This window comes from Rutidosis leptorrhynchoides, chromosome 8 (genome assembly GCF_046630445.1).
Source record: "Rutidosis leptorrhynchoides isolate AG116_Rl617_1_P2 chromosome 8, CSIRO_AGI_Rlap_v1, whole genome shotgun sequence".
In the NCBI taxonomy this organism is placed as follows: Eukaryota; Viridiplantae; Streptophyta; class Magnoliopsida; order Asterales; family Asteraceae; genus Rutidosis; species Rutidosis leptorrhynchoides.
In genome coordinates, this window is record NC_092340.1 from 96,077,041 (window position 1) to 96,149,129 (window position 72,089).

The following is a 72,089-nucleotide window of genomic DNA, read 5'->3' on the forward strand; positions in this document are numbered from 1 at the left end:
CGAAAATGATAAAACAATATTCATATTAGTCATGAAAAACATTCTTATTAGCCATGACGACCTCGATCAAATTTCGGGACGAAATTTCTTTAACGGGTAGGTACTGTCACGACCCGTAAAATTTCGACTAATTTTAAATCAAACTCTCAATACGATTTAGTATTTTTGACACAATAAGCAAAGTCTGTTAGGTTGAGTCTCAAAAAGTTTGAACTGTTTATATATTCAATTACCCTCTAGTAATCCCAACGATTCACGAACATCTACTTATAAATAGATATGTATATATTTCATTATATATTTATAATAATTTGAAATATAATTTGAAATATTATATGACTAGTTGTTAGAACTAAGTATGTAAAATAAATATGATATAATAAAATTTAATATTAAAGCGTATATCTATATATCTATATATAGAAAGTAATTCGAAAATGTGTATTAGACGTAAATAACACTTGATAATTATTTCGAATATTATTAAATGAGTTTAATTCAAATTTATGTGATAAAGTAGATAAAAGTGTTGATTTGAACGCCTTTTAGAACTTGGGCAAGACAAATGCTTCAAAGATTATGTTTAGATGCTTAGACTGATTTACACTTAATATTGATTTTACATATTAAATTTCCTATGTAATATTTACGCTTAGATAATCTATTACATATTTAATTATTTACAAATTTTTTTAGGATTATAGCACGAGGGTTAATAACTAACTTTAAAACTTAATTCTTGTTAATTATAATTATTAATTATTAAGATAAATTGAATACAAATTATAAAGATAGTTGATGAGGCAAACAGGTCAATCAATTTACTTTTGTATTCACCCGTGATATTATGTCGACAATAAATCCATTAAGTGATACGTGAAATTCAAAAAGGAGATTCCATGACTTTTACTGCTTAACTTATTTAAACTACATATTGTATACATATATGGGCATGAAACATATATCACCAATATTCTAAATCTTTCTTCTTTCTTCTTTCTCTGCATAAACATCTCCACGCCATCATAAATCACCACCTTTCATAACCGGCCATCACCTTTGGCCGTGAACCAAGAAGCAAACATCAAACCCTCACCACCTTCCTCTCTCTCTCTCTCATTCGTGTTCGAACACCAATTCTACACTCTCTTTTCTGTTTATACGAGACCCAATCACATCAACCATCATCCATCACTTCAACTTTCATTATCAAATATAATATTTAACCCTTTACAAAAGTGGTTCGCGATTTGAATGAATATGGGTTTCATAGTATCTTCACAAACTCGTTGTATTGCTACTGCTATGTTCTGCCCAAAACAGCCTAAAGGCACCAGATTATGTCTGTTTACTGCTTCAATTCGAAGCATACTATAGCTGCAATATGTTTCTTTTTGTTAACAACCACCAACAAGTTTACTTGCTAATGCTCGACTGTTACACCCCATTTACGCTTCAAGTTTGAGCTGCTACAACTACTATGTAACTTATACTTGTCCCTGCAGCTGCTATATTCCTTTTTCTGTTCGAAGCCATGAACACCAAGAACCACTCCACCTTTGTCACCTTGAACCACCCTCATCGACTCTCTCTCACCCCTCTCTCTCTATCAATCTCTCTTCATTTTGTTTTTCTTTTGAACTCGTAAACCCCAACGAACCCAAGAATCATCACCATCTTTAACCCTCTACTACCCACCACAAACCATTATCACCACCTTAAATTGCTTCTGCTCAGTTTCTATTTTCTGTTTCATAACCACCATCGTGAGCTTTAACCACCAAACCCACCACCTTTTAAACGCCACCTGCAACCTGTTTACTTGCTGCCGCGTTTTCTTTTCTTCTTCTTCGTAATGAATCTCAAAACCATACAAAACGTCAACCCATTAAAATCTTACTACCCCGATTATATTTTTGGTTCAGTCGAGATTCAAACACACAATATGCTCGGTAAAGTAATTATGATAGATGATGGTTACGGACATAATAAACAACAATAATAATGTTTGATAAAGATGATTGTTATAGTGGGAGACAAATTATGATAAAGATAAAGATGATTGCCTATTATATTGTTTGTATGCTACTGCCGTTACACCAAACACATGAAACTTTTGATTTTGGATCGAACTATGTACTTGGACTCGTGACAAAATTTGGGCCGGGACAATGCTTTGTACAAATATTGGGTCGTGATCTTGCTATTGGGTGTTTAATGGACTTGCAAACTTGGGCTACCATGTTCGATTTCTTAATTTGGGCCGAGTTTTAAAATATATGATTTCTGATAGACTGTCAAAATAAAACAATTAAAGGTGAGTTTAATTTGCTCCCTTTTTATATATATATTTTTGGGACTGAGAATACATGCGCAACTTTTATAAATGTTTTACGAAATAGGCACAAGTACTAAAACTAATTCTATGTGGGTTTAAACCAGAAATATACTCTTAGCTTGGTAACATTAAACTACTTGTCTATGTACGGTAGGCGCGAATCCTAAAGATAGATCTATTGGGCCTGACAACCCCATCCTGACTATAGGATGCTTTAGTACTTCGAGGTTATTTTAAACACACCTGATCTGGTGTACTTCAGAGGGTAAAACATGAACGTTAAGGCTTGTTACCGGGTGCCTACAACTTATAGAATACTTTTATACACTTGCGAGTGTACATATATTTATAAACGGAAATCTTGTGGTCTATTGATATATTGAAATGATTGATATGATAAACCTATGAACTCACCAACCTTTTGGTTGACACTTTTAAGCATGTTTATTCTTAGGTACGAATTAAGTCTTCCGCTGTGCATTTGCTCATTTTAAGGGCATTACTTGGAGTCGATCATCGCAATGGGACCAGATGTTGATGATTTCGTCCATGTGGATAAGGACGGGTTATTACATGTGATATATATATATATATATATATATATATATATATATATATATATATATATATATATATATATTAATATCTTTACACAGTAGACCTGTTATGATACATAACTAAAACCTTTCCATTTATTGATAAGTGGCTTGAAGTTACACATCTAATGATTACATTTTATTGGGTTGTGAACTTCTATTATTATTGTCAAAGATGTGTATGTTGCATTCGTAATGGAAACTTGGCAAGACAAATACAAAGTATTGTGTTTGATTTATTATAGGTTTTTTGTTTAAGATGATTTCAATTTTTTTTTTAAATATTAATTTATTGTTGTAAAAGATAATTTCCACATAATCCGTAGTCAGTTTCTTAATTAATTAGAAAACATAACATTCCACTATTACAAATCTTTGACTAAATCCTTGAAATGCCATCAAATCTTCGTCACAAAAATGAGTACAATATTGGAATTACTTAGCTAGGTATATTCATAGTTTGAAATGTCTTCATAGTTCATAAAAATAAGAAGCTTATTTTTTGAGTGTTCCTAAGCTTGATATAGTAGTATAAATTTGGTGTATTTTAATCTTTATGGTACTTATAGAAGCTATAGTGTTGAGTTCGTTGTCGTCTTGTGTCCATAACACTTGCAGATCAATCTATAAACACATATCCCAGGTAGAATACAATCTTAACAATATATTTGAAGATTGATGAACTGGATGCAGGCTCAGATATTTTGAAGATTGATGATTTGGTTGAACATAAAAGTGATCATGTTGAAGTGGCTGCAATGGTTTATTTGAGTCAAGTTATAAGTCCAAAAGCCATATGTTTCGTTTTATTGTTATTTCAGGTTGTATCGTTATTTTTTGCACATGTGTCATAACCCGTCCTTAATCATAAGAACGTGTTAGATAACGTATGATTTCATTGCGAGGTATTGACCTCTATATGCGACATTTTTTTAAAGAAAAACTGCATATATTATACATTACAAACCATGATCCTTATTTTTGATACAAGCTTTGGACAAAATAAAGATGATTATCGTTTAGCGATAATCTTCGACTTACAAACTTTACAAATGATAATAACAACCCGATTTCTAGCATATTTTACAACACAAGTTCTTGGATATGCAGTCTTATTTTTGACACAAATATGCGTACGCAAGATCCTGCTTAGATTCAACATGATGCAGCGGAAGCTTCTAATTATCACCTGAGAATAGACATGTTTAAAACGTCAACATAAAGTTGGTGAGATATAGGTTTAATGCCGGCAGCGATATAAATATAGACCACAAGATTTCATATATAAACATTTTAATAAAAATATTCTAAGTGGTTGAGCACTTGGTAACCATACTTAACATTTAATCACGTCGCATATTCCCTTTATTATGAAATCTTACTACACCGTACCAAGTGTAGTCACGAAACGAAGTACTGTGCAACCGTTGAATATTGGTCGTCCAGTCCGGTTGGGGTTGTCAGGCCCGATAGATCTATCAACAGGATTCGCGTTTACAATACCGCTGTAAATAACAGTTACCAAGCTACAGGGAAGTATGCCAGTGGTACAACTCAACGTAGAATATATTTTTCAGTTACTTGTGTCCATATCGTAAAACATAAAATACATGTATTCTCATCCCGAAATATTTAGAGTTTAAAAGTGGGACTATATACTCACTGTTGTCTTGAAGATATATATAATTTGACTTGGTCTCCGGTTGATATCACGAACCTATCCATATATAATATATCAATACCTTTTCTTTTTAAACAAATTTCACATATATACACTTGTTATACTTTTAATACTTTGAATAATTCCTTAGTCCGTAGTTAGCACTTCGTTGTTAGTAATTCAATTTTAATGGTTCATTTTTAGATGTTTAATATACCCGCAATGAAATAAATAAAACCCCCTAACGAAATAAATAAAACCCCATCGTATATGTATTGGTCGAGATTAATCTTGACCCACGGTACCGGTGTTGTCAAATGACGTGTTGCGTACATAAAGTACCGGTGTTGTCAAATGACGTGTTGCGTACAAACATGGGATCTTATGATTAATCTTCTCGTGTTGTTTGCGGGTGATCCTGAACCATATAAAATTGAATTATAAGTACATATATATAAAATATCATGTTATCTTAGAAATATGTGATTTTATTTAATTTTTCCCAATTAATCCCGAAGTTAAACAAGTCTTAGATATCCGATCTCGTTTTGGTCATAGTTTCTTCGTTACAACTCCGTTTTCGTTGATTCAACTTGTCACTTCCTTGGATCGAGTCCCTCTTTAAGACTATGAACTGTAAATACCTTAGTTTGTATTCGAAATCACAGGTCATAGGTCAACTTTAGTGAAACTTATGAAGTTAATCATTTTCCATCATGTAAACAACCTTAAATGATTATTTTTCTAAAAATACTTATACTTTGAGTTAAATCATGAAATTTTTATGTGTTATCATATTCATAGTAAAAATCATTTTTCCAGAAAATAAACCTCCAATTCAAAGTTTAAGATGGTTTTTAATTATCCAACCCAAAACAGCCCCCGGTTGCACTCCGACGTCGTAAATTCAGTTTTTAAGGTGTTCTTTGAAAAACCAAGTTATACCTTGTTAAATTAGCATATATTTATGATATATTACAGGTCTTGAAGTATTTTAAAAGTTAAGTTAGAAGGATCTATTTAGTTTGCAAACAAGTTTGAAAACATTCAAACTATGTTCTTGTTGTTAAAATTTTATACCACAAAATAAGATAGCTATATATATATGAATCGAATAAGGTTATGAACATAGATTCTACCTCAAGTTCCTTGGACAAGGTTGCTGTAAAAGAGGAGTAAAAAGCTAGAACCAAAAGGGTGATGGAATTGGATGAAAGATTGGAAGTAAGTTTGTGTTCTTGGAAGGATTTCTTGAAGTGTTTTTGGATGGTTTTCTTATGGTGATTAAGTAAGGTTTTTGAAGCTAAATGATGTGGAAAATGCTTGGAGATGATCAAGTATGAAGTTAAGAGTATTTTGAGAGAGAAATGGAAGTGTAAGTATGAGAAAATGGGGTGAAGAAATGGTGTGCATGCATAAAAACGTTTTTAGGTTATAAAGGAAAAAAAAGATACCTAACTTTGTTTTCTTGCTAAATAATTCATGCTACTTGACAAATGGTTGGTTCCACATGTTTCTTAATCATTTAAGGCTGCTAAGGAGCAGATTTTTATTGGTATATACCAATAGTAAATACATCTAGAAGCTGCGTATGATACGGGTACATATACTCTAGGTATACGTATAGAAATCTTTGAGGAAACGGAACGAGGATTCAAATATAGCTATCTTTTGTAAATATACTTATATTGTTTTATGTATGTAAGTCCTTTAAAAGTGATAAAATACATATCTATACGATGCATGTATAAGTAATATAGGTTATAAGTATTTACGTCGAAAAACATTACGTATAGTTATCGTTTTGAAAACTTAAGTTAGTAGTTTTAAAATATACTTATAACTTATTGTTATTAATACAAAATGAGATATTAAAACATTCTTAGATCATGTTAAATATGTATATATACATACATATATATACACAAACGTATAATTATCATATGTTATATAGTTCGTGATATCATCGGTCAAACTAGACGGTCAAACGTTGTGTAAACTCTTTTCGGAAATATAAATCTCGACAATTTGGATTGCTTATCATGTTGGTAAGGTTTAATTTATGTAAATATTAATCTTATAAGTATAGAACGATCGAAAAAGTGCGGGTCGTTACAACATGTTTTGGTAATAGGTATAGAATTAGGCTATTTTTTTGCACATATTTTTTGTTTTATTGTTGATTTTAGTTTTGGTAATAGGTATAGAATGAGACTAATTTTTGCACACGTTTTATTTCTAATTTTTATGATTTTAATTTTTTTTTTATGATTAGAAATAGGCAATGATTGTCTACTTAACTATTTAATTTCCTTTAATATGTTTCAATGATGTCAGTTGTTTTGTTTTGATAGGTTCGACGCACATCATCATCTTAAGCAGGTTATAATGATAGTGTAATTATAGACTATGAAAAATGTGTTTTTTTGTTTTATACAAGAAAATTCAAGAGTATGTTATCATCCATACGAGTTTTGCTGAAAAGCGGTGTTGCAAAATTCTTCTTGATTAGGCTGCTTTCAATGTAATGATTTTGTGAGTTTTGTTTCAGCATTTAATTGTGTTTGCTCTAGAACATGGTGGGGATGGACACGGAGAGAAATATATACTTCTGAGCTTTGATGAAGCACATAGTTTGTTACATCAGGTTTGTTGAATCTGGTTGGGTCATGCTCTATCTTTAATGGGTGAAGTTGTAAATTATCCTCTTTTGTTTTTTAGTTGTAATTGTATTTAAAAAAACACACACAACCTGCCTATTGGGTATACCCTTTTACTGCCATAGTTTGTAACTCACGGGCTCTTAAATTGTGATTATAGTTTAGTATACAACCCCTTTGATCCAGTTAAGCTGTTTACCGACAACAACACTTGTGATACTCTCTTTATTATATTGTTGATTAATATAACATTTTATGATTGAAGTTTGTTTGTTAAATAGTCCCCGTGTAACAAATTCAAGCCTTTACATTTAATCGTTTGATAAAGAGAATATCATGTTTACAACAATTCATAATTTTATGTTGTACAATCAATATATGTATGAACTAAAATTTATCAAACTATTACTAATATGTGTTGTATACAAAAACATATTTTATAAATTCAACTAAAACAGTTGTTTTGACACTTTTCGTATAATATGTTATTATATATATATTATATTATTAAATTATAATGATTAAAAATGATTAATGATTTGTTGTTGCGTGGCTATTCATAAAGCTTTCCTTTCATTCGATTTCCTTGTTCCATCACCCCCTTCCTTCCAACTTCAAACCCTTGTCACACACACACAGTACAACCTCTACCATTTTTCATTTTAATTGTTTTTTATATAGAACATTTCAATATCTTATATCTATCTATATCTATATATCTGCTGCTATATACACGTTGATTTGTCAAATTAAAGTTCATATCATTCGATTAATGCTGTGCAATTGATTTTAAATCGATCCTATCGTCACAATTTCGCAACCACCATTCATAATCAGGAAGGACGATAATTTTACATGATTTGACTTCATTACTCTTACTATTGGTTAGTCTATTCTCTAATTTCCTATTAATTATTCCTTTTTTTGCATGAATTAATAATATCTGTATGTATGTATTTAAAATATAATACGATTCTCTAGCGCTGTTTGTAATTGTATTTTAGGTTTACCTAATTCTGAATTTCAGATCTGTGGCTGATATTTGAAGAATCTCGCTTTTTCAGTAATTGTTTCAATTACGTTTTGTATGAGATTCCTTTTGTTTAATTGTATATTTATTAATTTTCTATCATTCTCCTATTCCCAATTGTGTTGCTCTTATTATATCACCATTTATTATATTTATATTTATATTTATATTTATATTTATATTTATATTTATATTTATATAAATGTAATTAAGCTAATTCTGTTAGTTATTTATATTATTTCCTTTCTTAGTATGGTGCTAATGTGAGTTCTTAGTAATTATTATTGATAGCTGTGAAGATATGTTAGGTAATCTCGACCGAATTACGTGATCCTCGTGTGTTCTCGTCGTGGTTTGTTTTTTTATTCATGTTTCCAACTAGGGTTATTCTATGATAATTGCAACTTTCCCTTTTTGCCAAACTGTCAAGCTAAGTTACCTAGTTTTCCCAAATTCGTCATGTTGAAATATTTGTGACGTTGTAGTTGCTTCTTAATGCTAAAATAATTTGAAACTTGAGAATTCATTGAGAATACCTTTCCGTTAGTGGCAATGTATTTCCGTTTTATCTTAAAGATATTAACGTAAAAGTATAAATAGCTGCCTCTAAGAGACAGCTTATTTAGACAATTGTTACTAGTATTATCTCAGTAGTGGGTTACCTTTAGTACGTGAACCCATATGCGAAGGGGACAATTATTGTATAGCTTCATCTCAAGGTAAAATGTGAAATGAATACTGCTTTTGTATCTTCATTTTCACATTAATATTAGAGTCAAAAAGTTTGTGAAAATAGCTTATGAATGCTAGTCGTGGATAATAACAGTATGTATATATAAGTATATTAATTATGTTCAGTAAACCAATATCGGAGGATAAGCTATGGAGGGATCAGGGCGTGGTGGGACCAGTGTGGAAATGTTTTTACGCAACTATAAACTCGGGAAAACACTCGGTATTGGTTCATTTGGGAAAGTGAAAATTGCAGAGCATACGTTAACAGGACACAAAGTAGCTATAAAAATCCTCAACCGTCGCAAGATCAAAAACATGGAGATGGAAGAAAAAGGTAGAAACTTTATCAATGAGAGTAATAATAAATTTTAGTACTACGTATATAGTTATTATATTAAACTTATGTATTTTGGGCTTTTGCAGTTAGAAGAGAGATTAAGATATTGAGATTGTTTATGCATCCGCACATTATCCGCCTTTATGAGGTTGTAGAGACACCATCAGATATCTATGTTGTTATGGAGTACGTTAAGTCTGGTGAGCTTTTTGATTACATTGTAGAGAAGGGGCGTTTGCACGAGGATGAGGCTCGTAACTTTTTTCAGCAGGTTAAGATTAGTCCCACCCATTTTCTACACTTTTTGTATGTTAATATAAATTTAAACCCATGTTTTGAAGCAGATAATTTCTGGTGTGGAGTACTGCCACCGAAATATGGTGGTACACAGAGATCTCAAACCTGAAAATCTGCTGTTGGATGCCAAATGCAATGTTAAAATTGCAGATTTTGGTTTGAGTAATATCATGCGCGATGGCCATTTTTTGAAGACAAGTTGTGGGAGCCCGAATTATGCAGCTCCAGAGGTATTAATTTTGTTAATTATGAGTTTTCTGCATTTCATTATATTTTTGTTATTAATTTTACACGTTTTAAATAGGTTATATCCGGGAAACTGTATGCTGGGCCCGAGGTAGATGTATGGAGCTGTGGTGTTATCTTGTATGCTCTTCTGTGTGGGACCCTTCCTTTTGATGATGAAAACATACCTAACCTTTTCAAAAAAATTAAGGTGCGCCTGTTTAATGTGATTTGGAATTTATATTAGAGTGGTTCATTATGTGGACCCCATGTAATGCTTATATGTGAATCATGGTTATATGTTCTTAAGGGTGGAATATACACACTTCCAAGCCATTTATCAACCGGGGCTAGAGATTTGATCCCACGGTTGCTTGTTGTTGACCCAATGAAGCGCATGACTATTCCCGAGATTCGTATGCACCCCTGGTTTCAAGCCCATCTGCCACGTTATTTGGCAGTCCCTCCACCAGATTCTATGCAGCAAGTGAAAAAGGTAGGAACGCATATTATGTTTGCAGAACTTGGAACTTACTTGGCCAGTACTTGGTCAAACTTGGCTAAAACCCGTGAATACTCGGTCAAAACTCGGGATTATTCGGAAAATGGTCATAACTCGGTCAAATTTTGTCAGAGTCAAACTTGGTCAACATTTGAGTACCCCCGAGTTTCCGAGTACTCCCTAAAAAGTCCCGACTGAGTACTCTCCGAGTAGCGATTTTTGCAACCTTGAGTCTGCAATATGCTCTTTATTTTGTGAAAATCACTTCAAATGACTCGGCATATATATTTACTTTTTTGGGTTGCAGACTGATGAGGATATCCTTACAGAGGTGATAAAGATGGGGTTTGATAGGGACAGTCTTGTTGAGTCACTTCGCAACCGAGTGCAAAACGAGGTAAATTTATCTTCTTTATGCAAGTAGTTTAATCAATTTCGTGTTATACTGTCATTAATGTTTGTTTTATTTTCAGGGAACGGTAGCATATTACTTGCTACTGGACAATAGGTTTCGTAACTCAAACAGTTATCTTGGAGCTGAATTCCAAAAACCTGTGGTTAGATTGTCTTTTAATATTGTTATCTTGTTCGTTTTGGTTGTAATCAATGTTTGGTACCTGTTACATAAGGTTTAACAAATGCAGGAGGGTTACAACCGTATGAATTCAAATGAGGCTGCTGCTTCAGCTTTTGCACAACGCACAACTGGTTACATTGATTATCAAGGACCAAATATGAGAAACCAAGTGGATAGGAAATGGGCTCTCGGGCTTAAGGTTACTACTCACGATAAGTGATATTTTGTACTGTGTAGTGTGTAACTGTAACAATGTTTGATTATTAGATAGACAAAAATATCACAGATGGTCTCTGTGGTGTGTATCAGAAATCACCGGTGGTCCCTGTACTTTTTTTTTTGTCATGGATGGTCCCTATGGTTTGCATTTTGGATCACCGACGGTCCCTGTGGTGCAAATCCACAGGGACCGTTCTTGGCAAAAAAATGCAAATCATAGGGACCATCCTTGACGGAAAAAAGTACAGGGACCACCGGTGAGATCTGATACAACCCACAGGGACCATTTATGATATTTTGTCTATTAGATATTACATTAAGGAGAAGCTTGCGGTAGTTAGTGCACTTGCTCTGAAAACTCAAGTGTAACAATTGTTTTTTGGGCGTGTATTTTGTTCGTTAATAGTAAGTATTTATGGTCCATTTTTGACAGTCTCGAGCCCATCCTCGTGAGATAATGACAGAAGTTTTAAAAGCTCTGCAAGAACTAAATGTGTGCTGGAAAAAGATAGGGCACTACAACATGAAGTGTAGATGGGATCCTAGTCAGCATGAACGCACCATAAACAACGGTATGCAGAGTAGTCATTACCTTGAAAACGAGTTGACTATAGTAGATGCTGACATCACCTCAACCTCCCCCAATGTAGTCAAATTTGAAGTCCAGGTAACAAGAATTACTCATCTACCCTTCAAATATTTCTACGTGCATCAAGTTTCTTGCTGAATGTTTTATAACGTGTGTTCTCATATAGCTTTATAAAACTCGCGAGGAAAAGTATCTGCTTGACTTACAAAGGGTAAGTGGACCCCAGTTTCTGTTTTTGGAACTTTGTGCTGCGTTTCTTGCTCAGCTTCGTGTTCTTTAGAAGCTTCGAATGAGCATAGCCCGAGATGAAGACCAAGTCTGTATATATACCAAGTCTCGTTTCGGGCTCTATGTTATTATCTATATGTAGGCGAATCTTGTGAGCAGATCTTTTTGTGCAACTCATTAGACGCCTCGGTTTTTTAAGTTCTTATATTTGGTTCTTGTTGTATTCTGTAACCCATAACTTTTTTCAAGTTATGTGGTGATCATCAATGTAATCTTTATGGGATTAATTAATAAGTACACATTTTATATAAATCAAGTGATGAACATTAGAAACAAAACATTGCAGTACTACATGACCATTTAGTTACGTACCGCATCACCGAAACTACAAAACAGTTAACTAACTAATTAACAAAACATATAGTTGGAAGATCAAGAGAGTTCCATAATGACAATTCTCCTTCAGTTGTATTAGTTTCTGAAGAAATCGAAATCACATTCTCCTCTTCGACATCCTTTTTCGACCCCTCATCTGATATGGACCTTTGCATTTTGGACCTTTCTCTTGACTTTGGACCCTCTTCTAGTCCAAGTTTTAGTTTCAAACACTCTGGTATGCCGTTAAACGCGTAGAGAGAAGCCGAGTATTTTCGCTCGTATTTCATCCTTTTCATTGCTTCAGATATTGTTAACGGCTCTTCACCTTCTCCGTTATAACCCTCCTCCTGATTCGGATCCGACGCTATTTCTTGAGCTATTTCAAAAGGCGAAAAGTTACACGAGGTTCCGATTTCGTCAATGAACCTGAAATCAATCACTCCTGCATCACTGTCCCCTTCATCATCATCTTCCATCACATTTCCATTATTTGTATCGCCACTCGAACATTGTAATTCAGATACTACATGATCATGATCATGATGATCCAAATTAGTATTATCAGGTTGTATCAACTGACCTGAGTTGTTATCTTCACTTAACATCATTATATCATTATTATCAGCAACATAATAATCATCTTGGTCATTAAGAAAATCAGTAAAGATTGTATCTGAAAACTCTAACATGTCATCTTTAAACTCCTCCTGCTTCATATCATCATGACAATTCATGATCATCTGAGAAGCGTTCTCAGACGACGCACTTGCAGCCGTGGATGCAGCTAACATATTGTTTCTAGCTTTGAGTCTATGAAGAAGCAAGTTTGTAATTTTCGAAGGGAGTGCAGGTGTGGTTAAAGATGATTGAGACGAAGGCCAAAAGTTGGTTCGAGTATTGGCTCCTCTTAGTAAACAAGCAGCTTCATCATATGCTCTAGCTGCTTCTTCAGCTGTATCAAAGGTGCCTAACCATACTCTAATCTTCTGTATGGTGTCCTTAATTTCTGCCACCCATCGACCCGATGGCCGTTGGCGGACCCCCACGAACCGTTTCCTAGCCCGCCTAGGGCCATCGAGTGCAACCGCCGCTAGTGAGTCCATCACCATCTCATCTCTAGTCAAGTTTTCTACAGGATGATGGTCAGTATTTTTGTCACTCACAACATGTTCTTGATCATTAGTAAGTTTTCTCTTCCTAGCCATTTTTCTATATGATTATGATGTTTTTTGAGATTGGTAGGTATATAAGTTGGGTATATGTATTATATGAAACATGTTGCATATTTATATAGGAAATGGAAATAGAAGATCTTGTCAAATTGATAGCAACATCTGAATCTGAAAGGGTTTTAATTCTTGTACATATCTCTTTGTTAATTTTCTTACATTATTTTATATATTTTCAGCTTGTGGCCCCTAGATTTAACCATTTGGAAGGTTATCTTTGATTGGGGGAGGAGGGATTAAACTATTCAATCATTTTAATATCATTGTTAAATATATTAGTTTAATTTGACCTAGTCTAAAGAGTGTATACTACCTTACCTAGCTTCCTCTAATTTTCATGACCTCATTTCCAAAAGTGGATTAATATTTTATGACTAGTTTTGTTTAATATGTAAAGAAGCGTGATCTTTATGGACATTATTTGAAACCACTACAACTTTTTAATAACTTTTTTTTTTTTTTAGCAAAAAAAAAAAAAAAAAAAAAACGATAACATTAAAACTTCACGACGTTTAATAACTATGTGTTTAATTTGGTTGGCCATAAAAGCCTAAGACGTCTAAGGTTTGAACTTCACTAGACGTAATTTTGCAATGACAATTAAGGAAAATGGTTGAAAATGGTCATAAGATAATCTGAGTAGGTTGCGTACATCTTAATAAAGAAATAATCTCCGTTTGCTCTAATTTCTTCTCTCATAAATATAACTTTCCCTTGATAAAAAAAAAAATAAATATTAACTTTTCCTTGATAAAAGAAGAAAGTGGAATGCATTGCATCACGAAACACATATATTAATTAATTATTAATTAATTATTAATTATTAATTAATTAATTATTAATTATTAATCAATATACTAAAACAGAAACATTATTCACTTCATTATTATTTTTTACTTTTTAATAATCTTATTTTTATTTTTATTTAATTATTAATATCATTTTTGTTTTTATCTATTAAATGAAAATGGACTATCTATTTGCGACACATGAGTATATAGTATTTTAAGAAAGTTTTTAACAATAGTCTTTACAACTATCGTTAATGTATTGTGCACAACGTTTATATTGATTTTCTTGCGGTTATTTGAATGTACAAGATATTTGAGCAATAATGACAGTTTTATATACTTTTATAGACAATATGTAGTGGACCATTTTCTGCAACATTGTGTGGGGTGTCTCCCTCGTTCCATTCCAATTCCTATTTAATCAACATTCAAATATCAAAACCTAATAGCTGTAGTTAGCTATGGGATGTAGCTAATTGATAGTTTGTATTATAAGTTCATAAGAAAAGAGAAGCTTTGAAATAATCACCCTTATTAAAAAACTATTGTACCCCCTTCATGCCAACAAAAAGAATCCTCAAATCAAAACCCTCAAAAGTGATCTTATGTTTGTTTGCAGGGTCATAATAGTCATTTACTACTTTACATGTAACCCCACAAGTCAATTTATAGAAAGTTGCATCATATAGAGACAAATGGAGCAATTTACAAGACGAGTTACGTAGTCATCCTTCACTTGAAATTTAACATAATATCCTGTCTACCAAACACGATCGACTTGTATTGTATGTATTATATATATATTTGTTACATAGTTCTTTACAATAACGTGTGTAATAAGCATAACCACTAATGTGACCAATGGAAAACAATCAAGTTTATTAAACTAGCGTTATTGGGATTGTTTATTAATGCGCCATTAGGAAAGAAAAAAACAGTTAAAATAGATAAAGTTTTTTTTTTTTAATAATAATAAGTAAAGTCTCAAACTCCTCTTAATTGGTATATGATACAGTGGCAAAAAGATTCTTAATTACCGATGATACATAATAACATACTACCGTGTCTAAAATTAATATTTGATATCATGTCATATAACTACATATAAGATAAACCTTATGGTACACCAATAAAACCTCACTATACTTGAAACAATATAACCTCCCTATACTCCTATGGTACACCAATAATGAAACAATGTTTAATTTTTCTAGAGCTTTAACTCTCAAGCTAGTTTGTTTTTAATGTCAATATAGATAGAGAGGAATATTCAAATGAAAACAATTTTTAAGTTGAGATTCAAGGGACCAATCAGATTGTGACACGTGGCGCGATAATGTAACAACCCAACCCGTTAACCAATCAATAACGCGGAATAAAAAAAAATATTTTGCTGGTACAGCACATGGCGCGGCGCGCAAAAGGGCCTGGACAGGCTGCTGTCCCAAAAAGTCCCAAATGCGAAAATGTTTGACCACTTCCCGACACATTTAGACTAAACGGTTTTCACAACATATTATAATAGTTAAAACTAACACGTCCCATCAATAAAAAGGGTTTTACGACACCGGGCCCACATATGCCCAAATTACCCTTTAAGTACCAATTTCAAGTTTTCGACCACACGACTTTTAACACAAAATAAAGCCGAGCATGGCGATTGGGGATACGCTACCCAATCCTAATCAATCCAAAAGCAAGCCTTCTAAAGCAACTACGCGAGTCCACTAGTCCCACGCTTACCCGAGCCACCGCATCCATGCAAATCTATAAAAAGGTAAACAACGAGAGGGTAAGCTAACGCTTAGTGAGTGAAAATATACTACATACATATATATACATAAAATGGACACGCCACAATAATCAAATACCGCATACCGGAGCATCCAAGCATAAAGGCAAGCTAACCTAAGCATATCGTACGATCACTAAGCACAAGCTAAATATACATCAACAAAAATATAAGTTCACCAACGAGGATGTGAACAACGCCAAATAAGCTACACCCGGAGGGTTAGCTACATCACAACAATACGTCAATATATATATATATATACAACAATATATAAACGTCCAAGTTAACTAATCGTAAAAAGGGATGGTACTCGAATTTCCCATCGGTGTTCATAACAACCGTTAGTGTACAACACATATATCACTAATCCTTGGACAACACATATCCGTTCATAAAATCGTTAGTGTACAACACATATATCACCGAACGCGCCCAAACTAACCAATAATCACTAACACGAGTGAAAATGGTCCTAATATGCCAATTAAACCCGAACACAAGTGTTAAACACTTATCGTTCTCAAAATCGCCCATAACCCTAATTTTGACTCACTAAGTCAAAATCTCACCATTTACAAGTTTTAACACCAAAACATATTTAACTCGGTTTCATACCTCAACTTAATCCATTTTAAGTTTATAAACCTCAACGAATCGACATTCGGGTCATAACTGAAATGTCCCGTTCTTATTGATTAAAAACGTTCCATATTAATTGATTTCGTTGCGAGGTTTTGACCTCTATATGAGACATTTTTCAAAGACTGCATTCATTTTTAAAACAAACCATAACCTTTATTTCATAAATAAAGGTTTAAAAAGCTTTATGTAGATTATCAAATAATGATAATCTAAAATATCCTGTTTACACACGACCATTACATAATGGTTTACAATACAAATATGTTACATCGAAATCAGTTTCTTGAATGCAGTTTTTACACAATATCATACAAACATGGACTCCAAATCTTGTCCTTATTTTAGTATGCAACAGCTGAAGCTCTTAGTATTCACCTGAGAATAAACATGCTTTAAACGTCAACAAAAATGTTGGTGAGTTATAGGTTTAACCTATATATATCAAATCGTAACAATAGACCACAAGATTTCATATTTCAATACACATCCCATACATAGAGATAAAAATCATTCATATGGTGAACACCTGGTAACCGACATTAACAAGATGCATATATGAGAATATCCCCATCATTCCGGGACACCCTTCGGATATGATATAAATTTCGAAGTACTAAAGTATCCGGTACTTTGGATGGGGTTTGTTAGGCCCAATAGATCTATCTTTAGGATTCGCGTCAATTAGGGTGTCTGTTCCCTAATTCTTAGATTACCAGACTTAATAAAAAGGGGCATATTCGATTTTGATAATTCAACCATAGAATGTAGTTTCACGTACTTGTATCTATTTTGTAAATCATTTATAAAACCTGCATGTATTCTCATCCCAAAAGTATTAGATTTTAAAAGTGGGACTATAACTCACTTTCACAGATTTTTACTCCTTCGGGAAGTAAGACTTGGCCACTGGTTGATTCACAAACCTATAACAATATATACATATATATCAAAGTATGTTCAAAATATATTTACAAAACTTTTAATACATTTTGATGTTTTAAGTTTATTAAGTCAGCTGTCCTCGTTAGTAACCTACAACTAGTTGTCCACAGTTAGATGTACAGAAATAAATCGATAAATATTATCTTGAATCAATCCACAACCCAGTGTATACGTATCTCAGTATTGATCACAACTCAAACTATATATATATATTTTGGAATCAACCTCAACCCTGTATAGCTAACTCCGACATTCACATATAGAGTGTCTATGGTTGTTCCACAATATATATATAGATGGGTCGACATGATAGGTCGAAACATTGTATACGTGTCTATGGTATCTCAAGATTACATAATATACAATATAAGTTGATTAGGTTATGGTTGGAATAGATTTGTTACTAATTTTCACGTAGCTAAAATGAGAAAAATTATCCAATCTTGTTTTACCCATAACTTCTTCATTTTAAATCCGTTTTGAGTGAATCAAATTGCTATGGTTTCATATTGAACTCTATTTTATGAATATAAACAGAAAAAGTATAGGTTTATAGTCAGAACAATAAGTTACAAGTCATTTTTGTAAAGGTACTCATTTCAGTCGAAAGAACGACATCTAGATGACCATTTTAGAAAACATACTTCCACTTTGAGTTTAACCATAATTTTTGGATATAGTTTCATGTTCATAATAAAAATCATTTTCCCAGAATAACAACTTTTAAATCAAAGTTTATCATAGTTTTTAATTAACTAACCCAAAACAGCCCGCGGTGTTACTACGACGGCGTAAATCCGGTTTTAAGGTGTTTTTCGTGTTTCCAGGTTTTAAATCATTAAGTTAGCATATAATATAGATATAGAACATGTGTTTAGTTGATTTTAAAAGTCAAGTTAGAAGGATTAACTTTTATTTGCGAACAAGTTTAGAATTAACTAAACTATATTCTAGTGATTACAAGTTTAAACCTTCGAATAAGATAGCTTTATATGTATGAATCGAATGATGTTATGAACAACATTACTACCTCAAGTTCCTTGGATAAACCTACTGAAAATGAGAAAAATAGATCTAGCTTCAAAGGATCCTTGGATGGCTTGAAAGTTCTTGAAGCAGAATCTTGACACGAAAACAATTTCAAGTAAGATTTTCACTCGAAATAAGATTGTTATAGTTATAGAAATTGAATTAAAGTTTGAATATGATTATTACCTTGTATTAGAAAGATAACCTACTGTAAGTAACAAAGGTTTCTTGATCTTGGATGATTACTTGGAATGGATTTAGAAAACTTGGAAGTAAACTTGCAATCTTGGAAGTATTCTTGATTTTATAAAACTAGAACTTTTGGAATTTATGAAGAACACTTAGAACTTGAAGATAGAACTTGAGAGAGATCAATTAGATGAAGAAAATTGAAGAATGAAAGTGTTTGTAGGTGTTTTTGGTCGTTGGTGTATGGATTAGATATAAAGGATATGTAATTTTGTTTTCATGTAAATAAGTCATGAATGATTACTCATATTTTTGTAATTTTATGAGATATTTCATGCTAGTTGCCAAATGATGGTTCCCACATGTGTTAGGTGACTCACATGGGCTGCTAAAAGCTGATCATTGGAGTGTGTATACCAATAGTACATACATCTAAAAGCTGTGTATTGTACGAGTACAAATACGAGTGCATACGAGTAGAATTGTTGATGAAACTGAACGAGGATGTAATTGTAAGCATTTTTGTTAATTAGGAGTATTTTGATAAGTGTCTTGAAGTCTTTCAAAAGTGTATGAATACATATTAAAACACTACATGTATATACATTTTAACTGAGTCGTTAAGTCATCGTTAGTCGTTACATGTAAGTATTGTTTTGAAACCTTTAGGTTAACGATCTTGTTAAGTGTTGTTAACCCAATGTTTATAATATCAAATGAGATTTTAAATTATTATATTATCATGATATTATGATGTATGAATATCTATTAATATGATATATATACATTAAATGTCGTTACAACGATAATCGTTACATATATGTCTCGTTTCAAAATCATTAAGTTAGTAGTCTTGTTTTTACATATGTAGTTCATTGTTAATATACTTAATGATATGTTTACTTATCATAATATCATGTTAACTATATATATATCCATATATATGTCATCATATAGTTTTTACAAGTTTTAACGTTCGTGAATCACCGGTCAACTTGGGTGGTCAATTGTCTATATGAAACCTATTTCAAGTAATCAAGTCTTAACAAGTTTGATTGCTTATCATGTTGGAAACACTTAATCATGTAAATAACAATTTCATTTAATATATATATATATAAACATGGAAAAGTTCGGGTCACTACAGTACCTACCCATTAAATAAATTTCGTCCCGAAGTTTTAAGCAGTTGGAGGTGTTGACGTATCTTCTGGAAATAAATGCGGGTATTTCTTCTTCATCTGATATTCTCGTTTCCAGGTGAACTCGGGTCCTCTACGAGCATTCTATCGAACCTTAACAATTGGTATCTTGTTTTGCTTAAGTCTTTTAACCTCACGATCCATTATTTCGACGGGTTCTTCGATAAATTTAAGTTTTTCGTTGATTTGGATTTCATCTAACGGAATAGTGAGATCTTATTTAGCAAAACATTTCTTCAAATTCGAGACGTGGAAAGTGTTATGTACAGCCGCGAGTTGTTGAGGTAACTCAAGTCGGTAAGCTACTGGTCCGACACGATCAATAATCTTGAATGGTCCAATATACCCTGGATTTAATTTCCCTCGTTTACCAAATCGAACAACGCCTTTCCAAGGTGCAACTTTAAGCATGACCATCTCTCCAATTTCAAATTCTATATCTTTTCTTTTAATGTCAGCGTAGCTCTTTTGTCGACTTTGGGCGGTTTTCAACCGTTGTTGAATTTGGATGATCTTCTCGGTAGTTTCTTGTATTATCTCCGGACCCGTAATCTGTCTATCCCCCACTTCACTCCAAAAAATCGGAGACCTGCACTTTCTACCATAAAGTGCTTCAAACGGCGCCATCTCAATGCTTGAATGGTAGCTGTTGTTGTAGGAAAATTCTGCTAACGGTAGATGTCGATCCCAACTGTTTCCGAAATCAATAACACATGCTCGTAGCATGTCTTCAAGCGTTTGTATCGTCCTTTCACTCTGCCCATCAGTTTGTGGATGATAGGTAGTACTCATGTCTAGACGAGTTCCTAATGCTTGTGTAATGTCTGCCAGAATCTTGAAATAAATCTGCCATCCCTATCAGAGATAATAGAGATTGGTATTCCATGTCTGGAGACGACTTCCTTCAAATACAGTCGTGCTAACTTCTCCATCTTGTCATCTTCTCTTATTGGCAGGAAGTGTGCTGATTTGGTGAGACGATCAACTATTACCCAAATAGTATCAAAACCACTTGCAGTCCTTGGCAATTTAGTGATGAAATCCATGGTAATGTTTTCCCATTTCCATTCCGGGATTTTGGGTTGTTGAAGTAGACCTGATGGTTTCTGATGCTCAGCTTTGACCTTAGAACACGTCAAACATTCTCCTACGTATTTAGCAACATCGGCTTTCATACCCGGCCACCAAAAATGTTTCTTGAGATCCTCGTACATCTTCCCCGTTCCAGGATGTATTGAGTATCTGGTTTTATGAGCTTCTCTAAGTACCATTTCTCTCATATCTCCAAATTTTGGTACCCAAATCCTTTTAGCCCTATACCGGGTTCCGTCTTCCCGAATATTAAGATGCTTCTCTGATCCTTTGGGTATTTCATCCTTTAAATTTCCCTCTTTTAAAACTCCTTGTTGCGCCTCCTTTATTTGAGTAGTAAGGTTATTGTGAATCATTATATTCATAGATTTTACTCGAATGGGTTCTCTGTCCTTCCTGCTTAAGGCGTTGGCTACCACATTTGCCTTCCTCGGGTGGTAACGAATCTCAAAGTCGTAATCATTCAACAATTCAATCCACCTACGCTGCCTCATATTCAGTTGTTTTTGATTAAATATGTGTTGAAGACTTTTGTGGTCGGTATATAAAATACTTTTGACCCCATATAAGTAGTGCCTCCAAGTCTTTAATGCAAAAACAACCGCGCCTAATTCCAAATCATGCGTCATATAATTTTGTTCATGAATCTTCAGTTGTCTAGACGCATAAGCAATCACCTTCGTTCGTTGCATTAATACACAATCGAGACCTTGCTTTGATGCGTCACAATAAATCACAAAATCATCATTCCCTTCAGGCAATGACAATATAGGTGCCGTAGTTAGCTTTTTCTTCAATAACTGGAACGCTTTCTCTTGTTCATCCTTCCATTCAAATTTCTTCCCTTTATGCGTTAATGCAGTCAAGGGTTTTGCTATTCTGGAAAAGTCTTGGATGAACCTTCTGTAGTAACCAGCTAGTCCTAAAAACTGGCGTATGTGTTTCGGAGTTTTCGGGGTTTCCCACTTTTCAACAGTTTCTATCTTTGCCGGATCCACTTTAATACCTTCTTTGTTCACTATGTGACCGAGGAATTGAACTTCTTCCAACCAAAATGCACACTTTGAAAACTTAGCGTACAGTTTTTCTTTCCTCAATACTTCTAGCACTTTTCTCAAATATTCTTCGTGCTCTTGATCATTCTTTGAGTAAATAAGTATGTCATCGATGAAAACAATGACAAACTTGTCAAGATATGGCCTACACACTCGGTTCATAAGGTCCATGAACACAGCTGGTGCGTTAGTCAATCCAAACGGCATAACCATAAACTCGTAATGACCATAACGCGTCCTAAAAGCAGTTTTTGGAATATCATCCTCCTTTACTCGCATTTGATGATATCCAGAACGTAAATCGATCTTCGAATAAACCGACGAGCCTTGTAGTTGATCAAATAAGTCGTCAATTCTCGGCAGTGGATAACGGTTTTTGATGGTAAGTTTGTTCAACTCTCTGTAGTCAATACACAACCTGAATGTACCATCCTTCTTCTTGACAAACAAAACAGGAGCTCCCCATGGTGATGTGCTTGGTTGAATGAAACCATGTTCTAATAGTTCTTGCAGTTGGCTTTGCAGTTCTTTCATCTCACTGGGTGCGAGTCTATAAGGAGTACGAGCTATCGGTGCAGCTCCTGGTACAAGATCTATTTGAAATTCAACAGATCGATGTGGAGGTAGTCCCGGTAATTCTTTCGGAAATACATCGGGAAATTCTTTTGCGACGGGAACATCATTGATGCTCTTTTCTTCAGTTTGTACTTTCTCAACGTGTGCTAGAACAGCATAGCAACCTTTTCTTATTAGTTTTTGTGCCTTCAAATTACTAATAAGATGTAGCTTCATGTTGCCCTTTTCTCCGTACACCATTAAGGGTTCTCCTTCTTCTCGTACAATGCAAATTGCATTTTTATAACATACGATCTCTGCTTTCACCTTCTTCAGCCAGTCCATGCCAACTATTACATCAAAACTCCCTAACTCTACTGGTATCAAATCAATCTTAAATATTTCGCTACCCAGTTTAATTTCTCGATTCCGGCATATATTATCTGCTGAAATTAATTTACCGTTTGCTAATTCGAGTAAAAATTTACTATCCAACGGCGTCAATGGACAACTTAATTTAGCACATAAATCTCTACTCATATAGCTTCTATCCGCACCCGAATAAAATAAAACGTAAGCAGATTTATTGTCAATAAGAAACGTACCCGTAACAAGCTCCGGGTCTTCCTGTGCCTCTGCCGCATTAATATTAAAAACTCTTCCGCGGCCTTGTCCATTCGTGTTCTCCTGGTTCGGGCAATTTCTAATAATGTGGCCCGGTTTTCCACATTTATAACAAACTACATTGGCATAACTTGCTCCGACACTACTTGCTCCACCATTACTCGTTCCGACACCATTTGTTCCTTTTGTTCTATTAACCCCTGGTCCGTAGACCTCACACTTTGCCGCGCTATGACCATTTCTTTTGCAAAATTTGGTGCAGAACCCCGAGTGATACTTTTCACACCTTTGGCATAGCTGCTTCTGATTGTTGTTGTTGTTGCGGTTGTTATTGTTGTTGAGATGATTGTTGTAGTTATTGTTGTTATTGTTGTTGTTGTTGTTGTTGTTGTTGGGCCGTTTGTTGTAGTTGCGATTGTTGGGATAATTGTTGCGATTATTATTGTAATTGCTGTTGTTGTTGTATTGGTGATTCTTATCACCGTTTTCCTCCCACTTTCTTTTGACTTTCTTCACATTGGCCTCTTCAGTCGTCTGTTCTTTAATTCTTTCTTCAATCTGGTTCACTAATTTGTGAGCCATTCTACATGCCTGTTGTATGGAGGCGGGCTCGTGTGAACTTATATCTTCTTGGATTCTTTCCGGTAATCCTTTCACAAACGCGTTGATCTTCTCTTCCTCATCTTCGAACGCTCCCGGACACAATAGGCACAATTCTGTGAATCGTCTTTCGTATGTGGTAATATCAAATCCTTGGGTTCGTAACCCTCTAAGTTCTGTCTTGAACTTATTGACCTCGGTTCTGGGACGGTACTTCTCGTTCATCAAGTGCTTGAATGCTGGCCACGGTAGTGCGTAAGCATCATCTTGTCCCACTTGCTCTAGATAGATATTCCACCATGTTAACGCAGAACCTGTGAAGGTATACGTAGCGTACTTCACTTTGTCCTCTTCAGTACACTTACTTATGGCAAATACCGATTCAACCTTCTCGGTCCACCGTTTCAATCCGATCGGTCCTTCTGTTCCATCAAATTCCAAAGGTTTGCAGGCAGTGAATTCTTTGTAGGTGCATCCTACACGATTTTCTGTACTGCTAGATCCAAGGTTATTGTTGGTATGTAACGCGGCCTGTACTGCGGCTATGTTTGAAGCAAGAAAGGCACGAAATTCCTCTTCATTCATATTCAAGGTGTGTCGAGTAGTCGGTGCCATTTCCTTCAAAATAGTCAAATGAAACGAGTTAATCATATAGTATATCAAGAGTAGTCAATAGTATTTCGTAGCGTAATATGAACTTATTTATAAAAGCTCTTTCTTCATATTAGCGTTTTATACTCTTTAATTCGGGTAGTACCTACCCGTTAAGTTCATACTTAGTAGCTAACATACCATTTCAACTACTACAATTCTATATGAAAAACTAATCACAAAAAAAAAAAAAATCATATTCAAACCTTTATACAAGAACTTGCAAACTTACAATACTGCTATTTTACATATAGCATAAAATATAGCACATAAAACTTTGATACAAAGTAGTTGCGAAGATAATTCTAGTTAATAAATAAGGCGTTCAGCAAAGGCAACAAAGACACGTAATTCATACGTCCAGAAACAAGTCATGCATTCTGGTTTTACTAATACTACTTCCCATCCTTGGTCTTGTGGAACGTAACCGTTGTGACCGATAGTATGACAACGTGTTGTAACATCGTCAAAAGGATGAAGGTTACGTAATGTCCAACAGTCCCGTAACAATCTAAAAACCTCATATCTTACCCCAATTACCGACTCCGTCACTTGTGGGAACGTTTTGTTTAATAGTTGTAGCCCGATGTTCTTGTTCTCACTTTGGTGAGAAGCGAACATTACTAACTCGTAAGCATAACATGCTTCTTTATGTTGCATGTTAGCCGCTTTTTCTAAATCATGAAGTCCTATATTCGGATACATTGAGTCAAAATAATTTCTTAACCCGTTGCGTAAAATAGCATTTGGGTTCCCCGCAATATATGCGTCAAAGTAAACACATCGTAACTTATGGGTTTTCCAATGTGATATCCCCCATCTTTCAAACGAAAGTCTCTTATAAACCAAGACATTCTTGGAACGTTCTTCGAATGTCTTACAAACTGATTTCGCCGTAAATAGTTGTGCCGAAGAATTCTGACCGACTCTAGACAAGATTTCATCAATCATGTCTCCGGGTAGGTCTTTTAAAATATTGGGTTGTCTATCCATTTTGTGTTTTTATACTGTAAAATAGACAAGAGTTAGATTCATAAAAAAAAATACTTATTAATACAAGCAATTTTTACATATATCATAAAGCATAAGCACACTATATTACATATATTACACCACACGAATACAATTATCTTATTCCGACTCGCTCGTTTCTTCTTCTTCGGTTTTGGTTCGTTTTGCCAAGTTTCTAGGGATATATGATGTTCCCCTAATACTAGCTGTCGTTTTCTACAACGGTTTAGAAAAACCTGGTGGTTTAGAGGTTCCCGGGTCATTGTTACAACTTAAGGGCTTCGGGGGTTGACGATACATATAAAGTTCATCGGGGTTGGAATTAGATTTTTCTATTTTTATGCCCTTTCCCTTATTATTTTGTTTTGCCTTTTTAAATTCAGTTGGGGTAATTTCTATAACATCATCGGAATTCTCGTCGGAATCCGATTCATCGGAGAATTGGTAATCCTCCCAATATTTTTCTTCCTTGGCGGAAACACCATTGACCATAATTAACCTTGGTCGGTTGGTTGAGGATTTTCTTTTACTTAACCGTTTTATTATTTCCCCCCACCGGTTCTATTTCCTCCTCCGGTTCCTCCTCTTCCGGTTCTGATTCTTCTTCCGGTTCTGATTCTTCTTCCGGTTCTTCTTCGGGAACTTGTGAATCAGTCCAATATATATTTGACTCTTCGTTATTATTAGGTGAGTCAATGGGATTTGTGCTAGAGGTAAACATCTATCACACAATATCAAACATGTTAAGAGATTAATATATCACATAATATATATATGTTAACAATATATAGTTTCTAACAAAAATGTTAAGCAATCATTTTTAAAGAAAACACGGTCGAAGTCCAGACTCACTAATGCATCCTAACAAACTCGATAAGACACACTAATGCAAATTTTTTGGTTCTCTAAGACCAACGCTCGGATACCAACTGAAATGTCCCGTTCTTATTGATTAAAAACGTTCCATATTAATTGATTTCGTTGCGAGGTTTTGACCTCTATATGAGACGTTTTTCAAAGACTGCATTCATTTTTAAAACAAACCATAACCTTTATTTCATAAATAAAGGTTTAAAAAGCTTTACGTAGATTATCAAATAATGATAATCTAAAATATCCTGTTTACACACGACCATTACATAATGGTTTACAATACAAATATGTTACAATGAAATAAGTTTCTTGAATGCAGTTTTTACATAATATCATACAAACATGGACTCCAAATCTTGTCCTTATTTTAGTATGCAACAGCGGAAGCTCTTAGTATTCACCTGAGAATAAACATGCTTTAAACGTCAACAAAAATGTTGGTGAGTTATAGGTTTAACCTATATATATCAAATCGTAACAATAGACCACAAGATTTCATATTTCAATATACATCCCATACATAGAGATAAAAATCATTCATATGGTGAACACCTGGTAACCGACATTAACAAGATGCATATATAAGAATATTGTAACGACCCGGATTTTTCCGATCGTTTTATACGTATGAGATTAATATTTACATAAAATAAACCTTACCAACATGATAAGCAATCCAAACTGTTGAGACTTATGTTTTTGAAAAGAGTTTCACACAACGTTTGACCGTCCAATTTGACCGATGATATCACGAACTATATAACACACGATAATTATACGATTATGTATATGTACATATCTATACATATTTAACATGATTTAAGGATGGTTTAACATTTCATTATGAACTAACAATAATGAGTTATAAGTATACTTTGAGACCACTAACTTAAGTTATCAAAACGATAACTATATGTAACATTCTTTGACATATATACTTACAATATATAATGTGTTGGTGATCTATGTCACCAATATGATTTAAGTGTAATGCGATTAATTTGTAACCAAAATAATCTTGATAAATATCGAACAAGTTTGGGGAAGTGTGGAGTGCACACTTGTTTGAACTTATCTTGATTATGACGGGGGTTCGGGGGCAGCGCCCCCGATAAGCGGGGTCTAAGGGGTGGCAACCCCTGGCGGGGTCTAAGGGGCAGAGCCCCTGGCTGGGGTCGAGCTGCCAGGTCAGCTTGGAAAATTTTTTTTTGGGCTAACATTGCTTTATTAAAAATGTCTTAAAATTTTATTTTGGCCCGGTTTGACCCAAAAATAAAAGCCTAGTTTTGAGCCTCTTTTACAGTTATAAACCCGTCCATATTTGAATTCTCGTTCCGATTCCTCAAAATTTCTACAAGTATATCTAGAGTATATGTAACCGTATCATACCCAGCTTCTATACGTATTTACTATTGGTATATACCAACGATAAACTTTAATGATCAGCCACTAGGCATGATGTTACATGTGGGAACCAGCCATTTAACCTCATATGTGACTTTTGTACAAGAAAATAAACTAAATCTCCTATATATCCATCCCATAATTATGCTATTTTGCACACACACACATACAATTTCATTTCCAATTTTCTTTCAAGTTTATTCACTCCCTAATCTCTCTTCATTTACCTACTCAAGAACGTATCAATATAGTCATCCGATTTCAAGGAGATTACTTCCAATCTTTCAATCCCACTCCACCACTCTTTTGATTCCAAGATTTTTCTTACCTTTTCCAGTAGCTTTATCCAAGTAACTTGAGGTAGTAACCTTATTCATAACCTTATTTGATTCATATTTATATAGCTATCTTATTTTGTGTTATAAAATTTTAACAACAAGAACATAGTTTGAGTGATTTCAAACTTGTTCGCAAACTAAATAGATCCTTCTAAATTGATTTTTAAAAAACACTTCAAGACCTGTAATATATCATATTATGACAAAATCGGATTAATCATATCTTGGCTAATTAACATAATATTTAATATATATTTACTTATGATTTTATTTTATATATTTCAGGACCACCCGTAAACAACACGAGAAGATTAATCATAAGACCTCATGATTGTACGCAATACGTCATTTGACAACACGGTACTTTATGTACGCAACACGTCATTTGACAACATGGTACCATGGGTCAAGATTAATTCTGATCAACACGAATAAGATGGGGTCTTTATTTATTTTATTTAAGCAACTAATTGTGGTCCACTAACATCGGACTGCTAACTACGGACTAAGAAAATATTAAAAGTATTAAAAGTATATATATATATATATATATATATATATATATATATATATATATATATATATATATATATATATATATATATATATATATATATATATATATATATATGTAACGATTACTTGAAAAGAAAATATGTTGATATATTATATATATGGTTAGGTTCGTGATATCTATCGGAGACCAAGTCGAGTTAAATACCTTCAAGACAAAAGTGAGTATATAGTCCCACTTTTAAACTCTAAATATTTCGGGATGAGAATACATGCATTTTATGATTTACGTTATGGACACAAGTGATTAAAAATATATATTCTACATTGAGTTGTACCACTGGCATACTTCCCTGTAACTTGGTAACTACTATTTACATAAGCTATTGTAAACGCGAATCCTGTTGGTAGATCTATCGGGCCTGACAACCCCAATCGGACTGGACGACCAGTATTCAACGGTTGCACAGTACTTCGTTTCGATGACTACACTTGGTACGGTGTAGTAAGATTTCATAATAAAGGGAATATGCGACGTTGATTAAATGTTAAGTATGGTTATCAAGTGCTCAACAACTTAGAATATTTTTATTAAAACGTTTATATATGAAATCTTGTGGTCTATATTCATAACGCTGCCGGCTTTAAACCTATATCTCACCAACTTTATGTTGATGTTTTAAGCATGTTTATTCTCAGGTAATAACTAAAAGCTTCCACTGCAACATGTTGAATTTAAGCAAGATCTTGAGTATGCATATTTGTGTCAAAAATAAAACTGCATATCGGAGGATTTGTAATGTAAAATATGTTGGAGGTCGTATTGTTATTATCACATGTAAAGTTTGTAAGTCTAAGATTATCGCTAAACGATAATCATTATTAAGTTGTTTAAACCTTGTATTTGTAATAAAAGCTATGGTTTGTATTGTAAAAACGAATGCAGTTTTTGAAAAATGTCGCATATAGAGGTCAATACCTCGCGATGAAATCATATGTTATTGTATTCGTCCTTATGGTTAAGGTCGGGTTATGACATGTGGTATCAGAGCGTTGGTCTTAGAGAACCAGAGAATTTGCATTAGTGTGTCTTATCGAGTTTGTTAGGATGCATTAGTGAGTCTGGACTTTGACCGTGTTTGATTTCGAAAACTATTGCTTATCCTTGTTGGTTAAAAATTAATATGTAAATATTATGTGGTATTAACGTGCTAGTTGTTATGTGATAGATGTCTGGCTTAAAACTTATTATCACATTCAGCGACTCCGAACCAGACTCTTCAGATGGTGTTCCAGTCATTAATCTATCTGATGATGAAAACGATACCTTTGGGGAAGACTCACAAGTTCCGGATGAATCAATTGAAGAGGAACCGGAAAGTGATCCTGAGGAGGAAGAAATACAGGAAATTACGAAAGACAAGTTCGAACGAGGAAAGAAACGAAAGGCTACTGAAATGGAAAATCTAAATCCCGAGTCTAGAGAGGATGTTGTGGCACCAACTCCACCAGATACTTCCACACCTATTCCCGCTATTCCTATTAGTTCTATCCCGACATCCAGTTCTTCGGTTCCTCAGCCAAAACGCAGGAAGACAACCAGGATAATCTTTAAGCGATTTCTTTGAACACAAACTCTTTGGGTTAAATGATGCGCTGTTGTTTTAAACCATGGGATCATATAATGTTTTGTATAATATTACTAGTGTGGTTTGCTTAATGTTTGATGTAAGATAAGCATATGTAAAATAGTGAAGTGTGAAATGCAATAATTTTCCATGGTTAAGTATTATTTGGGTGGTAGTAATTGATTTTCGTACTAAGCTATTAAGTATGAACTTTAACGGGTAGGTACTACCTTAGATATAATTATAAAACGCTAATAAGAAGAAAAGGCTTTTATAATAATAACTGGTTCATATTATTAATAAGCTACGATGTACTGTAAATACATACTACATCTATAATATTCCATGTGAATAATTTTTTTTTTCATTCTTGTTGAAGATTATGGCGCGATTGAACCGAATGACGGAACAAGAAATCCAGGAACTCATCAATCAGTGAGTGAATGACAGAATGTTATGGGTCGAGGCTGCAAGAAGTGCTGCAGTTAACCCAAATCCTCGTGTGGGGTGCACTTACAAAACTTTTCAAGGTTGCAAGCCCTCATCATTCAGTGGAACAGAAGGACCGGTTGGTTTAACCCGGTGGATCGAAAAGATTGAGTCTGTGTTTAAAATCAGTGGTTGTATTGAGAAGGACATGACCAAGTATGCATCGTGCACCCTACAAGATAGTGCACTCACGTGGTGGAAAAACTATATGAAGGCCGTAGGAGGAGATGTAGCTTATGATACTCCTTGGGAAGAATTCAAAACAATGCTAATCAACGAATATTGTCCAAGGAACGAGGTTAGGAAGTTGGAAGCTGAATTACGAAGCCTGAAAGCTGTTGGTACTGAACTCACCACCTACAATCAGCGATTCATGGAATTATCTTTGCTATGTCCCGAATTGGTACCAACCGAAGAACGGAAGATTGAACTGTACAAAGACGGTTTGCCTAAAAAGGTCATGGCAAATGTTACATCATCCAAACCCAAGACTATTCATGAAGCTATCACCATGGCGAACGAGTTGATGGACCAGATTATTCTGGATAAGAACACCGATGTCAAGACATCGGGAAACAAAAGAAAGTGGGAAGGTAATCATCAACAATCCAACAAGAAACAAGAAACCACGCAAGGTGCGGTTAGCGGTTCGAACTCAGGTTACAAGGGACGAAATCCTTTATGTAACAGATGCCACAAACATCACTCTGGTTATTGTAATGTGGTGTGCAACAATTGTAATCGAAAAGGTCATCTTGCTGAAGATTGTAGGGTTCCCGCTACAAATACAAACGGTACCAAGACTCCTGCCAACAATGCAAATAGAACTGCCTTGGCCACTGTTACTTGTTATGGGTGTGGGAAACAGGGTCATTATAAGAGTCAGTGCCCGAATCCAGAGAAGAATAACGGATCTACACGTGGAAGAGCATTTGTTATTAATGCTAGGGAGGCGTATGAAGACCCGGAGCTTGTTACGGGTACGTTTACCATTAATAACTTATCCGCATCTATTATATTTAATACTGGTGCCGATAGAAGTTACGTGTGTAGAGACTTTCACGCTAAATTGAATTGTTCATCATTACCTCTAGATGCTAAGTACATGATTGAGTTAGCTAATGGTAAACTAATTAAAGCCGATAAAATTTGCCGTGATTGTAAAATAAATTTAGCCGGAGAAACATTTAAGATTGATTTGATACCCGTAGAATTAGGAAGTTTTGATGTAATAGTCGGCATGGACTGGATGTCCAAAATAGGAGCTGAAGTTGTGTGCGCCAAGAAGGCAATTCGTATTCCTCGTAAGGATAGAACGCCATTAATGATTTATGGAGAGAAGGGTAACTCAAAGCTAAAACTCATTAGTTGTTTGAAAGCTCAAAAGTGCTTGAAGAAAGGGTGCTATGCTATCCTAGCACATGTTAATAAAGTCGAAACGAAGGAAAAAGTAAAGAGCATCAACGACGTGCCTGTGGCAAGAGATTTTCCTGAAGTATTTTCGGAAGAGTTGCCGGGATTACCTCCATTTAGATCTGTAGAATTTCAAATAGATCTAGTACCAGGAGCTGCACCAGTGGCTCGTGCTCCATATAGACTTGCACCATCTGAGATGAAAGAGTTACAAAGCTAGTTACAAGAATTACTGGACCGCGGTTTCATTCGACCGAGCACTTCACCGTGGGGAGCTCGGATTTTATTCGTCAAGAAGAAAGATGGATCTTTCCGAATGTGTATAGATTATCGTGAATTAAATAAGTTAACTATCAAGAATCGGTATCCACTATCGAGAATTGATGACTTATTTGATCAATTACAAGGATCATGTGTGTACTCGAAAATCGACTTAAGATCGGGCTATCATCAATTACGTGTCAAAGAAGAAGATATTCCGAAAACTGCTTTTCGGACACGCTACGGTCATTATGAATTTTTGGTCATGCCGTTTGGGTTGACTAATGCGCCAGCTGTATTCATGGACCTCATGAATCGAGTTTGTAGTCCGTATTTAGATAAGTTTGTTATCGTTTTCATTGACGATATTCTTATCTATTCCAAGAGTGAGCAAGAGCATGAGCAGTATTTAAGGTTGGTATTAGAATTGTTAAGAAAAGAACAGTTATACGCCAAATTTTCTAAGTGTGCATTTTGGTTGAAAGAAGTGCAATTTCTTGGCCACGTTGTTAGTAGCAAAGGAATTCAGGTTGATCCAGCTAAAATTGAGGCCATTGAAAAATGGGAGACTCCTAAGACACCAACCAGATACGCCAATTTTTGGGTTTAGCCGGTTATTATAGAAGGTTTATTCAAGATTTTTCCCGAATAGCTAAACCATTGACAGCGTTAACACAAAAAGGGAAGAAGTACGAATGGACCGTTGAGCAGGAGAGTGCATTTCAATTACTCAAGAAGAAGTTGACCACGGCACCTATTTTATCGTTACCTGAAGGGAACGCTGATTTTGAGATATATTGTGACGCTTCGCGACAAGGTTTTGGTTGCGTCCTTATGCAACGAAAGAAAGTTATTGCATACGCATCTCGACAATTGAAGATTCACAAGCGGAATTATACGACGCATGATCTAGAATTGGGGGCAGTAGTGTTTGCATTGAAGATATGGAGACACTATTTATATGGAGTTAAATGCACTGTGTTTACTGATCATAAAAGCCTTCAACATATTTTCGATCAGAAACAGCTGAACATGAGGCAACGTAGGTGGGTCGAGCTGATAAACGACTATGATTGTGAGATTCGCTATCATCCCGGGAAAGCGAATGTAGTAGCCGACGCTCTAAGCAGAAAGGAATGGGAACCAATTCGAGTACGAGCAATGAACATAAAAATTCGCATGAATCTCAACTCACAAATCAAAGAGGCTCAACGAGAAGCTCTTACTAAAGAAAACATAGGAAATGAAATAATGAAGAAGTATGAGAAGCAACTCGTTATGCGGGAAGACGGAATTCGATATTTTGCAAACCGTATTTGGGTACCGAAGTTGGGTGGATTAAGAAAGTTGATATTGAATGAGGCACATAAGACAAGATACTCGATACATCCTGGAGTTGGAAAGATGTATCAAGATCTTAAGACGCATTATTGGTGGCCTAATTTAAAGACAGATGTTGCAACATATGTTGGGGAATGTTTAACTTGTTCCAAAGTCAAAGCAGAACATCAGAAGCCGTCAGGGTTACTTCAATAACCAGAAATCCCAGAATGGAAATGGGATGGTATTACCATGGATTTCATCACAAAGTTACCTAAGACTGCTGATGTGCAGCGGGGTGTATATAAAATAGTTATTGGTTTTAGCAGGAAATACTATTAAATACGATACAATTTTACACAAGATATTTATTTATTTATAGAATGGATATACTTAAACCTTGCTACAACACTTATAGGCAGTGTACCTAATCGTACAGTAGTGTAGTTTTTAGTAAGTCCGGTTCGTTCCACAGGGAATCTTTTTTAAGCAAAGCTCAACGCTATATTAATTTACTTTTATAAAAATACAAACATATATAAGTAATATTATTATTATAAAGGGGGATTTTTACCGTTTAATGACCGGTTTGTCGATTTTAAAACTTTAGTCGCAGTTAAAACCAAATGTAAAATATTAAAAATAAATACAAGACTTAAATTAAAGCATGAAGTAAATAACGATAAATGAAATTGCGAATAATAAAAGTACGATAAAATAAACTTGCGATAATTAAAAAGTAAGATAATTAAAAGTGCAATTAAATACAATAACAATAAATAAAAATGCGATAATTAGAAGTGCAATTAAATATAAAATAAAGGAAATTAAATATGAAATAAAAGAATTATGCTTATTTAAACTTCCGTAATCATGATGTTTGACGTGTTGATTTTAGTTTTATGCTCATGGGTTAATTGTCCTTTGTCCTGGATTATTTAATATGTCCGTCTGGTTTTTGTCCATAACAGTCCATCAGTCATAAATATAAAGTGCGAGTTTCCTCGTCAAATTATTCTCATACCCGAAGTTAAATATTCCAACTAATTGGGGATTCGAATTGTAACAAGGTTTTAATACTTTGTTTAATGAATACACCAGGTTATCAACTGCGTGTAAACCAAGGTTTTACTACTTTGTTAGCAATTACACCAATTACCCTTGAATGTAATTTCACCCTTGTTTTAATTATTCTAGTGGCTATTAATCCATTCCCGTGTCCGGTTAAATGAACGATTATTCGTACATATAAATACCCCGCCCATCGTGTCCGATCGAGTGTATATGGTAATTTATAGGGACGCCCAATTGTAAATCTTTATATTAACATTAACAAACTATCATTTAGTTAAACAAATATAAAGCCCATTAATAGCCCATAGTCTAATTTCCACAAGTGTCGTTCTTTTGTCCAAACCCCAATTATGGTACAAAGCCCAATTACCTAATTTTAGTAATTAGCCCAACATCATGATTACTTCGTTTTAAATAAGCATAATAATAACTTAGCTACGAGACATTAATGTAAAAAGGTTGAACATAACTTACAATGATTAAAAATAGCGTAGCGTTACACGGACAGAATTTTGACTTACACCCTTACAATATTCGCTAACATACCCTTATTATTAGAATTATAATTAAAATTAAAATTAAAATATAAATTATATATATATATTTTACGTATATATGAGAGAAGAAGAAAAAGATTATGTTTTGCGATCAGAATTCGGTTGCTTTTATAGGAAAAGTCGACTTTTGGGGCTCCGCGACTCGCGGTATTTTTGCCTTCAAACTCCGCGAGTCGCGGAGAATGAAATTACAGCTCAGTCCCTTGGAGTCTTTCTCTGCCGACGGTTTTTATTTATAAATATAATATATATATATAATTAATTATATATTATATTATATTTATATACATAGTTAACTTGTAATTTTTAGTCCGTTGCGTCGAGCGTTAAGAGTTGACTCTGGTCCCGGTTCCGGATTTTCGAACGTCCTTGCGTACAATTTTATATTTTGTACTTTGCGTTTTGAATCTTGTACTCTTGTAATTTCGAGACGTTTCTTATTAATAATTGGAACCTCTTTGATTGTCTTTTGTTCTTTTGAGCTTTTTGGTCGTTTGCATCTTCAATTCGTCGAATCTGTCTTTTGTCTTCACCTTTTATTATTTAAACGAATATCACTTGTAAATAGAACAATTGCAACTAAAAGCTTGTCTTTCTTGAGGAATAATGCTATGAAATATATGTTCGTTTTTAGCATTATCAAATATTCCCACACTTGAGCGTTGCTTGTCCTCAAGCAATATCGTCTTAAAATACTAGAATCACTTCTTTATTCTTCACACTTTGTACATCAGTGATTTCTATATGGCGGTATAAACAATGGTAGTAACGATATGGTTTACAGTCCCACATGACTATAAAAATTTAGATCCATTAAGGAAATTGGATCTTTATGAAAACATTTGATCTTTTGAAAATTAAATCTAGTTTTTACCCTAGATAAGTTTTCCGGGATAACCCTTTATCGGTGTTTGCAAAATATTTTTGTGGGTTTGGTGGGTTTCAGATTTGAAAATTTTAGCTCAAAACTTGCGGTTTTGTGTCACCCACTTGCTAACCTTGTATTTGGAAAGCAACACGTCCAGTTTACTTGTCCCGTATGTTACCTTTCGGTAAACTACCGTCCGGTTGTAAAGGAAAGCGATGAACAAGCAACTGTTAAGGCAATGTCCCCTGACATGCTTTTAATTATGGTCTATAACGTGTCGGACGCAATTACTATCCTTGGTAGGAGCAATAGTAAAGCTCACCCTTATGATTTTTCGGTCTGGTACAAGGTCCTGTCTTTGACCATGCTATGCAACCACCGTTCTTACGGTTGACACCCGATTTGGTTCAGGTGACCTAATGAATTCCTAGGATTTTACGTTCAATGGTAATGAACGCATTGAAAATAGGGTTTTAAGAAAACAAATCGGTTTGTAATTTTGATCAAAATATTTTCTCGTTCAAGCTCGAGTTTAGATATCATTGAATTCCATGAGTTTGAATTCTCAATCTTTAAGGTCAATCTCAAGGATTGAGTAATATCAGGCTTAAAAGCTGATTTTTGATCTTTAAGGAGATTATCCTTTCTGGGGATCTGATTCATTAGTCTTATCAAGCTAATTTGCACGGTGCCCCCTCCATTGTACGAGATAAATCCTTCTCATGGTTAGGATAAATCTGACCACTTGGCGACCCTGTTTGATGCTGAGGTCCGTGGATTTCCTGCTGATTTTAGTGATGACTTTTCTAGATTTTTCGTCAACCTACAGCTGGTCTGGACGACAACTTCATGACCTAAATCAAGAAGCGCATTTCTTTTTCGGAAGACTTTACTTCCTTTTAATGATGGAATTGATTCATCGTGTAGATCCATCTTTTCTTTTCTTTCACCAAGGAGGGAAGACGGGTTTCGGTGTAGGAATATAGTTTCTACCTATATGTTGGCAATGAGCTATGATTTGGTTCTGATGAACTTGCCAATCTTCAAATGCTCTCTGTCTAGCATTTTCGTATTCCTGAGAAGCTATAAACCTTTGCATTTCTTGCATCTCATTCCCCCCTCCTACATTACCTTGCTGTTGGTTTCTCTCCACCTGTGGATGTCTACCATGGTATCGTACTGCGGCATTATTTCGCCTCTTCAAAACTTTCGCACCATGGTATACATTTAAACCTATAGTATCGCGGGGTTCCGGTTCTTCTACTAATAATCCCCCCGACTTATATCCACACCGAGATATTCACCAATCAAAGTAATAAAAATACCACCTCCTATTATGCTATGCGGTCGCATCCCCCGAACCATAGCTGATAAATAATAACCCACACAATATGGTATACTTACAGCGCTTTGTGGGTCTCGAATACACATATGATAAAACAAATCCTGTTCATTTACTTTTTCCTTGTTCTTACCCCTTTGTGTAATCGAATTAGCTAAAAACCTATGTATCACTCTTAATTCGGCTCTATCTATATCCAAATAAGAGTAATTTCCCCCTTTGAAACGGTGATGGCTTGTCATTTGACTCCACACACCGTGTGTATCAAAATTTTCATCTATCTTTCTACCGTTTAGTATCAACCCTCTACAATCAGCGGATGCTAACTCCTCAGGCGTATATATACGTAAAGCCTGAGCCATGTCCAGTAAAGACATGTGGCGCATCGAACCGCCTAACAAAAATCTAATAAAAGAACGATCGGTTAAACTAGCTACCCGATCATTCAACTCTATACTACATAACAATTCTTTACACCATACTTTATATACAGGTCTACGCATGGTGAATAAACGTACCCAGTCATTAAAAGAAGAATTACCATACCTCTGTACAAGTAATTCCCTAATTGGCCCGGCCAATTCTACAGCTTCTAAGGGTCCCCATTCTATGACCCTCGGTATCTCAACAACCTTAGAATGAAGAGTATGCAAACCCCTTTGATATTTTGGATAATCTATCCAAAGTCTGTCAAATCTCAGGTTCGGGTGCAACTCTTCCAAGTGCATATCGGAAAAGGTCATGACTGGATGAGGTATATCCTGCTTGTAGTAGTTATCCACCTCCTGTTGTTCCACATTCTCAGCAGGAGCATTGCGGGCTTGGGATGAAGATTCACCCCTTTCAGTCTGCAAAACACATCAAACACAATTTTTGTGCATCCAAATATGCATTAGTGTCAGCAAAATCATCAATCAAAATAATTATAATGACATTATCAATTTATATTAAACTTAAGCTTATTTTCACATTTTTATCAAATCTACACTTTTTCAAATAAGCATATACGAAAATGTTCGCCAAGTTCATAAGCATTCAACTCAAATAACATGTCTAAATAATCATTACTAGCAATTAAACAAGTCTCAAATGGCATTATCTTTCAAAAATCAAGTTCATGAATTTTAGACTTGAAAAAGTCCACTTTAATTCTCAAAATCATGTTTAGGCTCAAAGTTTGGATCATTTAACTACCTAGACATGTTACACTACTCAATTTAGCAACAATTCATGACAAAAATTGGCCATAACCTGTTTATATCAAAAAGCCCCAAATTGCTCAAGAACACAAACCCTAGATTATTCAAAATTTGAAGTTTAAGGCTTCTAATCATGTTAAATAGCATCAATCTAGGTTATACAAGCATAATACATAAACAATTTAAGCATAATTACACTTAAAAGCATCAAAATTAAATTTGGGAAAAAAATTGCTCAAGAACACCAAATTTCGGATTAAATGGTGTTTAGGTGTAGAAATTTACCGTTTTTCTTGAGTAATTCCTAGATAGCATCCTTCTCAACATGATTTTAGTAAAAAATTTGGTGATTAACGGTTAAAAATTGTGATTTTGGGGTGTATTTCGCAGGGTTTTTCGGCAGTTTTTCGCTGTGTTTTTGAGTTGTGGAGTGCACTGATCTGTTTTTTTTACGTTTTATTTTTTTCTGGGTTTTGGTCCCTCCGCGACTCACGGCATTTAACCCTTCAAACTCCGCGAGTCGCGGAGTTTGATATATTTTTTTTTATATAATCAATAACTTATAAAACAATTAAGTACTTAATTTTAAAATTTTGTTTCCTTTGTTATTTAGGACGAGGTCGTTTCGGATCGATGTCCTAGTCCGGCCCTCGACAAAATTTTAAAATTTGTCTTTTTGTAGCGATTGTTTTAAAAGCTAAGATTTTTGGTTTTTTAATATTTTTGGCATACTTTAATTCAATAAGATTAAAAATAATGAAAATAAAAGTTCTCGTCCCTCCCTCGGGTAAAGCAAATTCGGTTCAAAGACCTAGTCTTCAACTTACGATGAATTTTAAAAATCATATTTTTAACTTAATGAGATAAAGTAAATTTTTGTTTTTAAATTCACACAACTTAAATATGAAATTCAAAATTAATATTAAAAATTCACACCAAACTTAAAATTTAAAATGCATAAAATTAAAAATTTATATTTTAAAAATTAAAAGTTCACACCAATCTTATATTAATTTTTCAAATATTTACAATTTTAAATATATTGTTTTTACAAAGTTTACAATATTAATTTAAGATTTAAATATTAATTTTAAAAACATGGTAAAAATAAAATTAAAAATCTTTTTGTCTTTTTATCCCACTTTAATCAATCAAATATTATCAAAAATATGCGCCCCTCTTTTCGGTAAAGTAATTTCAGTTCCAAGACCTAATTTAACTCATGACGAATTTTTGAAATATTTTGGGTTGATTGTTTAAAGATATTTATACCTTAAGAATAAACGTTAAATTTCGCAGTGATGTAATAAATTTTTGAATGATATCAATAATTTCGGTCGCCAAACCTAATTTTATTCAATACCAATTTAATACTTTTTAGCGAACAAATTAGCGTTTATTATCAAAAGGTTAAAAATAAAAATAAAAATAAAAACTGTACAGACATACCTGTGAGATAGATTTCTTAGTTATATGATCTATCCCATTCATAAGATAGTCGGTTTAATTGGTTTTCCATGGCTACATAGGCGTAACCTCGAGCATTCAGTGTCTTTTCTTCTAATCATATGAACGGTTCGTCTCTGCATAAAGTAACAAATTCGGTATTTGAATAGGTTTGATTATTTGAACATTTACCTCCATGTGACCATTTTCCGCATTTGTGACATCTTTCTAGGTGTCGTGCTCTTCTTTTTGCTGCGGATTTTGATTTTCCTTTACCAAATTGTAACTTATTATCTTCGCATCTGGATTCTCTTCTAACTCCGTCCATTCTTTCTCTGATTACTGATACTAATTCACTCGGGAGTATGTCATTATTACGTTTAGTGATCAAAGCGTGTAGCATTAGACCATGGTTTAGTTCACAGGCAGTCTTCATTTTGTAAAAACCTAAAAAAAAAAAAAATTCAGAATGGGGGGAGAAGACTAGTTCTTTAGGGTCTGCTAGGGAAAGACCATTCGGGTTCCATTTTCGAGAACTACATGAAAACAGACAATCTAACTCTAACAGAAATACATATTATCCTTTAAAGACTTGATTCTCCCCACACTTAGTTAGCTGTGGTATCGAAATTGTGATTAACTTCGTTGTCGACTTCCATCGGACCATGTATGTAATGTTTAACTCTGTGACCATTAACTTTAAATTCAATCCCATTTGAATTTATTAATTCTATCGTTCCGTATGGGAAAACTCTTTTGACTATGAATGGTCCAGACCATCTTGATTTCAATTTTCCAGGAAATAGCTTGAATCGTGAATTGAAAAGAAGAACTATGTCTCCTTCTTTAAATTCTTTTGAACTTCTGATTCTTTTATCATGCCATTTCTTCGTTCTTTCTTTATAGATTAACGAATTTTCGTATGCTTCATGCCTTAATTCTTCTAATTCGTTTAGTTGACTTAATCGTAGACGTCCGGCTTCATGTAAATCAAGATTACATGTTTTCAAAGCCCAAAATGCTTTGTGTTCAATTTCTACTGGAAGATGACATGCTTTTCCATAAACAAGTCTAAAAGGTGTGGTTCCAATTGGAGTTTTGTAGGCTGTTCTAAAAGCCCAGAGTGCATCCTCCAATTTAATGGACCATTCCTTCGGATTTGATCCTACGGTTTTCTCTAGAATACGTTTTAAAGCTCGGTTGGTGTTTTCAACTTGTCCACTTGTTTGTGGATGATATGCGGTGGAGATTTTATGAGTTACTCCATATCTTTTAAGAACTTTCTCAAGTTGATTATTACTGAAATGAGTACCCCGATCACTTATTAAAGCTTTCGGTGTTCCAAACCTTGCAAAAAGGCGTTTTAAAAAGTTGACTACAACTCGTGCATCGTTAGTTGGGAGAGCTTGTGCTTCCGCCCATTTAGATACATAATCAATGGCTACGAGTATATATAGATTATTATGAGATTTTGGAAATGGACCCATAAAGTCAATACCCTAAATGTCAAATACTTCACATACTTGGATGACATTTTGTGGCATTTCATCACGTTGACTTATTTTTCCGGCCCTTTGACATGCATCACAGGATTTGCAAAGAAGATGTGCATCTTTGTAAATTGTAGGCCAATAGAATCCAGCTTCATAAACTTTTCTTGCTGTTAGTTGAGGCCCATAATGCCCTCCTGTTGGTCCTGTGTGACAATGGTTTAATATTTTACTAGCTTCATCTCCAAATACACATCGGCGTATTATTCTATCGGGACAACTTTTAAACAGATGTGGATCTTCCCAGAAATAGTGTTTTATATCACTGAAGAATTTCTTTCGTCTTTGGTACGATAATCCTTTTTCAAGGAATCCACAAACTAAGTAGTTTGCATAGTCTGCAAACCATGGGATTTCATTATAATCTATCTTCAATAGATATTCATAAGGAAAGTTGTCTTGTATGGCCGATTCATTTAGAACTTCTAACTCAGGATTTTCAAGACGAGAAAGATGATCAGCGGCGAGATTTTCTGCTCCTCTTTTATCTCGGATTTCAATATCAAACTCTTGTAAGAGTAAGATCCAACGGATTAATCTTGGTTTAGCATCTTGTTTTGAAAATAGGTATCTAAGAGCAAAATGGTCGGTATAGACCACCGTTTTTGCTAGAACCAGATATGATCGAAATTTGTCAAAAGCAAAGACAATAGCATGGAGTTCTTTTTCAGTAGTTGTATAGTTTGTTTGTGCTCCTTGTAACGTCTTACTAGCATAATATATAGGTTGAAATCGTTTTTCAATCCTTTGTCCTAAAACGGCTCCCATTGCAAAATCACTTGCATCGCACATTAGTTCAAATGGTAGATTCCAATTTGGTGTTATCATGATCGGCGCATTAGTGAGTTTCTCTTTAAGAATATTAAAAGATTTGATACACTCATCTGAAAAGATGAATGGAGCATCCTTTTCTAGGAGTTTATTCATAGGAGTGGCAATTTTAGAAAAATCTTTTATGAAACGTCGGTAAAAACCGGCATGCCCTAGAAAACTCCTAACTCCTCTAACATTTGTGGGATGTGGAAGTTTAGCAATTACATCTACTTTAGCTCTATCCACTTCAATTCCTTCTTTTGAAATTTTATGTCCAAGAACGATGCCTTCTTTAACCATGAAATGGCATTTTTCCCAATTAAGTACTAGATTTGATTGTTCGCATCTAAGAAGCATTCGTTCCAGATTAACTAGACATGATTCAAATGTATCACCGAAGACTGAAAAGTCATCCATGAAAACTTCCATGCATTCTTCTATCATGTCATGAAAAATCGCCATCATACACCTTTGAAAGGTTACAGGGGCGTTACAAAGTCCAAATGGCATGCGTTTGTAAGCAAAAGTACCGTAAGGGCACGTGAATGTGGTTTTCTCTTGGTCCTCGGGTGCTATTGGAATTTGAAAATATCCGGAAAATACATCTAGAAAACAATAGTAACTATTTCCGGCTAATCTTTCCAACATTTGATCTATGAAAGGTAAGGGAAAGTGATCTTTTCTGGTGGCGTCATTTAATTTTCTATAATCAATACACACACGCCATCCTGTTACAGTCCTAGTAGGAATAAGCTCATTTTTCTCATTTGTGATGACAGTCATGCCACCCTTCTTAGGTACGCATTGAACTGGGCTTACCCATGGACTATCAGAAATTGGATATATCAAACCTGCATCTAGCAGTTTAATAATCTCTTTCTTAACTACATCTTGCATATTAGGATTTAGTCTTCGTTGGCGTTGCACATACGTTTTATGACCTTCTTCCATAAGGATTTTATGTGTGCAATACGAAGGACTTATTCCTTTAATATCATGAATCTTCCATGCAATGGCTGGTTTATGAGCTTTCAACACAGAAATGAGTTGTGATTTCTCATTTTCAGTAAGAGAAGACGATATTATTACAGGTAATTCAGATTCACCATGTAAATAAGCGTATTCCAAATGGTTTGGAAGTGGCTTTAACTCTAATTTCGGAGGTTCTTCTATCGATGATTTGTATCGATATCTGTCTTCTTCTTTTAGCATTTGAATTTCTTCTGTTGTTGGTTCATATCCATTAGCTATAAGTGTAGCTAACATTTCAGCTTCATCAATTGGTTCATTACCTTCTCCTAAAGAACATTCTCCTGTTCCTTGTAATTCTGGAAATTCTTCTAATAATTCTGCATGTGCATCTATAGTTTGAATATAATAACATGTATCATCTGCAGATTGTGGTTGTTGCACTGCTCTATCAACTGAAAAGGTACCACTCTCATCCTCTATACTTAGGGTCAATTTCTTACCGAACACGTCTATCATTGCTTTAGCCGTGTTTAAGAATGGTCTTCCTAATATGAGAGGAACTTGAGAATCTTCTTCCATGTCCAGAACAACAAAATCTACTGGAAATACTAAAGTACCAACTTTAACTAGCATGTTCTCCATTATCCCTCTAGGATATTTTATTGATCTATCGGCTAGTTGTATGCTTATTCTGGTTGGTTTTAATTCTCCAAGGTCTAGTTTAGCGTATAGTGAATACGGCATTAGATTTATACTAGCACCTAAGTCTGCCAATGCTTCTATTGAACTAAGACTACCCAGAAAACATGGAATTGTGAAACTTCCTGGATCAGATAATTTTTCTGGTATCTTATTCAACAGCACTGCTGAACAATTAGCATTCATAGTAACAGCTGAGAGTTCTTCCATTTTCTTTCTATTTGAGATTAGATCTTTCAAGAATTTAGCATATCTAGGCATTCCTGAAATCACATCAATGAAAGGAAGATTTACATTTATCTGTTTAAACATATCCAAGAATTTGGATTGCTCGGCTTCAAGTTTCTCTTTCTTCATTTTGCTCGGGTAAGGAAGTGGTGGTTGGTATGGTTTAACATAAGGTTTATCCTTAACTGTGTTATCTTCATTAACCTTTTCAACTACCGGTTCTTTTTCCTTATCTTGATCAGGTTGTGGTTCTTGTGGAGTAGGAATAGCTTCATCAGAAGTTACAGGTATTTCAGGTGGTTTAAGTGTTGTACCACTTCTTGTGGTAATAGCTTTAGCTGTTTCATTCCGGGGGTTAGCATTTGTATCACTAGGTAGACTTCCCGGTTTTCTTTCACCTATTAACCTTGCTAGGTTACTTACTTCTTGTTCTAGATTTTGAATAGAAGCTTGTTGATTTCTAAATGCTTGAGCATTTTGTTCATTGGTTTGTTTTTGAGATGTGAAAAATTGCGTTTGAGTTTCAACTAGCTTCGTCATCATATCTTCTAAATTCGGCTTTTTATCATCGGTTTGTTGTGGTGGCTTGTTTTGAAAATTAGGTCTTTGCTGATTGTAAGTATTATTGGATACTTGTTGATTGCTAGGACCTTGTTGGTTGTTGTATGGAATATTTCTGTTATAATTCTGGTTTTGATTGTAAATCGGTCTTGGCGGTTGATAATTATTCTGATAATTATTTCCAGGCCTTTGGTTTATGTATGAAATATTCTCTCTTTGTTCCATTGTTAATTCAATACTGAGACAATCTTTTGTCAAATGTGGTCCTCCACACTGCTCACAACTAATTCGTATTGAGTGAATATCTTTAGTCATCTTTTCCATTCGTCTCTCCACAGCATCTATCTTTGCGGAAATGGAATCTAAGTCATGGCTAGAATCGGCTCTAGCTGCTTTAGATGATCTAACGATGTATTTTTCTTGGTGCCACTCATGTGAGTGGGAAGCAGTGTTATCAATAATTTTATAAGCATCAGTTTCGGTTTTCTTCATAATAGAACCACCAGCTGCTATATCTATGTCTTTCCTTGTAGTGATGTCGCATCCTTGGTAGAATATTTGTACTATTTGACAGGTGTCTAAACCATGTTGCGGAAATCCTCTTAACAACTTTCCATATCTTGTCCATGCCTCATATAGAGTTTCATTTGGCTTCTGTGTAAACGTAACAATTTCTGCTTAAAGTCTTACGGCTTTAGATGCAGGAAAGAATTGTTTAAGAAATTTGTCAACTAAAACGTCCCATGTATCGATCACCCCTTCAGGTAACGATTCCAACCAATCTTTGGCTTCTCCCTTTAAAGTCCAGGGAAATAACATGAGATATATCTGTTCATCCTCCACTTCTCGGATTTTAAATAGTGTGCAGATCCTATTAAAGGTACGTAGATGTTCATTTGGATCTTCCTTCGGTGCACCACTAAATTGGCATTGATTAGTCACCATATGTAGAATTTGTCCTTTGATTTCATAATCTGGCGCATTAATGTCTGGATGAGTAATTGCGTTTCCTTGGCCAGTGCGTTTAGCTCTCATTCGGTCTTCCATACTTAAAGGTTCCAGATTCTCCATAATTGAATTTGTTGAATCGGTATCACTAGATGATTCTGATTTAATGGTTCGTTCCTCAACAATCTCTGTTTGAATGATTGGTGGTTCCGGAGGAAAGTTTAATGGTTCAGGATCTACGAACCGTTCCTGAATATTTTCCGGATTCTCAATTGTGAGGTCGGGTTCAAAAAATGGATTATTGGAAATTTGAACTGAAGTACTTGGTCGACTGGATGACGATTCTAAAGAAAAATCAACGGCGGCGATTTTTGTTAAACGATGTCTTGATCGAGTTACAGGTGGTGAACGTACAAAAGGTGTTGAACGTCTTGCTCGGTGCATTCACTGAATATCCTATTAGTTTTAAAAAGGAAAGAAAAATTATAATAAGTTATCCAATCAATAGACTTTTCTGATTTTGCCCACGTTTCGAATAGCCAAAAGATGCAGCAGAGGGGCAGGATTCGTTTGGTCTCAATATAATTGAGGACTGTTTGGCTCCAATAACCCGGTCCACGTACAAATCCAACTATTACTACGAACCAGAAAATTTTGATGTCTATTAATTTAACCACTTAAAATAAATTTTCGTAATTTTAAGAAATTTAGATAAGAAGTAGAATAAAAATCTATGTCCTAAAAACTAGAATAGCGAGAAATAAGAAAGAAAAATAGTTCGTCGAAAAAGGTCGAAAAAGAAAAATGGTTGAAAAATAAAAGGTGACGAAAAAAATAAAAGAAACTTATAAAACTTAAAAATACTTGACTAACCTAACCTTATTACTACAACTAACTTAAAATTATAATCGCAAATTGAGATTACTAATTGGAATGATAATTGATACATAGGTAAAAGTCGTCTAAAAATATTAAAGCTTACAGGAAAAACTAAATCCCAAATGGAAATAACTTAAAAAGAAACTAAAACTTAAAAAGGCGTCGCAAAATTCTAAAGTACCTAAATCTTAGTCTAAAGAAAAAGCACTTAAGGAATTCTACGGCAAAGCCTAAAAATCTAGGAGTAAAAATGACTATGGCAAAAACTAAGTTTAAAATTAAATATGAGCGAAAAATACAAATATTACGCTACAACGATTAAAAAGGGACAAAATATAAAAATATACAAAAAGTTGTAAAAAGTACAATTTTTATAAAAATATTATTTTTATATTATTTGTTTATTAAATCTATTAATTTTATAATTTAATCAAACTAATTAATACTAAATACATAAATTAAATAAAAAGTAAAAGTTAAAATAAAATTAATTATAATAATAATAATAATTAGGGTTAATAATAATAATATTTATTAAATACCCCGTAATTAATGCTGAATTAGGGTTCTGTCGCGTGTCAGAGTCACTCCGCGAGTTGCGGTATTTAAAACATCAAACCCCGCGAGTCGCGGGGTTCAGAAATTCAGATCTGAAACAGTTTAAAATTTACGCGTTTTTTTTTTTAATTTTTTCTGTTTATATTATCTTATTAAAATATTTATGTAATCTAAATAAAACTTATCTTTAATAACTAAGATAAAAATAAAATACTTTATAACAATAAAAAAAATAGATTTATATATATATATATTTTTTTTCTTATGTTTTTAAATAAAAACAAAATACTTAAATAAAACTTATGTTTTTATAAAATAAAAACAAAGAAACTTTATAAAACTTAAATATTTATCAAACTCCTAAAAATATTTATATTTTTGTTTTTCTTTTTATATTTTCGAATATTTAAAACGTTTTTTTTATATTAGCGTTGCGCTTCCGGCTTTTAAGAGAGTTTCCCCGGCAGCGGCGCCAAAAATACTTGATGTGCAGCGGGGTGTATATAAAATAGTTATTAATTTTAGCAGGAAATACTATTAAATACGATACAATTTTACACAAGATATTTATTTATTTATAGAATGGATATACTTAAACCTTGCTACAACACTTATAGGCAGTGTACCTAATCGTACAGTAGTGTAGTTTTTAGTAAGTCCGGTTCGTTCCACAGGGAATCTTTTTTAAGCAAAGCTCAACGCTATATTAATTTACTTTTATAAAAATACAAACATATATAAGTAATATTATTATTATAAAGGGGGGTTTTTACCGTTTAATGACCGGTTTGTCGATTTTAAAACTTTAGTCGCAGTTAAAACCAAATGTAAAATATTAAAAATAAATACAAGACTTAAATTAAAGCATGAAGTAAATAACGATAAATGAAATTGCGAATAATAAAAGTACGATAAAATAAACTTGCGATAATTAAAAAGTAAGATAATTAAAAGTGCAATTAAATACAATAACAATAAATAAAAATGCGATAATTAGAAGTGCAATTAAATATAAAATAAAGGAAATTAAATATGAAATAAAAGAATTATGCTTATTTAAACTTCCGTAATCATGATGTTTGACGTGTTGATTTTAGTTTTATGCTCATGGGTTAATTGTCCTTTGTCCTGGATTATTTAATATGTCCGTCTGGTTTTTGTCCATAACAGTCCATCAGTCATAAATATAAAGTGCGAGTGTCCTCGTCAAATTATTCTCATACCCGAAGTTAAATATTCCAACTAATTGGGGATTCGAATTGTAACAAGGTTTTAATACTTTGTTTAATGAATACACCAGGTTATCAACTGCGTGTAAACCAAGGTTTTACTACTTTGTTAGCAATTACACCAATTACCCTTGAATGTAATTTTACCCTTGTTTTAATTATTCTAGTGGCTATTAATCCATTCCCGTGTCCGGTTAAATGAACGATTATTCGTACATATAAATACCCCGCCCATCGTGTCTGATCGAGTGTATATGGTAATTTATAGGGACGCCCAATTGTAAATCTTTATATTAACATTAACAAACTATCATTTAGTTAAACAAATATAAAGCCCATTAATAGCCCATAGTCTAATTTCCACAAGTGTCGTTCTTTTGTCCAAACCCCAATTATGGTACAAAGCCCAATTACCCAATTTTAGTAATTAGCCTAACATCATGATTACTTCGTTTTAAATAAGCATAATAATAACTTAGCTACAAGACATTAATGTAAAAAGGTTGAACATAACTTACAATGATTAAAAATAGCGTAGCGTTACACGGACAGAATTTCGACTTACACCCTTACAATATTCGCTAACATACCCTTATTATTAGAATTATAATTAAAATTAAAATTAAAATATAAATTATATATATATATATATATTTTACGTATATATGAGAGAAGAAGAAAAAGATTATGTTTTGCGATCAGAATTCGGTTGCTTTTATAGGAAAAGTCGACTTTTGGGGCTCCGCGACTCGCGGCATTTTTGCCTTCAAACTCCGCGAGTCGCGGAGAATGAAATTACAGCTCAGTCCCTTGGAGTCTTTCTCTGCCGACGGTTTTTATTTATAAATATAATATATATATAATTAATATAATTAATTATATATTATATTATATTTATATACATAGTTAACTTGTAATTTTTAGTCCGTTGCGTCGAGCGTTAAGAGTTGACTCTGGTCCCGGTTCCGGATTTTCGAACGTCCTTGCGTACAATTTTATATTTTGTACTTTGCGTTTTGAATCTTGTACTCTTGTAATTTCGAGACGTTTCTTATTAATAATTGGAACCTCTTTGATTGTCTTTTGTTCTTTTGAGCTTTTTGGTCGTTTGCATCTTCAATTCGTCGAATCTGTCTTTTGTCTTCACCTTTTATTATTTAAACGAATATCACTTGTAAATAGAACAATTGCAACTAAAAGCTTGTCTTTCTTGAGGAATAATGCTATGAAATATATGTTCATTTTTAGCATTATCAACTGCCTGGGGTTATGACACCATTTGGGTAATAGTTGATCGTCTCACCAAATCTGCACATTTCTTGCCTATAAAGGAAACGGATAGAATGGAGAAACTATTACGATTATACATAAAGGAAATTGTTTCAATGCATGGAATACCTATTTCCATTATATCTGATCGTGATAGTAGATTTACATCAAAGTTTTGGCAATCACTACAGGAGGCCTTGGGAACCCGTTTGGATATGAGCACCGCATACCATCCGTAAACTAATGGGCAGAGTGAAAGAACAATTCAGACTCTTGAAGACATGCTCAGAGCATGTGTGATCGATTTTGGAAATGGATGGGATAAATATCTACCATTAGCAGAATTCTCGTATAATAATAGTTATCATGTGAGCATTAAAGCTGCACCATTCGAAGCACTATATGGAAGGAAGTGTAGATCCCCTATATGTTGGAATGAAGTAGGAGATCGACAATTAACTGGTCCCGAGATCATCCATGAAACTACTGAGAAGATAGTGCAAATCAAGGAGAGATTGAAAACAGCCCGTAGTCGCCAAAAGAGCTACGCCGATGTCCGAAGGAAACCATTAGAGTTTCAGATCGGTGACATGGTTATGCTAAAGGTGTCACCTTGGAAAGGTGTAATACGTTTTGGAAAAAGGGGTAAACTGAACCCAAGGTATGTAGGCCCGTTCAAGATCATCGAATGCATCGGACCGGTAGCTTATCGACTCGAGTTACCACAACAACTCACCGGGGTACATAATTCATTTCACGTCTCAAACCTCAAGAAATGTCTTGCAAAGGAAGATCTCACCATTCCTCTTGAAGAAATCCAAGTCGATGAGAAACTACAATTCATAGAAGAACCAGTCGAAATCATGGACCGTGAAGTTAAACGGCTCAAGCAGAGCAACATGACAATCGTTAAGGTTCATTGGAATGCTCGAAGGGGTCCCGAGTTTACTTGGGAATGAGAGGACCAGATGAAACAAAAGTATCCACATTTGTTTCCGGACAACGCAAAATAGGTACAACTTTAAAATTTCGGGACGAAATTTATTTAACGGGTAGGTACTGTAACGACCCGGATTTTTCCGATCGTTTTATACTTATGAGATTAATATTTACATAAAATAAACCTTACCAACATGATAAGCAATCCAAACTGTTGAGACTTATGTTTTTGAAAAGAGTTTCACACAACGTTTGACCGTCCAATTTGACCAATGATATCACGAACTATATAACACACGATAATTATACGATTATGTATATGTACATATCTATACATATTTAACATGATTTAAGGATGGTTTAACATTTCATTGTGAACTAACAACAATGAGTTATAAGTATACTTTGAGACCACTAACTTAAGTTATCAAAACGATAACGATATGTAACATTCTTTGACATATATACTTACAATATATAATGTGTTGGTGATCTATGTCACCAATATGATTTAAGTGTAATGCGATTAATTTGTAACCAAAATAATCTTGATAAATATCGAACAAGTTTGGGGAAGTGTGGAGTGCACACTTGTTTGAACTTATCTTGATTATGACGGGGGTTCGGGGGCAGCGCCCCCGATAAGCGGGGTCTAAGGGGTGGCAACCCCTGGAGGGGTCCAAGGGGCAGAGCCCCTGGCTGGGGTCGAGCTGCCAGGTCAGCTTGGAATTTTTTTTTTGGGCTAACATTGCTTTATTAAAAATGTCTTAAAATTTTATTTTGGCCCGGTTTGACCCAAAAATAAAAGCCCAGTTTTGAGCCTCTTTTACAGTTATAAACCCGTCCATATTTGAATTCTCGTTCCGATTCCTCAAAATTTCTACAAGTATATCTAGGGTATATGTAGCCGTATCATACCCAGCTTCTATACGTATTTACTATTGGTATATACCAACGATAAACTTCAATGATCAGCCACTAGACATGATGTTACATGTGGGAACCAGCCATTTAACCTCATGTGTGACTTTTGTGCAAGAAAATAAACTACATCTCCTATATATCCATCCCATAATCATGCTATTTTGCACACACACACATACAATTTCATTTCCAATTTTCTTTCAAGTTTATTCACTCCCTAATCTCTCTTCATTTACCTACTCAAGAACGTATCAATATAGTCATCCGATTTCAAGGAGATTACTTCCAATCTTTCAATCCCACTCCACCACTCTTTTGATTCCAAGATTTTTCTTACCTTTTCCAGTAGCTTTATCCAAGTAACTTGAGGTAGTAATCTTATTCATAACCTTATTTGATTCATATTTATATAGCTATCTTATTTTGTGTTATAAAATTTTAACAACAAGAACATAGTTTGAGTGATTTCAAACTTGTTCGCAAACTAAATAGATCCTTCTAAATTGATTTTTAAAAAACACTTCAAGACCTGTAATATATCATATTATGACAAAATCGGATTAATCATATCTTGGCTAATTAACATAATATTTAATATATATTTACTTATGATTTTATTTTATATATTTCAGGACCACCCGTAAACAACACGAGAAGATTAATCATAAGACCTCATGATTGTACGCAACACGTCATTTGACAACACGGTACTTTATGTACGCAACACGTCATTTGACAACATGGTACCATGGGTCAAGATTAATTCTGATCAACATGAATACGATGGGGTCTTTATTTATTTTATTTAAGCAACTAATTGTGGACCACTAACATCGGACTGCTAACTACGGACTAAGAAAATATTAAAAGTATATATATATATATATATATATATATATATATATATATATATATATATATATATATATATATATATATATATATATATATATATATATATATATATATATATATATATATATATATATATATGTATATGTAACGATTACTTGAAAAGAAAATATGTTGATATATTATATATATGGTTAGGTTCGTGATATCTATCGGAGACCAAGTCGAGTTAAATACCTTCAAGACAAAAGTGAGTATATAGTCCCACTTTTAAACTCTAAATATTTCGGGATGAGAATACATGCATTTTATGATTTACGTTATGGACACAAGTGATTAAAAATATATATTCTACGTTGAGTTGTACCACTGGCATACTTCCCTGTAACTTGGTAACTACTATTTACATAAGGTATTGTAAACGCGAATCCTGTTGGTAGATCTATCGGGCCTGACAACTCCAACCGGACTGGACGACCAGTATTCAACGGTTGCACAGTACTTCGTTTCGGTGACTACACTTGGTACGGTGTAGTAAGATTTCATAATAAAGGGAATATGCGACGTTGATTAAATGTTAAGTATGGTTATCAAGTGCTCAACAACTTAGAATATTTTTATTAAAACGTTTATATATGAAATCTTGTGGTCTATATTCATAACGCTGCCGGATTTAAACCTATATCTCACAAACTTTATGTTGACGTTTTAAGCATGTTTATTCTCAGGTAATAACTAAAAGCTTCCGCTGCAACATGTTGAATTTAAGCAAGATCTTGAGTATGCATATTTGTGTCAAAAATAAAACTGCATATCGGAGGATTTGTAATGTAAAATATGTTGGAGGTCGTATTGTTATTATCACATGTAAAGTTTGTAAGTCTAAGATTATTGCTAAACGATAATCATTATTAAGTTGTTTAAACCTTGTATTTGTAATAAAAGCTATGGTTTGTATTGTAAAAACGAATGCAGTTTTTGAAAAATGTCGCATATAGAGGTCAATACCTCGCGATGAAATCATATGTTATTGTATTCGTCCTTATGGTTAAGGTCGGGTTATGACAAATATTCCCATCATTCCGGGATACCCTTCGGATATGATATAAATTTTGAAGTACTAAAGCATCCGGTACTTTGGATGGGGTTTGTTAGGCCCAATAGATCTATCTTTAGGATTCGAGTCAATTAGGGTGTCTGTTCCCTAATTCTTAGATTACCAGACTTAATAAAAAGGGGCATATTCGATTTCGATAATTCAACCATAGAATGTAGTTTCACGTACTTGTGTCTATTTTGTAAATCATTTATAAAACCTGCATGTATTCTCATCCCAAAAATATTAGATTTTAAAAGTGGGACTATAACTCACTTTCACAGATTTTTACTCCTTCGGGAAGTAAGACTTGGCCACTGGTTGATTCACAAACCTATAACAATATATACATATATATCAAAGTATGTTCAAAATATATTTACAAAACTTTTAATACATTTTGATGTTTTAAGTTTATTAAGTCAGCTGTCCTCGTTAGTAACCTACAACTAGTTGTCCACAGTTAGATGTACAGAAATAAATCGATAAATATTATCTTGAATCAATCCACGACCCAGTGTATACGTATCTCAGTATTGATCACAACTCAAACTATATATATATTTTGGAATCAACCTCAACCCTGTATAGCTAACTCCGACATTCACATATAGAGTGTCTATGGTTATTCCGCAATATATATATATAGATGGGTCGACATGATAGGTCAAAACATTGTATACGTTTCTATGGTATCTCAAGATTACATAATATACAATATAAGTTGATTAGGTTATGGTTGGAATAGATTTGTTACTAATTTTCACGTAGCTAAAATGAGAAAAATTATCCAATCTTGTTTTACCCATAACTTCTTCATTTTAAATCCGTTTTGAGTGAATAAAATTGCTATGGTTTCATATTGAACTCTATTTTATGAATCTAAACAGAAAAAGTATAGGTTTATAGTCGGGAAAATAAGTTACAAGTCATTTTTGTAAAGGTAGTCATTTTAGTCGAAAGAACGACGTCTAGATGACCATTTTAGAAAACATACTTCCACTTTGAGTTTAACCATAATTTTTGGATATAGTTTCATGTTCATAATAAAAATCATTTTCCCAGAATAACAACTTTTAAATCAAAGTTTATCATAGTTTTTAATTAACTAACCCAAAACAGCCCGCGGTGTTACTACGACGACGTAAATCCGGTTTTACGGTGTTTTTCGTGTTTCCAGGTTTTAAATCATTAAGTTAGCATATCATATAGATATAGAACATGTGTTTAGTTGATTTTAAAAGTCAAGTTAGAAGGATTAACTTTTATTTGCGAACAAGTTTAGAATTAACTAAACTATATTCTAGTGATTACAAGTTTAAACCTTCGAATAAGATAGCTTTATATGTATGAATCGAATGATGTTATGAACATAATTACTACCTCAAGTTCCTTGGATAAACCTACTGGAAATGAGAAAAATAGATCTAGCTTCAAAGGATCCTTGGATGGCTTGAAAGTTCTTGAAGCAGAATCACGACACGAAAACAATTTCAAGTAAGATTTTCACTCGAAATAAGATTGTTATAGTTATAGAAATTGAATTAAAGTTTGAATATGATTATTACCTTGTATTAGAAAGATAACCTACTGTAAGTAACAAAGGTTTCTTGATCTTGGATGATTACTTGGAATGGATTTAGAAAACTTGGAAGTAAACTTGCAATCTTGGAAGTATTCTTGATTTTATGAAACTAGAACTTTTGGAATTTATGAAGAACACTTAGAACTTGAAGATAGAACTTGAGAGAGATCAATTAGATGAAGAAAATTGAATAATGAAAGTGTTTGTAGGTGTTTTTGGTCGTTGGTGTATGGATTAGATATAAAGGATATGTAATTTTGTTTTCATGTAAATAAGTCATGAATGATTACTCATATTTTTATAATTTTATGAGATATTTCATGCTAGTTGCCAAATGATGGTTCCCACATGTGTTAGGTGACTCACATGGGCTGCTAAGAGCTGATAATTGGAGTGTATATACCAATAGTACTTACATCTAAAAGCTGTGTATTGTACGAGTACAAATACAGGTGCATACGAGTAGAATTGTTGATGAAACTGAACGAAGATGTAATTGTAAGCATTTTTGTTAAGTAGAAGTATTTTGATAAGTGTCTTGAAGTCTTTCAAAAGTGTATGAATACATATTAAAACACTACATGTATATACATTTTAACTGAGTCGTTAAGTCATCGTTAGTCGTTACATATAAGTGTTGTTTTGAAACCTTTAGGTTAACGATCTTGCTAAGTGTTGTTAACCCAATGTTTATAATATCAAATGAGATTTTAAATTATTATATTATCATGATATTATGATGTATGAATATCTCTTAATATGATATATATACATTAAATGTCGTTACAACAATAATCGTTACATATATGTCTCGTTTCAAAATCATTAAGTTAGTAGTCTTGTTTTTACATATGTAGTTCATTGTTAATATACTTAATGATATGTTTACTTATCATAATATCATGTTAACTATATATATATCCATATATGTGTCATCATATAGTTTTTACAAGTTTTAACGTTCGTGAATCACCGGTCAACTTGGGTGGTCAATTGTCTATATGAAACCTATTTCAATTAATCAAGTCTTAATAAGTTTGATTGCTTATCATGTTGGAAACACTTAATCATGTAAATAACAATTTCATTTAATATATATATAAACATGGAAAAGTTCGGGTCACTACAATAACCATCAACAAACCCTAATTTTGACTCTAGTCAAAATTAGTCAACCACATGAACCCTAGAAGTCTCCAAAACATCAATAATCACTAATACTAGTGATTATACACCATTCTCAAGTCTTAAACATGGTTAAATCATTAACCAACCCAAAACCCGCCCTTAACACATATAAACCCGAATCTTGGTGTTAATTTTCAATTAACAACTAAATGGGTTCCATCTATGAATCATACAATCAAAAGCCCCAAATTTGAATGATGAACACAAAAACGAAATTCAGAGTTAGAGCTTACCACTAGTAACACCGTGTAGCTAAGAACGAGGAGAACAAACTTGTCAACTATGCCAAAGATCAAATCCCGCTTCTTCCTTTCCAAAAATCCCTTTGAATTCAATTGGGTGTTTGAGTTTTGAGAGAAAAAAATGAAAAGAAAAGGAAAAGGAAATTAGGAAAATGAAATGAGTGGATGAGGTTAAAACCTCAAATCTGGCTCAAATGCGAAATGACCAAATTGCCCTTGAACCTTATTTAAAATTACAAGAATCTGGTACCAGTTTGCCCGTATCGCCGCGCCGCGGCCTTAAGTGTCGCGCCGCGACATTTGCCTAGGTCTGGGATCATTTTTAATCGGACTTCTGATCTGGATTCCAGTTAATTGCCGCGCCGCGGCCTCCTTCGTCGCGCCGCGACGTTCAACGTGGTCTGACACCTTTCCTTGCATACAAGACTTCAACACCCAAACATGTCCCGAACCCTTCATACGCCTATCGTACATACACAATACACCTATAAATCATATACGGGGAAAACGGGGTGTTACAGATAATCACATGTGATTGGAAAAAAGAATTCAAAAAAAAAAAAATTTCGAAAAAAATAAAATTTCAATTTTTTTTTTTCGAAATTTTTTTTTCAATTTTTTTTCAATCACATGTGATTAAATTTGACATGCAGTAAATCACATGTGATTGTGCATGCCAATCACATGTGATTGTGCATGCCAATCACATGTGATTATCGCATGTCAAATCCAATCACATGTGATTGGAAAAAAAAATTCAGTAAAATGACGAATAATGACGAATTTTACTAAATTTGTGCTAAAACCTTCAAACACTAAGTTTTTGATCAAAACTTGATCAAATCACCGAATTAAAGTCTAAAATTTTGAAGATAGGATCACGAAACGTTAACAAACTTGATCAAATCACTGAATTAAAGTATGTTTCCGGTTGAAATTTTTTTTAAAAAATTGTACTTTTTTTTAATCACATGTGATTGGATTTGATATGCAAAATCACATATGATTGAGTTCCACAATCACATGTGATTGGGTTTTACAATCACATGTGATTGGATTTTATATGCTAAATTTTTTAAAAAAAATTTCATAAAAAAAATTTTCATAAAAAAAAATTTTCTAAATTTTTTTTTTTAAAATTTATTAAAAAAAAAAAATTTAATTTTTTTTTTCCAATCACATGTGATTGTCGCGCCACATGTCGCGCTCTGATTGGTCCATTGAATTTCAGGTAAATTTTTGGTTTCAAGGGAATACAAGTCTATAGATAGATGGATATTGAGCTGGGTTGACTAATTAAAAGAACACTTTTGAACAAAAACATTACACAACTAATTTTATAGTGTCATTAATAGCATTATAGAAAACCTTAAAAATTAAATTACACTATCAAGTTCAAATGACTGGTAACATGTCCCATCTTAGTCCACATATAGCTTCGCTTATTTGATCATATGATCACACACACAAGGTCAGTCCCGAGAATTGAACTATCTAGAACGATGTGGAAAAAAGGCCTTTAGGCCGTAACAAACAATATAAGTTATTTAAAAAAAAAAATCCTTAAGTCCTAACGAACAATATAAGCATTTTTTTTAACGGAAAATTTTCGTATCGAATACTCTCATTTGCGACCCATACACGCTAGGTAGGAAACTCCAATGATTGACCCGGGTTGATTGGCAACTAATCGCGTGTTCTGGGTTGCTTGACAACTAATCGCGAAAAAATCGAGGAGAAAATCTCCCCCTTATCAGATTTGAACCCGGGTAGCTTGTCAACTAATTGCGGGTCGCCTTACTAAGGCTTGAAAACCACTAAGGAAATACCTCGGTTGTAACAATATAAGCATTTTAAAAAAGGTCCTATGAGCCTTGTAGAATACTAGTGGACTTTGATGTCTTCTTTTTCTTGGCCATTTGATTGTTGTTTTTCGGGTCTATTGTGCTTCGCCTTTGCTACTTCAGTTATGTTTCTCTAGTTCTTATGTTTCTCAAATCTCCGATTATATATATATATATATATATATATATATATATATATATATATATATATATATATATATATATATATATATATATATATATATATATATATATATATATATATATATATATAATTGGGTCCCTGAAAACCCTGTGCCCCGAGTGGTCAATCACCTTGTTCCCCTCCGGGCCTCCCCTCCTAGAGCATACACATATGATCACGCTATGTATCATATATTTGGTTAGCTCGTAAAGAGTAATCGGAAGCTAAAATGATAGTTTCGGCTAACACAATCGACAAAAAAGATGTATTAAATTGATAAATCTTACATAACAAAAGATTAAAAAAGAAATCAGATATTACGGTTAGAGTACGAACTATCTTTTGTAAAGGTTACTGCCAATAGGATTAACAAAAGAAGAGACAAAGAAAGGTTACTTTAAAATGCCAAAAACATCAACTTCTTGAGTTGTTTCTTGTGATTTTAACTTCATCTTTTTGATGTTTATCATATTTCAATATCTCTCAAATAATTGTGATGTGCATGCCTGTCTTAGGCTGCCACGTGGCTAGATTTGTTTCATTAGCGCAATATAATCGCTTAACCAATTGAGTTAATTATAGTTGTAATTAAGGTTCTAACTAAGTCACATGAAAGCCACTATTGATCTACTAGGTACAAGACAATATATGTGACTTCGGACCCGTTCAACTATAATGCTGAAGATTTATATAAAGAGATGGTAAATGTATATATATTCGTGATATAAAAAGTCATAAGGTCTTTTCAGTTCGGGTGATGGGGAAGGCGAGTAATCCAACCATATGCTCTACTTTATGCAGCCCAATGAAACTTATTACAACGAGACATATTCGTGATATATAGTTCTTTTTGAACGGTAATATGGACCTCTCTGAAAGGAGAGAAGAGAAACTACAATGACTTTAAAATTCAAGAGTTTGAGCATAAAACTTTAACACCTATATATCTAAGCAGGGCTGTCTCAATGATTTTTAGGGTCCTGTTCGAGACATATAAATGGACCCCTTATAGACATTAAAAAATTTAATACATATAATAATATACTACTAACAATTATCAATAAACTAGCGTAGCTAGGGTTGGCAATGGATGTTTCATCCATGGACATCCACCCGATCTGATCAATTTATAATGGATATGGATGATGTAAATGGACGATTAACGGATATGAATATGGATATGGATGATCTAAATATTTCGTTGATCGGATATGAATGACAACTTATCATCCACGGATATATCCATTATCACCCGAAATTCATCTATATATACATATATACGTACTAAAATATATGCATATGCATCTACATACCGATATAAATATACATATAACCTACAAGTTCTTACATTATTAACGAAAATAATGTTTGTAACCCAGCCCCACTCTAAGTAAGTTAAGGGGCTTTGGCTCCAGGCTTCAACTTGATCTATAGTTACAATTATTAAATTGTTACCAACAATATTGAAAGTTACTTATTTAGATTAGTTTAAAATTATATTTACTTATATTATAACATATTTTGCTCAATTAAATTCATAATCAGCAACAAATTACAATCAAAACATGTGTAATGTATCATAAACATAAAGATTGAATATTTCGATTTGTTATAATCTATATTAAATTGATTAATCGTCGTTAAATTAACATTTCATTATATATCCAACGGATATCCATTAACCCGCTTAATCCATCGGATATGGATATGGACGAATGAAATGAAATTAAATTTATATGGATATGGATACGGATGAACAAAAGCTAAATAGATATGGATGTGGATATGACATCATCTGATCCATATCCGATCCATTGCCATCCCTAAGCGTAACATTTCATTTTTTTCACAAATAATTGCCAATTCATTTCAATTATACTATTCTTAAAATAAGTTTTATATTGGTTCAAGTCATACATACATCATCATCATCATCATCATCATCATACTCTAAAGAAAACTAAGTTTTATATTTCAAAAAGAGGTCGGTTAGTAATACTCGACTTCAGACAGCTGTTGTGTCTTCTATACATAACCAAATGACGCGTGGTTAATGGCTAAGGCTCCGCTTGTGAGTCCTCTTGCCGCTGTCAGAAAATCATACCCCAACTCAATGACGTTTGATCGTGGCATCGATCAAACCGTGAGCGAGTTAGAATTTTCAGCACGTCGGAAGAAAAACATAGTGATTTGTCAAAGGCGTATTCACAAACCGTGTGACGGATTGCGATGAGTCCTATATGAAAAATCATCTACACAACCCGGGGAAACTCTTAGACCTCCATGTGTGCCGTTTGGATAAAAAATGGTCTGATCGAGTTGCTATGATAGTTTAGACACTTTTCGACTCAAGTAAGGTGCACTTTTGTTGCATGTAAGCAATATAGTTTCACCCTTTTTGGTGTCTAAAGCTCTCATGTTGACAAATGTTGCATCTTTATTACATGGAGGTAGTAAAGCTTCAACCTTTTTAGTAATCAAAGCTTCTACGTTTACAAAGATTGCATCTTTACTACATAGGAGTAGGAAAGCTTCAACCTTTTTAGCGTTTCAAGCTTCTAAGTCTGTAAAGGTTGCACCTTTATTATATTTAGATAATAAAGACTCAAGCTTTATGTTCAAGTTTGCTCATTTATCATATTTAGATGATAAAGACTCAAGCTTTATATTCAAGGTTGCTCCTTTATCACATAGAATTGATAAAGTCTCAATCTTTAGCCTTGATATATAATATTTATGCATCTTTAGCACATGTAAGTGTTAAAGACTTGATTTTAATCACCATAAAAATCATAAAAATGTTATATGTAGATGAAAGCTACAACCTTTTGCAACTATAGTGCTAAAGATTGCACCTTTCTTCCTTTTACAAAACAATAACAATTTTTTCATGGATCTTTAAGCTAGAAGCTTAGATCTTCGTGTTTTAAGAGATCATAAGCTAAAAAGCTTAGATCTAATAAAGATTCAAGAGACCATAAGCTAAAAAGCTTAGATCTAACAAAGATTCATGAGACCATAAGCTAAAAAACTTAGATCTTAGATGATGATGAATATGAAATCCAAAAAGCATGAAATAAAGTGAAGATAAGCATGAAAAAGCAAGAAACTTACAAGCTTTGCAAGCAATTAAAAAGGAAAGAAATTAGAGCTAAAACTTCCTTGAAGAAAAATTCAAAACTTGAAAAATGATGGAGATGATGAGAGTGATGATGTTGGCCATAGGTTTTAAGGGGATGGGGTGGATTATGTGTGTTAGTGAATGAACAAGAATGTTGGAAATCTAGTACTAATGTAGTGACAAATTTTGCTTTTTGGTTGGTGAGTTGCTTTATGCTAAAAAGACTTAATATTAATGGGTTAGCCATGTTTCATCTAGTCGACTAATTTATTTAGGTTGGGCTATAAAATAATTAATTCTTCGAGTCCAAATAAAATGCTAAGTCCAAGTAGTGAGTTAGTGTACACAAGTAGTTAATTAAATTCTATTAAATTAATAATTAATTAAATAATTATTATTAATAAATAATAAATAATAATAATAATATTTCAATTATTATTAAAGAAATATGTAAGTCATCCAAAAATTGAAGTCCTTCCAGCTAGTGACGCTAACGGTCGAATTTATTCGGAAATAAATTAAAATAGTCTATTCATGCAAATACACGTTTCTGAGATATCGCAAATAATTTCTAAATAAGTCATAACTTCAGGAAGTCGTCAAGATGACAGAAGTATATACGCAAATAAAAATATAAGAACACATATGGGAATGCAAGTCAAAAAAGTCGGGTCGTTACAGTGTGTGTGTGTGTGTGTGTGTGTCAGCATGTAAAGTGTGTTAAAACGGGTTAATTGGGGCAACGAGTCAAATGGATGATATATTTTGTGACGATACGTCTAAATCCATATAGACGAATACGTCATTCATCGATTTCATTGCGAGGTATTTGACCTCTATATGATACGTTTTGTAAACATTGCATTCTTTTAAAAAGGCACACCATAAATGAATATTTAAATCCAAGGTTTTCGACATCTGATGATTTCTACATATAAACAATCACCGTAAATAATAGTTTACAATAATACTTCCGTTGACAATGCACTCAAAATAGATACATGGTGATGATTTTGTGAATGCAACGTTTTCTCGAATAAAGCATGTATGACTCCATGCATATAGCTTGTATAATATATAAGCAAACAGCGAAAGACTTCTAGGAACCTGAGAATAAACATGCTAACAAGTGTCAACACAAAGGTTGGTGAGTTCATAGTTTTAATGTTTCGCATAATCTGTATATAAAGGTGGATCACAAGATTTCAGTTGTTTCATCCATAAATGTTTATCAAAATATTCTACAAGATTGAGCACCCTGGTAACTAAACTTTAACGTTATAATAAGTACCCCTGTTTTAACATACATGCAACCAACATGTACAATACACGCAAACTAACGTGTACTAACCTCAAATAGCATACATCTGTTTTATAGTTCAGGCTAGGGTTTCTATACCTGGAACAGACGGGGATGTCAAGCCCTATGGATCCATATATAACTACTCGCGCCCACCAGTTCTTATAACCGGCAGCTACTAGTTACCAAAGCTAAGGGATTTTTGGTTTAAACTTGGTGTAGAATTTGGTATGTACTTGTATCCATTGCGTTCAAAATAAAGTGCATGTATTCTCAGCCCAAAAATATAGATTGCATAAGTAATTAAAGAGGGATCTATAAACTCACCTTAGCAGCACATAAAGTCGTTCACCGAAATGTGACCGAAACTCGAAATACCAAATAACCATAGATCTCAACCTAGAGAACATATGTTGGTCAATAAATGTCTATCAAACTAGGTCAGGTCATAGTGTATCACAATCCTAATGCTCGAGATCGACATACAAAAGTCATTTCAAAAAGTCAATCTGACTCAATACTATAGTTGAATGATTATGGAAATCGAAACATTTTAACATTTCATATAGTTTCTCAATACTTGTAAAATCAGATTATAGTGTTTATAAAGCTTTAAAACATTATAAGACAGTCAACTTTGATAATTGATTAACAAAACAAGACGTACCTTATATAGAAATTCATTTACTCGATTAGTAATATTTGAAAATCCAATTTATCAATCTTATAAACAAGTTGTTTAAATATCAATTATAGATTCAAAAGCAATTTCAATTAATGTTAATCATAATTCAGTTGACCATATCTTTTAATCCGTTCATCGAAATCACGCGATTTCTAAATGAAAAGTTAATAATTTTTCGCCAGCTTTCCAAAAACATGCATATCATATACTTTATATCAGTAGCATATGTATTAAATTCGTGATTCATCATAAACTATCTAACGACAAAATTAAAGCATACAAGCATGCATAAACATATATACTTGAGCACTAGTCAGGGATACACTATTAATATATAAAAGTTGAGATATGAATGCTCACGTATCAATATTGATATTCAATATTGCAGGAAAGTACGTAGACGTAACGGAGATGATAAACACTAGGTTGACCTCACGAACAAAACCCGTGAACCATACCCATGACCTCCATAGCTATAACCCATAAATTCTAAAGCTTAACTTATTTGGAAACCCGTTTTGAAAATACTTGGGCAGAACCTCGTCGTAGTATTTTATGTATAATATTAATAAAAATAATACTAATACTACTGATAATAATAATAATAAGATTAATAATACTATTAATCTTAATAATAAAAATAATATATATATATATATATATATATATATATATATATATATATATATATATATATATATATATATATATATATATATATATATATATATATTAGAGAGTAGAGAAGATAGAATGATATGTGTGTACACCAGAAATGAATTCGACAGAATTTATAGAACTTGACCTGCCCCAGCCATCCATGCGATCGCATGGTTTATGGGCATTATGGCCATGCGATCGCATGTCCCTCTGATCCAGCTCACAATCATTTGTTGTTTTGTTTGTCGACATATTTAAATATAATATATATGTGACTTCCTCCAGATAGGGTCTGGAAGTAGTTATCGTTGTTTTTAGGCCACAAGATTTTGTTTTCAAAAGTAGATCACATAGATCTTTAGTTATCAAAGAAGATCACAAAGATCTTAAAAGTTGATCTCGCAGGGATCAAAAAGTTATGCCAGTTCGTGATATTTAGACTAAACGTTCAAGTTTGCCCCAATGACAAGTTGTTCTGTCCTTGTCGGTTTAATTTCATTATCAAGTAATACAAAGACTTAGTCAAATATATCGGGGACGTTACTCCCGATAGGCCTACCCCCAATAATTAAGAATGCATTTAACGAGCAATTAAAAATATCACTGTAGGGACTTGGTCGGACATAGCCGGGTATAGCATAGTTTAACGGTTGGTACTTGTGTCTAAATTGTAAATAGTAAAAGTAGCATGTGTCTCGCCCCAAAAAGATAAATAACTTGCATGCAATAAAGAGTGGGGCTATGAGTTCACCTTAATAGGAGAAGAGTTCGTTATTCCTTGAAAGAGAAAGATAAATGAGTTGGATGATCGTGAGTCGAATGTCAACCTAATGACATTAAGAATAGTTTAGATGTTTTACCCGAGTTAAAGATAAGTTTAAGTATGTATGTACTTAAGTATAGTTCGTTTTGCTAAGTTTCTATTCTTAGTAAGTTTCCACTTTTAGTAGATTTCCATATTTAGAAAGTTTCCATATTTAGAAAGTTGCCATGTTTAGAAAGTTTCCATTTTTAGTAAGTTTCCTCCTTTAGTAAGTTTCCATATTTAGATAGTTTCCACGTTTAGAAAGTTTCCATTTATAGTAAGCTTCCATTTTTAGTAAGTTAGTGTTGAACACTAATGAGTTGTCCTTAATAAGTCCACCACTTATTAAGTGTGAAAGTAACTAAGTGTATGATTACTATAGTCGGGTTGATATTGTGCACCATACCCAAACATCTATGCCACCGCCGAGTCACTAGAATGACCAATTGTTACCGGTTGGCCCAGGATTTCTCGACCAAAATCTAAGTTTGGCATTCGAAATCCACAAGCGTCCCATAGTGATACCAAGGATCACCCTAGGACTTAAGCAGCATCGACATTCGAGTAATTTCACGCTATCGTGAATGACTATTGTAATTATAAGTATTATAATATAAGTAGTATATTATAAGTGTTAGTAGTAATATAAGTGTATAAGTGTTAGATAGTAGTATAAGTATAAGTAGTAGTATTTAATTAAGTAGGTTTAGATTAGGGTTTTAATTAATTAATGTAGTAGTAATAATTAATTAATGATTAGAGTTTAGTAGTATTAGGGTTTTAATAAATTCGGGTTAGGTTAATTAGGGGTTTTTATTTAATTTAATTTATATATATGTAATATATATATATATATATATATATATATATATATATATATATATATATATATATATATATATATATATATAGGCGTGTATATATATATATATATATATATATATATATATATATATATATTTCTTTTTATAGTAAATATATGTATATGTGGTATGTATATCTTGTTTCCATTTTTAAACTGTTAACAAATCTTTTAACAAATCTTCTAGGGTTTAAAGAACAAACAAATTTTTTTTTTAAAACCGTAGGTATGTATGTATATGTATACTTTTTTTATGAACAATATGATTATGATTATGATTAAAATCAAGAACATGAATATGATTATGAACATAAACATGATTCAAAAGATAGAATTTAAAAGTTTGGATCTAGGATTTTACCTTGATGAATGATGATGAAGATTAACAAGAAAAGATGAAGATAACTTGAAGATGAAGATCAAAACACTTGAATATCGAAGAACACACTTGAAGATCTTGGTGAACACGAAGAACGCAATGAAGATTACTTGAAGATTGCTTGAAGATCACTTGAAGATGGTGGTGGTGTGGTGGTGGCTTCTTGGCCGAATTCCAAGAGAGAGAGGGAGAGAGATTTTGTGATTTTGAGAGAGGATTGTAAGTATGTTTTGGTGCATGAAAAGCATTAGCCTATGTCCCTATTTATACACACACATGGAGCATTCTAGAGTTGGGGTTAGATTAAAAATACTTGGAGGAATAGTTAGGGTTTAGGGTGGTGATCATGTGGGCCAATTTTTAGGAGGGCAAAAGGGACCTTTCACCCTTCCTAGGTCACGACTAGGTTTAGGGGGGAGGAGGTTGAACATTTTCGTTTAAGTCCTTGATCTTTTGGTTGTTTAAAATGGCTCCTTAATTGTTCCAAATTAATTATTTAAACACCTTAAGTTTTGAGTTATTACTTTTTGTACACCACGCTTGTAAGATTATTTTAATTGCATCTTTTATTAGTTGTCATTTGTTGCACGAAGTTATTTAGTGCGTTTTATAATTTTTTTTAAAGTTGATAGTTAAGGATCAAAGTTAACTCATTAAGTTTTAATTATTCGTTTGGGCAAAATAAATGATGAAAGGATATATAAATGTTGGAAATTTGAGGGTCGTTATAATATATAATATATATAATTTAAATTAATTAATTATATATTATATTTTATTCCTGTGCATAGTTGATTTGAAATTTTTGTTCCGATGACTCGTACGTTGTCACTCGACTTATGTCCCAGTTCCGGTTTCTCGAACGCATTTTTGTACGCTTAGAAAACTAGTACTTTTCGTTACGCGACGTGTACCTTCATCAAAAATTAAACTTAATCATTGACAACCTATATCACTCGAATTGTAGCTTAATCAATTAAGTGTTTTGGTTATTTGCTTCTGTAAATAAACTTATCGTTGTTTATTAAAATATATTTAATAATATCGAAACATTTTATAACCAAATTAATATATATTCAATATTCATAAACATGTTTTAAAAACACGTCGCAAGTTATTCATACAATTAATTCTTAACAAAAATATTCTAACTTTTTGTATATATCCAAATAGATATTTAAACCAATAAGTTTAATGCACAGTATCATATACTTAATAATTTGTTAATGTTTTCAAGTTATAGTGCATATATGTATCTATTTACATATAATTGTTCGCGAATCGTCGAGAACAAACGAAGGGTAATTTGAACATATGAAAGTAGTTCAAGATATTGAGATTCAGTTTTACAGACTTTGCTTATCGTGTCGGAAACATTAAATCATTTAAGGCTTAAGTTTAAATTTGATTGGAAATTTTCGGGTCATCACAGTACCTACCCGTTAAAGAAATTTCGTCCCGAAATTTGATTGGAATGGTCATGGCTGACAATAAGTATGTTTTCATGATGCATACGAGCTGAAATTTAGAGTTTTATCATCATTGAGTAATATAGATAAAACAATTCGATTTTGTGAAGAGTACGAGTGAAGTTATCACAAAAGAGTGCAATGAATAAATGTAGATTTGTCATATCTTTTGACGTAAATAGGATTGATTTCCGGAGTTTAAGGAATAGAAAATCTTCATAATCTAAATAAGATTTGATTCTTCGGGAATTAAGGAGATTAAGATCTTCTTTAATTAGATGCGGTCACCTGCCTCGATTGCTCTGTCTGTTATTTTGCTATAAATTAACCTCTTCCGTTTCATTTATTTTCACCACTCCTATAATCTTCTTCCTTATTTCATACTTCTTAATAGATTGTGAAAATGCTTAATCCAGTTCTGATTCTTGATATTTTCTTGGCTATCGTATCCTTCATTCTTCTTTCTCATCTGCCACCAGAGGAGATTATTTTCTTCTACTATTACGTTGGGGTTATAGTGTTTTTCATTCTCTCGTGTCTTTATATTGCTATACGCATTGATATACACGGTTTGTAATTTCGGGGTTGTTATCAGGCTTTATATTCTCCATTATATTTCAGAGCTTCATTCTTTCGTTTTCTCTTCCCGACCTTAAGTCAAGCGAATAATGGTCCAGAATTCGTAGGTATGAAGTTTCGAATGATCATAATATACAAAGCAGAAAGGAAAGGTAATAACACGATTTGATTTGTCAAATTACCAGAATATCCGGAAAAGACCGAATCATCAAGACAAATATTTTCTTGATATGTTTAGAGGTTAAATAGAATGAAAGAGTTATGCAACACGGTTCATGATGAGGGAATGATCTATGAACCTTTTTCACGTTCCATTAGAAACTCAGCATGACTTACTATAATATAATCATGTTGATCAAGTGTCATTATATTATACTAACTCATGCTTCAGTTCCCAACACTACTTCAAAAACATTCATATTTTAAATTCGAATTTTCAGAATTTAGAAACTAAAATAGTTTCTTTTATGATGTAATGCAGATAGCGCACTGAGATTAACTATTTCAGATAAGAATAGTTATGAAAATATTTTCAGAAATATCGAGGATATCTATAATGAAAGATACGATGATATCTTAGAATTTCTAATATCTAAAGATGATAGAGAAGATTTGTCCGTAAAGGTTTAGAGTCAGGAGTAAAATATTCGTTAATGACTTCAGCAGATACTGAATCATTTGGATTCTTTAAAGGCAGGTTTAGTCTTTGTGATTTGTCCACAGCCTCCTTCATGTTTTGCTCAAACCGTTTTCTAGTTCCAAACCTTCTCTTTTTTCGAGCTTTGCCAACACACTATTCTTTATCATCAAACTTTTGTCTGTTAAAGTCGTTTACAGTTTTGCTGCTCCATCAGCATTTTCAAAACTTCGAGAACTAATTTGCGGTTTAGGGTATTTTTCAGAAACTTCACATTCGAAGTTTGTAAGTCTTGGAGATAGACGTTATATGTACATATATAACTGTTGGCGTAGAATTGCTGGGAAATTCGAGAATAATGATTGAAGCTTTTTGGTATGACAATTACTGTTACAAGATGCAGATGAGTACATGATAGGGTTTCAATGAATATAATGATATTTCGGAAAGTTAAAGATCAATGATGTTGCTGGTAAGTTTACTGCTAATATGGTGGAATATAAACGGTTCCTTAGTAACTATAATGAAGGGCAAACTTATATATCAAGGTTATAATGAGGCTTGAATGAAAAATTGAAGTTGATTTTCTGGAGGTGTGACAAAACTGGCTACTTTGAAAAGGAATTGTAAAGTTATTTTCGGTAATAATAATGTCAAAGGATCTAGCACAGTTTTGGATTCAAAGTATGGTTTTGTAAGATGTGAAAATTTAATAGTGATATCTTCTGTTAAATCTTGACTCGGATTCTGATCTGTCAAAAATCAGAATGTATAATCGAATTTGTATGAAAATGGTTGTTATGATTCTTATGGAAGAATGTATATCGCTGTGAATGTAGTGAGTATAGTTAATGATTCTTGAATCAAAATTGAAGAATGTACGGTGTAACATATTAATTGTGAACTTATATATTTCCCGGGTATTACCTACCCGTTAAAAATTTCGCAAGTAATATTTTGTACAGAAGAATTTTACTACAGTCTTTATGAAAATATATGTATGTATATTTTCTTTAGATGTAATACAGATTTAATGAGTTAATATCATATTAAGATCATTTGATTTTCGGCTGGATTAGAAGTGAATAATCTCTAAAACATTAAAGATTTCATAATCTTCACGGAGTATTTCACTAATGTAATCAATACTTCGTTATTCAGTTTTATTGATATTTTCTCAGTGAATCATGTTGGTGCTTATGAAACTCTTGCTAACTTCGTAAGGTACGAATGATGTTTTCTAGAAAGTTTCGAGTACATCGTAAATGAAAGTGTAAAATCAAACGTGTAATTGAATAATACACTTAATTTATTTTGAAAAGGAATTCATTGAATTTGAAACAGAGACTGTAGTTAACGATGGTTATGTCGTTAATGAAGGATGTACATCATTGCATATTAGTAATATGAACTAACCGAGTAGTACCTACCAGTTAAGATTTACACGTAATAGCTTAGTATGAAAAGATTTATTTTGATTTTAAAATTCATATATATTAAATATACATATAATTTCTTCAGGGAAAATGAGTTAATACTTCATCGGTTATTGTTGCTGGTATTTCTTGGTAACTGCGGTGCGTATGACGTTGATGTTCGAGGTACAGATTGTGTTGTTGAGGTGTGGGATGCGGATGTTGTTGTTGGTGGTGGTAATGGTACTGTTGGTGTTGTTGTCGGTGGTACTGTTGTTACCGGTGATGCTGCTGGTGCTTGTAACCTTTGCACCATATTCTCTAAAGCCACTACCCGAGCACGAAGCTCGTTGACTTCTTCTATTACACCGGGATGATTGTTGGTTCGGACGAGCGGATGAATAAGATTCAGAATTTGAGATAGTATATTATCGTGACGATATACTCTTGAAATGAGAGAGAAAATGGTGTCTCGAACAGGTTCGCTGGTAAGTGCTTCAGGTTCTTCGCCAAGAGGGAAATGTGGTGGATGGAAGGGATCACCTTCTTCTTGTCTTCAATGACTAAGCAGGCTATGAATCCATCCCCAATTCATCCAGAATAGGTGATAGCTGATTGGTTGATCCATTTCGGTTACACTGTCTTCGGAGTTCAGGTGAATATCCATATCGGAATAGCTGTCAGAGTTTAAGGAATTTGAACTAGATACGGGATCCATCTTGTATAATTAGGGATATGATTTTTGATACAAAATAGATTATAGAATTTAGATTGGTACTCTTCAATACATAATTTACATATGTATATATAATACCAAAATTCCATAAATCACGGAGGAATTTTCGGAAGATGTCAAGAAAAGTTTACAGTAACAGATACGCTAAGATATGAATTTTTTCTATACACTATTCATGCAATAACTGCAGGCAAACGTGTCTAGTTTTTAGAATGATAAGCAGGTAATTTCCGACAAGAAATGATAAGCAAAACTTTTGACTTGCAGACACGGTCGAAGTCCAGACTTACTAATGCATCCTAACAACTATCAGTTAGACACACTCATGCAAGACCTGGTTCGCTAGGACCAATGCTCTGATACCAACTGTGACGATCC

General features: G+C 33.5%; 2 protein-coding genes across 3 annotated transcripts; one reads left to right on the forward strand and one right to left on the reverse strand.

Moving 5' to 3' along the window:
* The first annotated feature begins 7,802 nt into the window (after positions 1-7,802).
* On the forward strand, positions 7,803-12,310 carry LOC139862012 (SNF1-related protein kinase catalytic subunit alpha KIN10-like). Of its 2 annotated transcripts, XM_071850552.1 has the most exons (11): positions 7,803-8,138; positions 9,143-9,353; positions 9,443-9,627; positions 9,701-9,883; positions 9,958-10,089; positions 10,189-10,374; positions 10,688-10,777; positions 10,854-10,937; positions 11,025-11,156; positions 11,610-11,843; positions 11,932-12,310. In XM_071850552.1, the coding sequence occupies exons 2-11, from the start codon at positions 9,167-9,169 to the stop codon at positions 12,043-12,045; spliced, it is 1,527 nt and encodes a 508-aa protein (XP_071706653.1). In that variant the 5' UTR covers positions 7,803-8,138; positions 9,143-9,166; the 3' UTR covers positions 12,046-12,310. The 2 variants fall into 2 exon arrangements, with proteins under 2 accessions (XP_071706653.1, XP_071706654.1); XM_071850553.1 differs by lacking the exon at positions 7,803-8,138 and having other exon boundaries at positions 8,620-9,353.
* Positions 12,279-13,608, reverse strand: LOC139862013 (uncharacterized). The gene has a single exon (XM_071850554.1). The coding sequence runs from the start codon at positions 13,574-13,576 to the stop codon at positions 12,398-12,400; it is 1,179 nt and encodes a 392-aa protein (XP_071706655.1). The 5' UTR covers positions 13,577-13,608; the 3' UTR covers positions 12,279-12,397.
* Between the last annotated feature and the right edge of the window lie 58,481 nt (positions 13,609-72,089).

Bases quoted from the DNA above. Each gene is read 5' to 3' on its own strand.
- LOC139862012 (XM_071850552.1), top strand. From the start codon at position 9,167: ATGGAGGGATCAGGGCGTGGTGGGACCAGTGTGGAAATGTTTTTACGC. The intron at 10,375-10,687 runs GTAGGAACGCAT...TTTGGGTTGCAG, and splicing joins CTATGCAGCAAGTGAAAAAG to ACTGATGAGGATATCCTTAC. The intron at 11,844-11,931 runs GTAACAAGAATT...GTTCTCATATAG, and splicing joins TAGTCAAATTTGAAGTCCAG to CTTTATAAAACTCGCGAGGA.
- LOC139862013 (XM_071850554.1), bottom strand. From the start codon at position 13,576: ATGGCTAGGAAGAGAAAACTTACTAATGATCAAGAACATGTTGTGAGT.